The sequence below is a fragment of the Populus alba genome, chromosome 19 (genome assembly GCF_005239225.2).
Source record: "Populus alba chromosome 19, ASM523922v2, whole genome shotgun sequence".
Lineage (NCBI taxonomy): Eukaryota > Viridiplantae > Streptophyta > Magnoliopsida > Malpighiales > Salicaceae > Populus > Populus alba.
In genome coordinates this window covers 14,570,972-14,643,060 of record NC_133302.1, presented here as the reverse complement: position 1 = coordinate 14,643,060, position 72,089 = coordinate 14,570,972, and the positions used below count along the sequence as shown (strand labels likewise).

The 72,089-nt window shown below is 33.6% G+C and overlaps 4 protein-coding genes and 1 long non-coding RNA gene across 5 annotated transcripts; 3 read left to right on the top strand and 2 right to left on the bottom strand.

Annotated features, from left to right (window-relative positions):
- Nucleotides 1-20,847: 20,847 nt before the first annotated feature.
- On the bottom strand, nt 20,848-23,717 carry LOC118028914 (uncharacterized). The gene is made up of 4 exons (XR_012168854.1): nt 23,702-23,717; nt 23,492-23,621; nt 21,690-21,844; nt 20,848-21,431 (listed from the first exon to the last, which is right to left on the bottom strand). It is a non-coding gene; the product is annotated as an uncharacterized lncRNA (long non-coding RNA).
- Nucleotides 23,718-24,991: 1,274 nt separating this feature from the next.
- Nucleotides 24,992-27,855, top strand: LOC118028927 (U-box domain-containing protein 62). Its single transcript, XM_035032680.2, has 6 exons — nt 24,992-25,258; nt 25,465-25,546; nt 26,800-26,891; nt 27,290-27,374; nt 27,469-27,543; nt 27,847-27,855. The coding sequence occupies exons 1-6, from the start codon at nt 25,014-25,016 to the stop codon at nt 27,853-27,855; spliced, it is 588 nt and encodes a 195-aa protein (XP_034888571.2). The 5' UTR covers nt 24,992-25,013.
- Nucleotides 27,856-32,437: 4,582 nt separating this feature from the next.
- Nucleotides 32,438-36,237, bottom strand: LOC118028928 (uncharacterized). The gene is made up of 6 exons (XM_035032681.2): nt 35,952-36,237; nt 35,622-35,679; nt 35,454-35,556; nt 35,001-35,151; nt 32,777-32,864; nt 32,438-32,557 (listed from the first exon to the last, which is right to left on the bottom strand). Exons 2-6 carry the CDS (start codon nt 35,667-35,669, stop codon nt 32,438-32,440), a joined length of 510 nt encoding a protein of 169 aa, XP_034888572.1. The 5' UTR covers nt 35,670-35,679; nt 35,952-36,237.
- Nucleotides 36,238-43,953: 7,716 nt separating this feature from the next.
- On the top strand, nt 43,954-45,054 carry LOC118028904 (uncharacterized). The gene has a single exon (XM_035032658.2). It carries the CDS (start codon nt 44,210-44,212, stop codon nt 44,897-44,899), a length of 690 nt encoding a protein of 229 aa, XP_034888549.1. The 5' UTR covers nt 43,954-44,209; the 3' UTR covers nt 44,900-45,054.
- Nucleotides 45,055-68,407: 23,353 nt separating this feature from the next.
- Nucleotides 68,408-71,137, top strand: LOC118028888 (taxane 13-alpha-hydroxylase). The gene is made up of 4 exons (XM_035032635.2): nt 68,408-69,169; nt 69,639-70,104; nt 70,196-70,386; nt 70,610-71,137. The coding sequence occupies exons 1-4, from the start codon at nt 68,651-68,653 to the stop codon at nt 70,940-70,942; spliced, it is 1,509 nt and encodes a 502-aa protein (XP_034888526.1). The 5' UTR covers nt 68,408-68,650; the 3' UTR covers nt 70,943-71,137.
- The last annotated feature ends 952 nt before the right edge of the window (nt 71,138-72,089 follow it).

The following is a 72,089-nucleotide window of genomic DNA, read 5'->3' as shown; positions in this document are numbered from 1 at the left end:
AAAATTAAATTAAATTTTATTTAAATTTTTAATAGAATCACGTATTAACCCGCTGAATTCATTGAATTTCATCAAATTAACTTTCCACACTGTATTACCATAAAACCTGTCTCAAATAAATTCTTGGTCAACAAATCACTAAATTTTAAATCTCAATGAAAGTTTAAGAGTTTTAAATTCATCAAAAGAATAAAAGAAGGATAGGAGTGCTTTAAAGAAGAGAGGGAGTGTTCCGAAATATCTTCCTCTTATTATGCCAAATATAAACATTTTCTTTTTTTTCAGTTACACACTTGTAAATTAATTATTAAAGGTAAGTTTTACTTCAAAACTAGCCGTATGTCTCCACGTTGCAAGCCTTAAAATAAAAGATAGAACCAATAAAAATTGGAGATAAAACAAAAAATAAGAAGAAAATATAATTATATTTGGTATTGGTATATAGAATAGTGTGCAAGTTTAATTGATGGTGAGCAAGACAAAATAAAAAAAGAAAAAAAATTATTTTATCATTAATAAGTATTATTATCAAACTTATATATTTTTTAAAATAATTAGAGATTATTTTACTTTAATTTATTTTGAGTATTGAAATTAATAATATCATAATAACCATAGTTATAAAACCCAAACCAGTTCGGGAGTAGATCTAAGACCAGAGCTTGGATCGGTTTCGAGCTTAAGAAAAAATAAAGGAAGGATTCACGTGACCTGACCTGAGATAAAACCTGGGTAAAAAATTTGTTGACTTTTATTTTAAAAAAAAATGGACAAAATGACTTGATTTTTTTTAAAAAATAATTTGGGTTAACCCGGGTTACCTCTCTCGACCTTGTGACCCGAGTCTTACATTGAGTCGACTATCGGATTATGTTTTAAAACTATGATAATAACCTCTTTTATTATTATATGTCTTAGTCAAACAATCTTAAAATTAAGAGTTTTTTACAATGATATTTTAGGGATAAAAGATAATAAATAGTGTCTCTAGAGACATGTCCCCTTTATAGCTTATGTTTTTCAAAGTACAAAAATTGACTCCAAAATCATCACTGAGATAAATTTATTTTTTCATGTCTTTGTCTCTTTAACCAAATATATTTTTGTTTCCCATTATTTTTTGTCTCTTATGTCCCAAAATAGTAACTAAACGCTACCTTAGGGTTTTTTTGTTTTAGCGAAAATATTTCCTCAAATAAACATTTTTCTATGAAAATAATTTTCTTGGAAAATATGTTATTTTTCATTGTTTGGAACAATTTCTTTATAATATAAATTTAATTTTTATTTATAGTTTTTGAATGATGATAAATAAGAAAAGAGAAATTACAAGAATTTATGATAAAGGTGAAGATATACTAATTATGGTGATTTTAATAATATATCATTGTCGTTAGCATCAACAATGGTGATGGTGGCCATAAGAGGATGATTATTATGGTAGTGATTATATTAACAATAATAATGAAATGATTGATACTTTAACAACAAGTTAGCTATGGTGTAGTGACAATACCTTTTATTTTAATGATAGTGATGTTGAAGGAATATGATGAGATGATGATAAAATAATAATTATATTAATAATAAAATAGTGAACAATGATGGTGAATTTATGGTTGGGTGGTGGGTGGTGATGAGATAGTTGTAATGGTGTGGTGGAAGGGGTTCATAGTGGGAAGATGAGAAAATTATAGTTATATTAATAATCATCACAATGAGTTAAGGGTAAAATAAAAAATAAAAGTTTGTCTTCTAGTTTTATGATAACTAGAATCTTTCAAAGGTTCTAGATAAGGAAATGATTATGTAATAGAAAAAAAATTATTCACCATATCTATTCTATCTAATATAAGCTTCATTGTTGTTTGTTTTAAAATGTGTTTGTTATGCTTGAAGATTGCCTTAACCTACAGTTTTTATTTTTAAATTTAAATTAAAAAGTGATTTTTTGGATTTTAACTAGGAGATGATCAATCCCACCTTGACACAAGACATGCATTGGACTTGACGTAAACTTGTATTTGCCAATTTAAATATCCAATAATCAACCCTCAATGAATGGAGCTAAGAATGAGTCATCTAATCTTAGATTGAACTCTCGATATATATGATAACCACATAAACTTGTATTTACTAATTTAAATATCCAATAATCAACCTTCAATGATAAGAGCTGAGAATGATTTATCTAATCTTAGATTGAACTTTCAATATATATGACAACCAATAAACCACAATGATAATTTTTTTTTTACCAAAATAACATACCAAGGAGAATAAATGTGTACCCATCAATTTTATTACACGATAGTCAACATCTAAAGATAGAAGTCAATAACATGCAACCTAATCTTGAGTTTAGTTCTCGAATAAAAGATGATGAATGCATTGTTATTAAGTACAATTCTCAAAACAATCCCACAAATATATCTACACATTCAAGGAAACATGTTCATATATTACTAAATAATTCAACACAACTCAATTAATGTGAACAAATATAATCTAACAAAAAATAATTCACACGGCGAACATTAATCAAAACAAAAGCAAAAAATGACAATACTCAACACACATTCATGAACCAAAACCCAATGAATATGCCATAATAATTCTAAAATTTGGCAAATCACATATTACGGTTCAAAATTAACTTTTATGAGTCGAGGAAGTTGGCTAGAATGAGTTTGGAGGTGTCAAAATTGTTGGAAAAAAAAAATAGTGGTAGCATGTGCTAGAGATGTGTTGGGTGAGTAAGCTGGACTACGAGCATTGTTGATACACGTTGTGAGTTAGGGAGGCACATGGATAGGCCCACAAGTTGCTCATCTTCTCATACCAACGATATTTCACCACTACTTAATTAAGGTGGAGACTGGTGGCTTCAAAGAATCCTTTTGCTACTATTTTTTTCTCAATTGCTGCTACTTTTCTACTACTGTTATGGGATGTTAAAGCTATTATGAATTGTAAGGTTGTTAGTACTGATGGGATAGGGTCTGTTGAAGTAGGTGTTCATTGGTTATAGTTAGAATTTAGCGATAGCAATAGGTTAAGAGGTTGAATATTAGGAGATTTAAGAGACTAGTGTTTTTCTTATTCTTTTCTCTCTCTCTGTTTTTTTTCCTTCTCCTTTTTCTTTTGATAGCTAGGTACTATTTTTTCAAGAGTACCCTCTCAATGTTTGTGTGTCTTCTATTTTTATTGTGTGTGATTCTCAGCAAATAGGAAAAACTAAAATGAAAAAAATATTATTAGGCAATTAAATTTTTTCCTAATTAATTAAAATTTCTTTTCTTGATGTGTAATATCTCTTTAAATAATTTTTTTAATTTTCATTGATCCTCCAATTTATTTTCTTTTCCTCTTTAACATAATCTCCCATTATTATTTTTTAGTTCCTAATAACCTTAGTCTTTTGTCCCTTTTTCTTTTTCTTTTTATGTTACTCCCTAAACTCATTTTTCTTTCTCTCTATATATATATCATAAAAAAAATTAGAAAAATTAGGGGTAAAAAATACATTTTGAAAAATTTATTTTCTTTACAATATTTACGACATAAAAACATTAGAGAACTCAATGTCCTTTGGATTTGTATAGTAAGTTTTTAAATGAAATATATATATATATATATATATATATATATATATATCATAGGAAAATCAAAATGAATCTCAATTATCAGGTGATCAACCTTAACATAAAATCTATTTAATCTAAATTATATGGTGTCTAACCTCATAATCAAGTCTAAAAGAATTTAAAATCAGTCTAAATTGTTAGGTAACCGGCCTCAACATGAGAATTAATACCTTTACATGAGAATTTTAAAAATGAGTCAAAATTATTAAGTGACTAATCTTGACATGAATTTTTTTTAAAAATAGATTAAAATTATAAGATGACCAACCTTATCATGAAATTCTAAAAAATAGTTAAAATTATTAGATGACCAACATATAAAAAAAAGGTCAAAAGAAAATTGTCCTAGGACTAACGGATTTAACTTTGAAATGGAGTGTTAACTGATAGAAAATTGCCATTGAATTGATTGTTTTCTTAAGACAAAAGTGCCATTAGATTGATGGATTTTTCTAAAAGAAAGTTACCACTAGATTGATGGGTTTTAAAAGGAAAAGGTCATTAGGATGGATTATTGGACTTTTTAAAAGGAAGTTGTCATTAGATTGGTGATCTTTAAAGGAAAATGACATCAAATTATTGGGCTTTTTAAAATGAATATGCCATCAAATTGGTTAGTTTTTTGAAAAATAAAAGTTGCAATGAATAAATGAGTTTTTTATAAAAATAATATCGTGACTGATAAGTTTAAAAGTGATCTAATTGAGAGGTGACTAACCTTGTTATGAAATTTATATAATGGTGGGTCAAAATTATTTGGTAACCATTCTCAACATGAAATTTAAAATGAGTATCCTAAATGAAATGTACGAACTTCCTCGCATCACTTTAAACCTTTATTGTAGATCACACAATTGACCACAACATTAGGCTCATTTAAATTTGATTTCTAAGCAATTCAGTTCTATGACCTTTTATGTTTGATGTTGTCAATGGTTTTTATGTTTGAAGCTTTATTTGCCCTCTAAAATTACCTTTAAGAGCGGTAAAGTATATTTATTCGTCTTTGCTCACTTTTCATCATAACAAAACTATTTCCTCTATCATTCAATACTTATGATGGAGTTCTCCAAATTATCATTTAGCTATTGTCATGGATTCCAACAAACATAATTACACCCCCCAAAGTAATCTTGCTATGCTTTTTTTTGGAAACCAACATGAGACATATATCATTGTCATCATCATTTTTATCAAGAACTTTAGGAACTAAGTCAAATGAGAAAATTATATTGTAAAACATTTTATTTTTGCATCTTTCATGTTTCAAGTCCAAGTCACAAACCTTAATGATTATATTTGGATAAGTACAATCATTGAAATGAAATCATTGAGATATTAATTCTAAAGTGTTTTTACTAAATGAAAAAAAAATGATTTCTTAGTCAAAAGCTAGAAACATGTCATTCAAATGCTAAGATGTAATCTTGGGTGTTTTTATTAGTGTATAATGAAATGAATGCTGGTTGAAAAAGAATGGTTATCCTAACATTTAGTTGTAATTGACTAAAATGAATTCTTTTATAAATGGAGTGTTATTTTGAGAAAAAAGGTTTGATCCTAAAGGAAAGTTTTGGCTTTCAAAAATGAAAGACACCATGCTCTATTTTATGTTGATTTCTCATTCATTGGTGAAAATTCATGATTCAAGGTCTTAAAAAATGATATGCAATAATTTTACTTAATAAACATCTTTCTTCTTGTTAAAGGCTAAAGACTTATCAATACAAACAAATTGCTTTTGATAAGAAAGGATTTTTGAAAGCACATAATGTAGGTTAAGGTTTATGCTTATTAAAAATATATAATATATAAGGGTCAAATGATGTTTATCAGTGTAAAGACATATGTCACTTATTCAATTGTGCAGACCTTTTGAGCTTGTTATCTTGATTTTGATATTTTAGTGATCGATCTCATTTTAATCTCAATTCTCTAAATTTTATCTCATTTTTTTGACGTTGATATTTGGTATTTAATTAAGGACTTTGTGCCATCACTACAGACATTTATGAGAGCTTTTTTTTTTTTTTTTATTCCTTTTCTTTTGCTAACTTTTCTTTCCTTTTTATTTGGGAGAATTTCCAACACTTGCCCCATCTTAGGTTTTTATTCAAAAGATATTAAGGTTTAAAATAGGACTGCAATGTATATGTTTTATTTATGAAAGATATACCAAAGACGGCTTTTCTTTATCTCAAATCCATATTTTCCATGTTGATAAATATTAGCCTTATTCGAAACCATTATTTAATAGGAAAATCATGAGGTTAACCTTAAAGAAAAAAATAGTGGGATCATGACACAAAATGCATACTATTTATCAAATCATTTAATTCTCATCTTGGGTATATTATAAGCAAGATTTCTTCCCCTTAAAATTTTTAAGACTAGAAAGGATATGAAAAGGGTTCAAGAAGAGGGTTTGAAATAAGACTTTACCCTTTTAAGACTCATTTGGAAGACGATACATTTTAGGATTCAAAAAGAAAAAATAAATGAGATTTTACATTTTTTCAAGTTCACCAAGATTAAAAAAGAATTTTTTAGAATTTAGAAAGAGGGATTGCCCCTAACATTTTACATGACATGTCTCAAAATTTGACCAATGAATTTTTTATTATATTTTTGTTGTAACCCATTTTTGGGTCCCCATAATTGAAATAAAATAAATAGCCGAAGGAGGTTAGAAAAATAACAGGAGGCAGAAGCGCTCAGCAAATTGTCAGAAAAATCGGTCAAGGAGGTTAAAAAATACAAAGATGGATTTTTGACAATATATTCTTGAAGGATGAGAGCCTCGTTGAGAAGGAAAATTTGAATTTTTGGAGGAGAAAAGCCCAAATTTGGATGTTTATGGACTTAATTGGATTTTTATTTGAATTTATAGAGGATTTGATTGCAAGAAAAATCGATTTTAAGTCAATTTGGGCTTTAATTAGAAGAAATTTAAGTTCTGGGGCCAAAATATATTTTTTAGGAATTTTTTGGGTCAAATCAGGGGCTTAATTGCATAAATATTGAAGTTTAATGGCCAATTAGGGGTTTAATTGTGAAAATCCGAAACCAGGGACCAATTTGAAAAAAGCGGGTCAATATAGGGGGCTGTTTTGAATTGATTCAGGGGCGTAATTGAAGAAATTGGAAGTTTATTGATCAATTGAGGGCTTAATTGCATAAATCAGAGGCCAAAGACCAAGGTTAAAAACGCGGCCAACTATGGGGGCGAGGACCGAAATTGGCAGGGACTCAATTGAAATGAACAAAGATGATTGAGGGCTAAATTCGAAATTGGGCGCGTTCTGGCGCCATTTTTAAATGAAACGGCGCGTTTTCTCCGAAACGACGCCGTTTCATACATAAAAAAAAAGAAAAAAGAAAGACCGAACGGTGCCGTTTTGAACGGCACTGTTCCCCTTTCTTTCTTCCTCCCCCGAACGTGCAGCAGCATGGACGAAAACCTTTGTTTAATCAGTCGGTGCCCCTCTCTCCTCGCGTGCGCTGACATACCAAGCCCATGCACCTCGGACGACGCGAAGCCAGGAGGGCCACGCCATGATCGACCACGCTCACCGACCAGCCGACCGGCGCTGCCCCCCACGTTGCCCCAGCTCAACCCACCTTGTTCTGCTCCCCACGCTGCCCATGCAGCCCCGCTCCTTTGCCCGCCTATAAAAGAAAGTGGAGAGACTTGAAGCACGGGAGGAGAAAAGAAGGAAAAAAAACCGAGACCAAAAGAGAGAAAGAAACTGAAGGAGAGAGAAACCGTTGAACTAAAGGAATAAATACTTAAAACTCAAAGAAACAGAACCAGGGGGAGGGGAAGATTACAGAAACCGTGGGAGAGCTTAGAGAAAACCAAGACCGAGCACGACCCGAGAAGTCACCGGACCGTTGAGAACCGTCGTTTGGAGCCACCAACCTCCGCTGCAGCACCATCAACACGGACGTTTGACCAACCGCATCGCCACCACCAGCACCTCCACGAAGCAGCTGCAGAGAGGGAAGAACATTGTTGACAGAGGGAGCAAAGGAAATAAAGAGAAGAACAGCGCCAAAACAGCAAGGAAGAGGAAGAGGAGCTGCAGCAACGCCACCGCCAAACCAGCCACTGCCAGAACCACCGTGAGCCCTCATTGGTTTCCTCTCCACCGCCACCAGCATCACTGTGAGTGTTCGGCATCGTCTTCGCTCCTTTCGGTTCCACGTCCAGGTAAGCGTTTTGCGTCTCTGTGAAGGTGATTTCCTTTAGCATTTTCACTGTGCAAGTGAATTATAATTCACTTGAACAGTGAAATGCAAATGTTACTGTTCAAGTGAATTATAATTCACTTGAACAGTACCATATGTTACTATGTGTGTCTTCTTTTGCATGTTAATGTGCGTGGTTTTCGTTTTGCATTTTTTACTGTTCAAAGTGAATTTTAATTCACTTGAAAAATACCATTTGTATATGATATTAAGGATGCACGCGTGAGCTTCCACCCAGGACACTGGCTTGGGCCAGTGGTTAGGCCTGCTGGGTCAAGCCCAGCCATATGGGCCGAACGGGATCCAACTTAAAAACTTTTTTTTATTAAAAATAAAAATTCTTCAAAAAAAAAAAATTATTTTGAAAAATATGTGATTTTCACAATTTTGTTACTGTATTTTGATCAATACTGGTTTGTATTTTTATACTGTAAAGATACAAATCCGGTATTAAAATACCTGGTTTTCGTCAAAACATCAAAGATTTTCGAAATAAAAAATGTTTTTGCTTTCAAAAAATTTCCAAAAGTCCTTAAAAATATTGTTGATTTTTACTGCATTTTGTTTTTAGGGTGGAATAATATTGGTTTGTATTTTTATACCGTAAGAATACAAACCCAGTATTAAAATACCCGATTTTTGTTAAAACATATAAAAAATAATATTTTCCAAAAAAAATGTTTTTTTGTTTTTAAAATACGGCCTAGTCTCTCCAATATATATATATATAAATATTATATCCTCATATTTTCACACAACAAAGGAAATTTTCAAAACAATATATGTATTAGCATGCATTTTGGCTTTGATAACCAGTTTATTTAAGCCATGAGAACTAGGCCAATATTTCAAAAATTCTAAAAAATCTTTTTGTTTTCCTTTTAATTGGGATTACGAATTTATACGTAAAACGTATTCCTAAATATTTTTTTGGTATAGACGTTTGAACGGTTAGGATTTTACCCGATAAGATAAAAGACTTTCTTACTGAGGAGGATTTTTCTTGAACCATAGACAGACCAACGACTAGAAGTACAATAACACCTTAGTTTTTATCAGACAATCAAACAATGCAGCTTACCTTAGGTAAGGCGTTTTTGGGGTGCTGATACCTTCCCTTTACGCAACCAGTCCCCGTACCCGATCTCTGAGACCAGTTAGGGTTCCTAGTGACCAAAATACTAGGTGGCGACTCCCATTCCATTTTTCACCGATCAAAGACAATGTTTTCTTGTCTCCCCATATTTACCAAATAGATATAGATAGATTTACATTGTAGATAAGAAAATGGAACAACCATATATTTTTTCGCCGCGACGCCGCACACGTGCGACAGAATGGCGACTCCACTGGGGACCTTGTAGACTAAGCTTTGTTTTTGTTTTCGTGTGTTTTATTGTTAATATGCCTTTCCGTTTATTTTCATATTTGTTTTTTATTTTACGCGTATTATTTATGCATTGTATAAAATTGTCTCATGCATCACTTGCTTTTATTTTGAGAAGCACACACAAGCTTTAAGTTAAGTGGGGAATTAGCGATTTACCCTAAGACTATTGGTCAGGGTTTAAATGCGTGAAACACCCAACTCATATCTGAGTGCCTGCTTAGTAATGGTGGGCATACGTGTCTTAACTGTTCCTTGCAACGCCCCCATACTGTCTTTACGAAGAACGTCACTGGGCAGATATGAGACCCTTGAAGACCAGATAGAAAAACTACCCACTCTCACTTATTAAATAGAGCTTGTCCTTAGGTTATGTATCTTTGTTTGCAATGTTATACTCATCGCACATCAGTTGTGCATCACATTTTGATTCACGCATTTTATTATGCACGGCAGATTGTGAAACATAGGTCCCACATCCAGAGTCCACCAAACCCGGTCCAGTTCAAGAATGGAAAACGAAGAAAGAGCTCACTTAGAGTCACACTACCAGACCGATTTGGAATCCGTGAAAAATGAAGTTTCTCGGCTGACCGATCTACTCGAGCAACTTCTAAGAGCTAAGAATGGGGAGGGAATATCAGCACAACCACCTGACGGAGCGCCAACAGCTCACGTCCCTCAAGCATCTCAAAACCCGGGGGCAAACTCGGCCAATGAACAACATTTCGTGCCTATCACCCTTATCCAGCCAACTCATCCTCCAATCACTGTTGACTTAACCCCGGATAATAGGTCTCCCAGTTTGATGGACCAGGACAAGCTATTTGCTTTGGAAGAAAGATTAAGGGCAGTTGAGGGTAATGACTGGTTTGACCCTATGCGAGCAGCCGAAGTATGTCTGGTACCGAACATTGTGGTGCCCAAGGATTTTAGGATACCCGATTTCATTAAGTACACCGGCTTGGAGTGCCCAAACACTCATCTTCGATCTTACTGCAACAAAATGGCAGAGGTAATCCGTGATGATAAATTGCTTATCTATTTCTTTCAAGATAGCCTCACGGGATCTGCTTTGAGCTGGTACATGAGGTTAGATAATGTCAGGATCAGGAGCTGGAGAGACTTGGTGGAAGCTTTCCTTAAGCAGTACAAGTTCAACATGGAAATCGCTCCGGATCGAACAAGTCTAATGTCAATGGAGAAAAGAAGCCAAGAGTCAGTAAGGGCATACGTGCAAAGGTGGAGGGATGAGGCAATGCATGTCCAACCCCCTTTAATAGAAACGGAGATGGTGACTTTGTTCGCCAATACATTCAAGGCACCCTACTATGAGCATTTAATGGGTAGCTCAGCTCAGCATTTCTATGATGTTGTACGCATAGCGGAAAGAATAGAGCAAGGGATTAAAACTGGACGCATAATTGAGCCATTGCAGACGAAGGGTTTTATTGGAAGAAAAATGGAAGGTCCCGTTAACAACTTTGAAGGGGGGTCCAATAGCAAGATAACAGATTCATATAACCCACAAATACCTACCTCTCATGTGGCCCACATAAACTTTAACAAACCTTTTTCCCCTAATCGAGAAAATAACCAGTCAAACAACCACAACAACCATCAAAGACCAAACACAAGATACATTTTAGAACAACTACCACCATTACCCATGCCTTTGAAGGACATATATGCCAAGCTACTAAGCATTGGACAAATAGCTCCTATCCCCACATTACCACTACAACCACCATTCCCTATCTGGTACAAGCCCGAATTGGCTTGCGAGTACCATGCTGGTATCCCCGGGCATGGTCTTGAAACGTGCTATGCTTTCAAGAAAAGGTTGTTGGAACTCATCAAGATAGGATGGGTGTCATTTGAAGAACCACCCAACATCAATTCAAAACCATCGCCTAGTCATGACGCAAGTAGTAGTGGATAAAGGGCTGGAAAACCTTGGTCAAGAATTGTCAATAATGAAGAAGGTAAGATCGAAAGAGATGACAAGGAAACACACGTGGGGGAGAAGATGAAGCGCTGCTACGGTTGATTGTCCACACACTAGAAGAAGTCTCTACCAAGACCTTTTTACGCGAGTAGAGAAGTTTCAGAATGGGGTGACCCAAGAAGTTCCTGAAGTTAACCGACTTTATTTGCCTTAGCATGCTTTTGTCATTGTTTTTATTTGCTTTTATTTTCTCTAGTTGACAATCAGGGCTCATGATGTCAGCTAGATTTTGTATTTGTCTTTGAGCCCACCTTTTCTTTAAATAAATGATGAGATTATGCACCTTTTTAAACAAAGATGAGTGGTTACAAAGAAAGTATCATAAATCGGTCAAAGATGAAATTTAAGAAAAGCTACCCCTGAAGTACAACTATACCTCTGGATAGCATAATGAATTGATAAATCACCTGTAAACTTCTTTCAAGATAAAAATAGAGTTTATCAATTCTAACAATGTGCATTTTGAAATGAGAAAAATTCATTTTCCTTTCACTTTCTAAAGAGTTTATCGTTGGTGATCCCATTTAAGCCAGAATGAATTTCTCCTTTATAAAAACCCGGACTAGGATCACACTCCACACTGGGGGCAATAAAAGATATTTCATGAAAAGTTTTACATATTTTTCAAAGCAAGATGAGAGCCCGTAGATTTAAAAAAAAAAGAAAAAGCATTTGACAAAAGCATGACAAAAAGGCAATGACAAGTCATACATTTTGAGAAAAGAACCACTTGAAGAAAGTCAAAGACTTCTTCTCCAAGAATATGATCAATAAAAAGAGGCAACACGAGAGATGAATCCAGCATACGGCTTCAAAAGCAAGCTCGTGTTAAGAAAGAGCTTCATGAACTAGAAGAAGATGATGGGGCCTATGTTTCAAACCAGGTACGAATGCATGCATTGCATCTAATCATAAATCATTGCATGTTTGTTTTTTATCGTTACAGGAGGAGATCTTAGTGCATTCCAACAAGATTGTGGACGAAGAAAGAATCATTGAGTTGATTCTAGAACAACAAGAAGAGAAGATAATAGCTTTCAAACCCTGCCCGTAGGAGGAACGACATATATCAGCTTTGGTAATAAGGAATCGCCAGATGGGATTCCAAGCTGTTTGAGATCGCCAGAAGGGATCTCGTATTTCACTATTGTGGAGGTCGCCAGATGGGACCTCATATTTCGCGTTTGTTAAAAGGAATCGCCAGATGGGATTCCGAGTTGATTAAAGGAGATCGCCAGAAGGGATCTCGTGTTTCACTATTTGGAGGTCGCCAGATGGGACCTCATATTTCATGTTGGTAATAAGGAATCGCCAGATGGGATTCCAAGCTGTTTGAGATCGCCAGAAGGGATCTCGTATTTCACTATTGTGGAGGTTGCCAGATGGGACCTCATATTTCACGTTTGTTAAAAGGAATCGCCAGATGGGATTTTGAGTTCATTAAAGGAGATCGCCAGAAGGGATCTCGTGTTTCGCTATTTGGAGGTCGCCAGATGGGACCTCATAGTTCATGTTGGTAATAAGGAATCGCCAGATGGGATTCCAAGTTGTTTGAGATCGCCAGAAGGGATCTCGTATTTCACTATTGTGGAGGTTGCCAGATGGGACCTTATATTTCATGTTTGTAATAAGGAATCGCCAGATGGGATTCCAAGTTGTTTGAGATCGCTAGAAGGGATCTTGTATTTCACTATTGTGGAGGTTGCCAGATGGGACCTTATATGTCATGTTTGTTAAAAGGAATCGCCAGATGGGATTCCGAGATGATTAAAGGAGATCGCCAGAAGGGATCTCGTGTTTCGCTATTTGGAGGTCGCCAGATGGGGCCTCATATTTCATGTTGAGTAATAAGGAATCGCCAGATGGGATTCCAAGTTGTTTGAGATCGCCAGAAGGGATCTCGTATTTCACTATTATGGAGGTTGCCAGATGAGACCTTATATTTCATGTTTGTTAAAAGGAATCGCCAGATGGGATTCCAAGTTGATTAAAGGAGATCGCCAGAAGGGATCTCGTGTTTCACTATTTGAAGATCGCCAGATGGGACCTTGTATTTCATGTTTGTTAAAAGGAATCGCCAGATGGGATTCCAAGTTGATTAAAGGAGATGGCCTGAAGGGATCTCGTGTTTCACTATTTGGAGGTCGCCAGATGGGACCTTGTATTTCATGTTGGTTAAAAGGAATCGCCAGATGGGATTTCAAGATGATTAAAGGAGATCGCCATAAGGGATCTCGTGTTTCACTATTTGGAGGTCGCCAGATGGGACCTCGTATTTCATGTTGGTTAAAAGGAATCGCCAGATGGGATTCCAAGTTGTTTGAGATCGCCAGAAGGGATCTCGTGTTTCACTATTTAGAGGTCGCCAGATGGGACCTCATATCTCATATTTCATATAGGAATCGCCAGATGGGGTTCCAAGTTGATTAAAGGAGATCGCCAGAAGGGATCTCGTGTTTCACTATTTGGAGGTCGCCAGATGGGACCTTGTATTTCATGTTGGTTAAAAGAAATCGCCAGATGGGATTCCAAGTTGTTTGAGATCGCCAGAAGGGATCTCGTGTTTCACTATTTAGAGGTCGCCAGATGGGACCTCATATCTCATATTTTATATAGGAATCGCCAGATGGGGTTCCAAGTTGATTAAAGGAGATCGCCAGAAGGGATCTCGTATTTTGATAGTTGTCAAAGGAGGTCGCCAGATGGGATCCCAATGTTTTAGGCTGAAGAGGTTTGCTGTAAAGAAAGAGTTTCAGATCGATCAACCTTCGACCAGATCAGTTTCGAGAGTTCAAATTGGATTATCTTTATAAAACTTACTGCGCAAAACCCTTGCTCCGTAAGCATTATAAAGAGGGGGCATCTGTTGTAACCCATTTTTGGGTCCCCATAATTGAAATAAAATAAATAGCCGAAGGAGGTTAGAAAAATAACAGGAGGCAGAAGCGCTCAGCAAATTGTCAGAAAAATCGGTCAAGGAGGTTAAAAAATACAAAGATGGATTTTTGACAATATATTCTTGAAGGATGAGAGCCTCGTTGAGAAGGAAAATTTGAATTTTTGGAGGAGAAAAGCCCAAATTTGGATGTTTATGGACTTAATTGGATTTTTATTTGAATTTATAGAGGATTTGATTGCAAGAAAAATCGATTTTAAGTCAATTTGGGCTTTAATTAGAAGAAATTTAAGTTCTGGGGCCAAAATATATTTTTTAGGAATTTTTTGGGTCAAATCAGGGGCTTAATTGCATAAATATTGAAGTTTAATGGCCAATTAGGGGTTTAATTGTGAAAATCCGAAACCAGGGACCAATTTGAAAAAAGCGGGTCAATATAGGGGGCTGTTTTGAATTGATTCAGGGGCGTAATTGAAGAAATTGGAAGTTTATTGATCAATTGAGGGCTTAATTGCATAAATCAGAGGCCAAGGACCAAGGTTAAAAACGCGGCCAACTATGGGGGCGAGGACCGAAATTGGCAGGGACTCAATTGAAATGAACAAAGATGATTGAGGGCTAAATTCGAAATTGGGCGCGTTCTGGCGCCATTTTTAAATGAAACGGCGCGTTTTCTCCGAAACGACGCCGTTTCATACATAAAAAAAAAAGAAAAAAGAAAGACCGAACGGTGCCGTTTTGAACGGCACTGTTCCCCTTTCTTCTTCCTCCCCGAACGTGCAGCAGCATGGACGAAACCTTTGTTTAATCAGTCGGTGCCCCTCTCTCCTCGCGTGCGCTGACATACCAAGCCCATGCACCTCGGACGACGCGAAGCCAGGAGGGCCACGCCATGATCGACCACGCTCACCGACCAGCCGACCGGCGCTGCCCCCCACGTTGCCCAGCTCAACCCACCTTGTTCTGCTCCCCACGCTGCCCATGCAGCCCCGCTCCTTTGCCCGCCTATAAAAGAAGTGGAGAGACTTGAAGCACGGGAGGAGAAAAGAAGGAAAAAAAACCGAGACCAAAAGAGAGAAAGAAACTGAAGGAGAGAGAAACCGTTGAACTAAAGGAATAAATACTTAAAACTCAAAGAAACAGAACCAGGGGGAGGGGAAGATTACAGAAACCGTGGGAGAGCTTAGAGAAAACCAAGACCGAGCACGACCCGAGAAGTCACCGGACCGTTGAGAACCGTCGTTTGGAGCCACCAACCTCCGCTGCAGCACCATCAACACGGACGTTTGACCAACCGCATCGCCACCACCAGCACCTCCACGAAGCAGCTGCAGAGAGGGAAGAACATTGTTGACAGAGGGAGCAAAGGAAATAAAGAGAAGAACAGCGCCAAAACAGCAAGGAAGAGGAAGAGGAGCTGCAGCAACGCCACCGCCAAACCAGCCACTGCCAGAACCACCGTGAGCCCTCATTGGTTTCCTCTCCACCGCCACCAGCATCACTGTGAGTGTTCGGCATCGTCTTCGCTCCTTTCGGTTCCACGTCCAGGTAAGCGTTTTGCGTCTCTGTGAAGGTGATTTCCTTTAGCATTTTCACTGTGCAAGTGAATTATAATTCACTTGAACAGTGAAATGCAAATGTTACTGTTCAAGTGAATTATAATTCACTTGAACAGTACCATATGTTACTATGTGTGTCTTCTTTTGCATGTTAATGTGCGTGGTTTTTCGTTTTGCATTTTTTAACTGTTCAAAGTGAATTTTAATTCACTTGAAAAATACCATTTGTATATGATATTAAGGATGCACGCGTGAGCTTCCACCCAGGACACTGGCTTGGGCCAGTGGTTAGGCCTGCTGGGTCAAGCCCAGCCATATGGGCCGAACGGGATCCAACTTAAAAACTTTTTTTTATTAAAAAAAAAAATTCTTCAAAAAAAAAAATTATTTTGAAAATATGTGATTTTCACAATTTTGTTACTGTATTTTTGATCAATACTGGTTTTGTATTTTTATACTGTAAAGATACAAATCCGGTATTAAAATACCTGGTTTTCGTCAAAACATCAAAGATTTTTCGAAATAAAAAATGTTTTTGCTTTCAAAAAATTTCCAAAAGTCCTTAAAAATATTGTTGATTTTTACTGCATTTTGTTTTTTAGGGTGGAATAATATTGGTTTGTATTTTTATACCGTAAGAATACAAACCCAGTATTAAAATACCCGATTTTTTGTTAAAACATATAAAAAAATAATATTTTCCAAAAAAAATGTTTTTTTGTTTTAAAATACGGCCTAGTCTCTCCAATATATATATATATAAATATTATATCCTCATATTTTCACACAACAAAGGAAATTTTCAAAACAATATATGTATTAGCATGCATTTTGGCTTTGATAACCAGTTTATTTAAGCCATGAGAACTAGGCCAATATTTCAAAAAATTCTAAAAAAAATCTTTTTGTTTTCCTTTTAATTGGGATTACGAATTTATACGTAAAACGTATTCCTAAATATTTTTTTGGTATAGACGTTTGAACGGTTAGGATTTTACCCGATAAGATAAAAGACTTTCTTACTGAGGAGGATTTTTCTTGAACCATAGACAGACCAACGACTAGAAGTACAATAACACCTTAGTTTTTATCAGACAATCAAACAATGCAGCTTACCTTAGGTAAGGCGTATTTGGGGTGCTGATACCTTCCCTTTACGCAACCAGTCCCCGTACCCGATCTCTGAGACCAGTTAGGGTTCCTAGTGACCAAAATACTAGGTGGCGACTCCCATTCCATTTTTCACCGATCAAAGACAATGTTTTCTTGTCTCCCCATATTTACCAAATAGATATAGATAGATTTACATTGTAGATAAGAAAATGGAACAACCATATATTTTTTCGCCGCGACGCCGCACACGTGCGACAATTTTTATAAAATTTTGCTTTCACATAAACATATATTAATTTTAGAACAATAGTTAGACCTTAAAAACACACTTCATTAAAAAAAATAAAATGCAAAGTAGCTCCAAAACATATGAAAAACATTAGAACTACTAGAAACAAAATACAATAGTGACAGAACATGCTAGAGGCGCGTGGGGTGATCAAGTTGGACTGCGAACATTTTCTGACACACACCAAATGGGGTTAAGGAGGTACATAGATAGTTATGTAGGCTACTATGTTAGTTTAATATGCCTTGTAGCCAATTGGTTGGTTACACATGATATTATTATATTCATATATATATATATATATATATATTATTAATAAAGGCTTAATTTATCTTTAAACATTCATATAATATTAGATTAATGAATCTAGAGTAAAGATAAAGTCCATGAGACAAAATGCTTTGCAAAAGGGAATTATAAAGTTATTATACTTGTGTGATTCTTATTGCATCAAAGTATTGTTTCTAAAAATGTTCATGGTTGATGCTCTCTCTTAAATATTTAATATTTATTAGAGCTGTAAAGACTGATACATATTACGTTCTTTTTTTTTATAAAAGAAAGCAATTTTTCTCATAAACTAGGGTATAATGGATACCTAGAACTAATATGTAGGTGTTTGTTATAAGAAATGTACACTGAACTGACCCACATAAGAATTTCATATAGAGAAATCACCTATATCTATGGCTCATGTGATGGTTGTGTAAGTGATTCTTAGACTTGAGATCACTATATCATCTTATATAAAGAATGACATACTTTGATTCTGTTCCATGCTGTCTGAATCGAGATAACGAAAAGGCAAACATTGAGTATACCATGAACTATATAAAGGTACTTGAGTGATCAAGAGATGATTCATCACTCTAGATGAATTAGAAAAAAATGTCTATCTATTCTCAAATAGTATTGACAGAGAAATCTTTGGCCAATGTAGAATGAGATTTAAAAAGAGTTTCAAATCTTATTCAAACGATCAATGACTATTATGTAAATAATAAACATAATTTAGCATGATAGACATAGTTCATGCTTTAATATTAAATCGAAACATTATTGATGAAAGAATATTAATTACATTAAGAAACTGATCACTGAAAGGTTAAGTGAAACCATTAATGACTTTTCTAATATTCAAAGGATCATGACACGTTGCTAAATGATGCACCTGATCTTCAGATATAAATTAATCAATTGTTGAAATGATAATAAATTAAATTATTTAATTTATTTACTTAGAATTATAATTTATATTTGGGCCAACATATTAGGAACCTGATGGGTCACATACATTAAAAACTATTAATAAAAAAATTAAACTGAGATGATTTAATTAAGTATGACTTAATTAAAAATATATTTTAGGAGTTAAGGAATAAAATATAAATTAATACAAGGATTATTTTTCTAGACCTAAAAAAACAAAGACATGATTGAGTTAATTTCTAAAATTATCCTGAATTAATATATAACTATTATTCTGGAGAAAAATTGATATTTTGCTAATTTATAGGATTTTTCAGATTTTTCTATAAATAATAACCTATTTCTCTTATCTTATTTGGAGGGTGATTGTCTATTAGATAGAAAAATTATGTAAAGACAATATTAGAGCTAAGTGACCGTTTGGCATTGCGGCCAAACCGGCTTTTCGAAAAAATTCAATTTTTTTTTTTTGCTAAAATTGAGTGCGGTTTGTACTTTTTGGATCGTTTTGATGTGCTAATGTCAAAAATGATTTTTAAAAAATGAAAAAACATTATTAGCATGCTTTTCGGCACGAAAAGCTATTTGAAAAGCAACCGCTACCACACTCCCAAACACCCTCTAACACTAAAGGCATAACAATTATTCTCTTTAAAATTGGAATTTAAAAGATTTTTTATGGGTAGTTCGTGTGGATTATCATTGGAGACCGGATAACTAGACAACTTATAGTTTGTAACAACCCAGTCTTTAAGAAATTATTTAAAGCCAAAAAAGATTAAATTTTCAGATAATAAATCTCTAAATAACTCTGGATTTATCTAACAAAATTCTAGAAACTCTCAGATAATTTTGTTTCATAGTTGCTACTATATGCATGTTTGTGTGATATTTGAAACCCAATATACTCCTCTTCTCATGCTTTCTTCATATACTGGTAATGTATATCAACATCTTTTACGGTGGGAGATCGATGTCTTCGAAGAACAATGCTGCTGATGTTTTTTTTCTCGACTGCCGCTATTTTTTTTGCCAATGTTTTGGGTTGGTGGAGCTGCTGTGAATGCCGCTGCTACTAGTGCTGACGAGAGACAATCTATTAGAGTGGGTGGTTGGCGGTTGTGGTAAGAATCCGATGGTGGCAACAGGTGCGGGAGGCTGAACAGTAGGAGATTCAGGGGACTGATGTTTTTTTTTTTGCTAGCTAGGTATTATTTTGCAAGAGTCCCCTCTCAATATTTGTATGTGTCTCCTAACTATATTTGCTGAAACCCTCCACAAAACAGGAAAAAACTAAAAAAATAATGTTAGTCAATTAAATTATTTTCTACTTGATTACATGTTTCTAATTAATAAAATTTTCTTTTTTTAATTTAATGTGTATGATCTCTTTTAATTATTTTTTTAATTCATAATCACCTTAGCCCCTTGTCCTCATTTTCTTTTTATTTCACTCCCTAAACTCTTTTATATATATCATGAATATAAAATTAAATAAAAAAAAATTAAGGGTAAAAAATAGGTTATTATGATGGATGGTGGTTGTGATGAGTGGTGGTGGTAGTCTTTGGTGAATATTATAAGTTGTAGTGTCAAGAAAAACATTTTACCCTTCTCCACGAGGTTAAAACATTTTCTCCCTTTTCATGATATTGAAATATGTTTATTCAAATTAATACTATTTAGGAGTGTTTATTTTACATTGAAAAATAGAGGAAAAATATTTTCCATGAAATTATTTTCTTAAAAAAAAATTATCAGTCTTAAAATGTGAGTTTAATTATATGTGCTGAAAATTTAAAATGTTAAATTTAATATGAAATCTCAGATTTTATAATAATTTTTGTAAGTTTGAAAACAATACCATCCGAATACACTCGAAAGAGAAATGCATGGATTATATGTTTTTTTTATAAAAACAACTTGGATTATGAAAGCGTTTAAAAAAAATAATTGTATTCATGTTTTTTTTATATATTTTATTAAAATTAATTTTTGAATTGTTTTAATACACTAATTTCAAAAATAATTTTAAAAAAGTATTATTTTAATATATTTTAACATAAAAAATATTTTAAAAAATAATAACAATAATCAAACACGCCCTATTATCATTTAAGTGTTTCTAACTCTTGAAAAAGCAATTGTTGATTCAAGCTGATACGACTAATGAGAAAAGACCATCTGTTAAAGTTGGATCCGAATATTTCTTTTAAGGATATGTTATTTAAAATAAATTATTTTTTCTTTACATGATTAGCTAATTTATTTTATCTTGATTAATACAAACTAAACATTTAATACAACCAACCCTCCATTTAAAAAGCAATTACAATAATTAAAAAAGCCAGAAATAAGAAAAATAAAGAGAATTTTCTCTTCATAAACGTATTTTCTGAACAAATAAATATATTCCCTAGTGGATTAAAATAAATTATCAACAAATTCGTTTCATGTACCAAAACTGTTTTTATTTATCTAATTTCAATCTGCTTCCACATTAACTCAAGCACTTATCTTGAACACTAAATCTTGACTTCCTGACTTTTCTACATGTAATATCTCTGTCGTGTTTCTTTTTTCCATTTTCATGGACAATGGAAAAGCTATACCTGTATTATTTCCCTAATCTTCCCAATCTTTGCGCCCTTCTTCTGCATCAGAGTTCCTGGAAGCGATGACATCTGATAAAACATTTGCTGTTTGATGTCCATTTGGCTGTTTCACCTCCTTTATTTCATCCCAGTCATCATCCCACCCTTCATCCCACCCTTCAGTTGTTTCCATATTATTAGCTGAATGGGAGTCTGGCCGCTCCATTTCAAGTTCCTGATATGGGACTCCATCAACATGCGAGCTTTTTAGAAACCAGCAGCAGGCACATGCCCCTCCAGATATCAAAGCTATCAAAAACAAGTAGGCTCCGTATTTGGGGGATAAATAGGTGCCAAGACCAAAGAACGGCTCATATTTGACTTTTAGTTTCTTTGATCCCATTTCAATTGTGCACGAACCATTTACTGTGTTTAATATGATGGACGGACTTCCTTCAACATTTTCTAAGACATCAATCTGAACAAAGAATGCAATAGGACTTATCAAATAAAAGATAGAGACCAAAGATCAATATGTAGGAGATGCTCAATTGATTCTACAAGGGTTATTTATGCATGAATCAGTATTTCTGCAAGTTAAAACCGGTTCTTTGTTTCCAACTCTATAACCCAACCCCCCATTATATCAGTTGTCAAACAAGACTCCCAATGTATTCCCACCAAGACATGTCCCACTTCTGTAAAGCATAAATGCTAGAAATTAAACGAGCTGAACCTTTATGGCATCGTGTTTGGATAGTTGTATCTCTGGGAAAGTAACCTTAATATCTGTGATTGGTAAGATTCACTTTCAAGATGCCCTCTCCATCATTCTGGACAAGAAGAAACAGTTTCCCTGGATGCTACATAGGAAAAATAGAGAGCACTTCACTGTAAATTCAGTAAGGCATGAGGAATGATCAGTAAAGATGAAAAACCCAATCCAATGCATCATAAATCTAAAGTGGACATGAGATTTGCAATGAAAGAATTGCAGCCTTGTGCTAAGAGTCTTGTCTCTAGTTTTATCAATACAAACATGACGTCATGATCATTAGCAAAAATTGCCATGTTTTGCTTTAGCAAGTAGTGAGAAAAGCTTTTTACAGATTGGATTGATGTTTTTTTCCATTCAAAACAGAACATTGCACAGTCAAAGGCATACGAAAGGGAAGAAGTGATGGTTTATCTGACATTAGGAAGCAGAACATCCAGAATAATAGGAATCTTGGAGTGATAGTTCTTCAAATTCGGTAGAAGAATGGATCCAAAGTGACTGGGGTTTAGACAACAATAGGTATATCATGAGTCATCAAAACATCACAAATAAGATAATCCAATGTTTCATTTGTTCATTCCAAAATGTTTCTATTTAACTGAAAACAATCTCCATAATAAAAAGAAAACCATTTCCCAAGAGATTCAATAGTCAAACTAAATCCATATTCTGTCAAGTCAAGCACAAATCAGTTCAATTAAGAAAAGTACAATATGGTTAAAGCAGGCAAGCTTGAAGGTAAAGCCCAGATTAAGTCAATGCAAGAAGGAAAATTACAAAACCCTTATGGGGGAAGATGGGGCAGTAAAATGAATTTTGTCTGGCATGTATGATTATTTCTAACTAATTTTAGCATTACAATGTTATTTCCATCATGATTAGCAAAAATAAGCTCCCGATGCTCTCTCTGTTGGGAATTATCATTCACTCTTCAAAATGGTAGTGCAGACAATGTTGCAGGACAAGTTATAAATGCAGCATGTATCCAAATACTTTTGGAAAAAATAATGATTGTAAAACCAGGTGATTTCCTGACCTTATCGGTTTTATGACATTAAGATGATCTTCAACAAGCAAAGAAGGAATGGCAATAAGTTGCTATCCCATGCAAACAAAAGGACTAGATTTACATAACTTGCTGAAAAATGTTCTACTAGTTTGATTAACATACTGTGGTAAAAATATGAAATTAGAACTGTAAAGTGATGATTAGTTGAGACATTAAGATGATCTTCAACAAGCAAAGAAGGAATGGCATATGTTGCTATCCCATGCAAACAAAAGGACTAGATTTACATAGCTTGCTGAAAATGTTCTACTAGTTGATTAACATACTGTAGCAGAATATGAAATTAGAACTGTAAAGGTATTACAAGAACATTTTTAGAACTTTAAGGTTGGTTTCATCGAACTCAAAAACTATTTATCAGGTGGATGAGAAAGTGATCAAATTGAACTTTGGACGAGATCACAAGAATGTTTTCATAGAAAACAAATAAATCAGCAAGACCTAAGTTAGAGAAACTAGATGAAGCAGCTGCATCTTCTCAGGGGGAACAGTTGAGAGATGAAACATGAAGAAGAACACCTTCAAGTTTGAGAACCAAGATCGTAGTTCTAACTATTTCAAATCTATTTATTTGAACAAAAATTAACTGAACAAAATCAATATTGAGATATTAGGGCAATAAAATCTAAACAAAAAGAAAAGAAAAACGAGAGAGAGAGAGAGTCGAGATTAGCAGTAGAAGAGTACTCACAGGTACTTGACGAAAGAAGGCAAGCAGTGAGGTTATTAGTGGAGTCCCGACATCCCCTTTTATCTATCGGATCGGAACACCTCTCCTTCGTTTCCATGTAATATTGAAATGGTGCAGGAATCGGAGAGCTCTGCAACAAAAATAAAATAAAAATCTACATATTATTAAAATTCTAAAAAAAAAGAGAGGGAGGGAAATGGGAGTTATCACCTCTGGAGATTCTTTTTGTCATTAAATTTCCGAGGTAATTCAAAAACCCAACCATCGCATCCTTTTCCCATTATGAAACTCATCATCAACCCACGAAGAAGAAGAAGAAGAAGAAGATTCATTACCCTCTGATTACTCATAATCAATTGATTTTACAGATAATTATTTCAGCACGACACTGCTCCCTTCCGCTTTTCTTCTTCCTCTTCATCCTCTCCTCTTTTTAACTAGCTTCTTCTACAGGTCAAAGTCTATACTCGTTGACTCCGTCTCTCCTTTCTTGGCTCCTTCTCCCTTTCATTCTTCCTTTCACAATTAACTAATCCTCTACGGTTACTCGTACTGAGGCTGCTGCTTAGTTAGCTTACCCTTCGCTTTCAAATTACTCATGTGGCAGTTTGGGGTCCACACACGGTATCTTGAAGACGTCACGTTTTTCTCATTCCGTGAAACGACAGCGTATCTGTGCCTATCTGTGTTTGGAATTAGATTTTTTTTTCCTGAACCCTTGTCTGTAAATCATCGATGATCTATTGTCTTAATTCACTCTCTCTCTCTCGTATGGAAACAAACCCCCAAATTCCTTCAAATTAGGGTTTGATTTCGTCATTTAAATCAAATAGAAAAAACAAAGAGAAATGTCAATCAGAGGAAATATCTTTAGTTTTTGTGCTCCACAAAACGGAATAAATTCACAACTACTCTTCCAAGACGATCCATTACGATTCAATTGCACCGGACCGCCTCCGCAACAACAGCAGCAACGCCGTGTCGGATCCCAAAAACTCGGGAACTCACCGTTTTATCGATGACAACAAGCTCTTCTCCTCAACCACTACTGCAACCGCCACTTCCACCGCCGGCTCCGACCGTTACTTTCCCTCTCACCACCAACCACCACCAGGATTTTCCCGAGGAATGTTTATCAGCGTGAACCGCAGGGAACTAGTGGAGATGATACCGACGGTGAGGATGATGAAGATGATGAGGAGGACGATGAGGAGGAGGTTGATGACGTAGACGGTGGTGATGGTGATCATGAGAATGGAGTTTGATGTGCTTGTTGCTGCTATTGATCTGTAACAGCAAAAACACTAACTGTAACAACAATAATTGTAAGTGGAACTATTATAGTAATGCTAGTAATAGTGTTCATTTGGACAAAATTGGGAAATGGAAATGCAAAAGCCCAAGCATCTTTTCTTCTTTTCGGTAAGTGGAAAGAAAATCTTTTTTTTTTTTCAAAGCTTCTTTATTTCCGTCTTCTTTATTGGTGTTATTTGTTCTGGCTTGTTTAGGGATTAGTGGGGAAATGGTGAAAGATGGAATTGGTGGTGGCGGCGGCTTGGGGCAAACAGGGAATAATGCGGTGACGATCGCGGAGGCAGATGGGGAGATGTATTATTCGCAGTATTTGCAGGGGACGGGGGGGTCTGTGCTGGTGGAAAGGATATGGGTGTGGAAAATGGCTGTGGATTTTTTGGAAGGAAGGAGGTTTCAGCATTTTTCGAGTGAGTCTGGAGATTCTTTAAGGGCTATTTTATCGGCCCCTGTTACGTAAGTTTTTGAGATTGATTGTTGAATTTTTTTTTCTATGTTTGTATGGCGATTTTTATGTGTTTGGCATGACATGGACTATTTGTGTTCGAATCAGAAGTTTTTGGAATAATCTGTTTTGGCATGCCATTTTTTTATTCTACTGTAAGCATGTTGCTGGAAAGTTTTTACTTGTGCAATTTATTTACTTTGGTTTATGGATTCAGGGGAGCTTTAATGGATGACGCCATGATATTGCCTTGTGGGCATTCATTTGGAGCTGGTGGAATGCAGCATGTTATCAGAATGGTCAGTTCTCAATTGAGAAGGAATTTTTGGTATTTGAATAATTCATTGCAACTCTCTATCATAGGAGGTTTGAATAACTTCTCATACTGAGAAAGTACCAGATCAAAGAGTGTGAGAGAAAAGAGAGGGGGTGGGGGTTTTGAGCTTCGTTAATTGTGTGCCTTAATGAATTTTATCTGCAAACTTTAAATTTACTACAAAAGCTTCAAAGGCTGCTTCTGACAGACCTCCAGCTTTAGTCACTGTTACTATAAAGTTTCCTTCAGAAAGCACTATACATGAAGTCTGGATATGTCCATATCGAACTGTAATTTTGGCTTAGTTGAGGCTCTAACACAAGCACTGCCTTTTAAGTGCGTCTATTTGCATGTTTGGTCCTCTTTGTAATTGGCCACTTTTCAATCTTATACCCTTAAGCAGTCCTTGTAATTTGATAGTTGAACTTGTACAGTTTTTTTTACTTTTAATGGTAATGCATGTTTCTAGGTGCTGGTTTTTAATATAGTTGTATTTTATTGCTTTGGGCAAGAGCAAGCTACAAACCATGTCCTGACAATCTGTCAATAGTAATCATAACTGTCTTCAAGGCCTTATGATCAACAATTAATGAAATAGCAAACTTTTGTTGGTCAGATATGACACACTTCTGGACTTTCAAGAAGAGCAAGCTTGACCCTGTGATTGATATACTGGAATGAAGTATTTTTGCTTCTTGTTGAATTGTCTTCCTTCCACTCATTTTATAACAACTTATAATGAGATGTTTCTGCATTTTTAGCTTTCTGCTTAGCAATGCTGAAAAGTTTGTGCGCCTCTGCTTGTTCTGTGCAAATGGTTTAACTTTCACTGGACTCTGTTATTTAGAAATCTAACAGTTGTGTTGCATTCTGATCTCTCTCTCTCTCTCTCTAAGATGTTCTTACAGTTGTTATGAATATGATTTTTGATTTCAGTTTTATGCTTGCATTTTCAGAAAGTTTTGCTACAGTTGTTCAGAGTCAATTTCAAGAAGACTCAATAGCTCCCAACCTCTGTAAGTAGTAATTTGTTGTTGTTGTTGTTGAAGTTGTAGGATTTTATGATCCTGCTTCCTACAAGAAAAAAATCGCAGGCTTTGTATTTTTTAAGCAGTGGCAAGATATAGGAGTATATAGTCACTATGATAAAGAGAACTATGACAAGTTCATCACAGCTTTCTTTTTCTTTGGCTTGTTCCTTTTCAACTGTTTCATGATTTGCTGCTGTCTATACAGCTCTCAGATATGCTGTCCAGGCATTTCAGCGGTAGAAGAGGAGTTTACAATTTATCGCTCATACAAAAGGGGTCAGAGAGAGGTTTGACCAGGTTTGTTCCGGCAAGCCCTGGGTTTCCTTTTAAACATAATTCTCTTTAACAAATGTCAATAAATAGGAGCAGACTGCATAACAATGCATACCTTTCCTTTTCATTGCAAGTCATGCTGCTGCATGGTTCTTCCTCATCTGAAGTAGATTTTCTCAATGAGAATGTCCCTTCATGTTGACAATTCAATAGCCTGGATTTAAAAAAACTGTGTCAATCACTGGGATTTTTTAAAACCCTGCAACTCAGATACTTTATTTAAGTATTCTCTTATGTTTTAATTTATCCACTGCCATTTTATTTTTTTTTGTTCCTCGGCAACCCTTTGGTTTTAGAATGCAGCAGTGGCCTCAACTTTTATAAGCTTTTCTAAAAATCGCCCACTGTTTTTTCTCTTATAGGACAAAGGTGGTTATGGCGATTCAGGGGTCATGGATCCACAGCCAAGGTAGAGGTGTGCAGTTCCCATTTGCTGTGACAGACCGGGTTTATTATAAAGTGTTTAGCAAAGCTCCAGTTTTCCCTGTATGGTTTGTCTAGTAATCATTTAAAATTAACAATATGAAATGGAAATATTCAGGGAAACAAGAGGACACCTCCAGCGGTTTTGTTTGGACGGGAGGCTGTTTGTGACACACAATTGCTTAAATGGATGGTTGGTCCTTCTTGTTTTTCTTACCTTCAATTTTTTTGCAGTTAAGGTTTGGTGCATTGCCTCAGGTCAATTCTATACTGGATGGTCGTGGTTGCTCTTTTCTTTCCTTGAGAAGATAATACGTTTTACTTTTTGTGGGCATTGTTATGTCGACCATGAAGTTTTATCAGAATCTGTGCATTGTTGATTTTTGAATTTCTTGGCTGTCATTACATGCATATGGGAACATTCGTGGAACAAAATCTGTTTTGAATGAGTTAGATACTTTGAATTAGTATGTAAATAAGTGAGTACATTTTGCAGCTTGGATGAGATAACAGATATGGTGATGGAATTACATCTTAAATGGTGTGAAATGATTGAGCAAAACCTCTAGTCATGTAGGATTGAAAGATTGTCTCAGTTGAGATTTCTGCACGCAATGGCATGGTTGCCTGTTTTTTTTGTATGAAAGGTGGTGGTAACTTGATCCTTGTAACTTAATACAAACATTTACAGTTATTAGTGAAGACGTTGGAACAATTGCAGAGGAGTAGTAAAGTTGCGAGTATCGATCACTGCCAACTTTCAAGATGATCCAATCTTTCAAAAAACAATATCAACCAAGATTGGCCATCCAAACTGGCTCCTGTCTGCTTATACACCAACCGAGGTAAGCAAATTAATTCTGCCTACACACCATAGCAAGGTTGGTTTTCGCCGATACTCAAAACTACTTTTCTTTACGCGATGAGTTTTCTTCTTGCAGTCCCTACTAGCCAATGTAAGAGCATGTAAATTATAGAAGCCATGATGCAAATTGTAAATTTTAGGAAAGCAAATAGATGGAGAGTTAAAATCAAACAATTTTATTTCTTTGTTTTGGACAATGACGAGCCTGTCTGTTATCTAACTAATGTTTGTGCACACTGATTTCCCATATCAAAGCTTTGTTGCTCTGCCAAGGTCTCTGGTGCAATATGTTTTAATTATCCAGAGCAGCTTATCATTAGTCTGTCAGATAACCAGAAGAGATCCAAATCTCTTGCAAAAAAATATTAGTAAATCGAGAAATTTATGCTTTGTCTGACCTACGAGTCATGTACTATTAAGTTGAAAAATGATAATTAATATATCTTCTCTTCTGAAAAAGTTTACTATATTAGCACAGTAATTAAAAAGGAGAATTCAATGGAGCCTTTCAGAAGCCCGTGAGAACTATTATGAGAGATCTTAAGAAGCCTTTTCAGTTTTAGCAAAAGGCCAAATATTTTTTTTTTATATAATATAGGAGAATTCAAGTGTTTTATTTATTTATTTATCCTTCTGTTTCCGAATGGGTTGGATACAATCCACCAAGCTCAAGACCTTCATTGGACTAAAAGTGCACTCTGGAGCACTTGTTAAGAAAGTCATCTATATGCCTCTAATAATTCACAGTCTCTTTTTTTTATTTAGAATTATTGTAACCGACTTAAAACATTAACCAATATAAAACACACATTATTTAAAGTGTACTATAATATCCTATATTTTTATTTAATATTTTAATTTTTCATTCATTCTTAACACAATACTTAAAATAAATAAAATATAAAGTTAATAGAAATATGTCTTATCAATTTTTATTATTATATTGAAGAATCATTTTATTTTAAATTACACATCAAATGAAAAATAATTAATGAATGAAATTAATGGTTAAGAAATTCTTGGAAATGCTAAATTTACCATTTCCGTGTTAATTGATAAATTAACTGTAAATAATTAAATTCATTAATTTATCATTAATGTACGGGTAATGGTAATTCAAAGTGGAGGTAATTCATCCTTGTGGAGCTATTTTTTTAATATAATATAAAAAAGTGTAAATTCCAAATATGATAAAGTTGAGAACTCATTTGACTAATGTTGAATTTTTTTATTAAAATTTATATTTCAAATTATATGAGGTGAAAGATGTTCTAGATAAATATGATTTACCTATTAGACTATTAAACAAGTCATGCACTGGTTGGGTTTAAAACCTTTTTCTGGAAATCATTTATTTTTAAATTATATGTAATAAATAGACATATTATAAGAAATACTTGAATAAATTTAAGGGGGGAAAAAAAAAGGAATATTATTAAGGGGTAATATAAAAAAGAACATATGCTAATATACAAAAAAAAATGAGATAATCTTATTCAAAACCATGTCAATTGAAGAAATTTTAATAAAATAATTACTCTAAAAAGTTCTAAATGGATTTATTTTAATGAATACTTGTAGACACAGCATCTCAAACATATTTCTAACTAATTTATTGTATAATTTTAAATTTGATAATTAAATTAAATAAAAAATAAATAAATAAGTAAAGTAGGGTGGAACGGTTGGGCTTTAAGTGGTCTAGTCATCTAAGCTTCATAATATTTTTTTTGTTTTTGTTCAAGTATCGAAGAGATTTATCCATCATTTTTTTTTATAAAGAAAACAATGATGTGTTGTTTATATTCTAGAGTTCTACATTAAAAGATGTTAGAAATTGACTAGTGAGGTTTTAAACTAAAAAAAAAAAAAACATTTTCTCAACATGTTTTAACCTAAAATCACCTAAAAAAAAACCCCCTTTAGAATCTAAAAAAATATAATTTCTCAACCCAAAATGACTAAATGAGTTAGAAAAAACATAAAATAAATAAAAAAACAATTTTCTTTCTTAACTTCAATATACTTTTTTGTCATGATGAATGGAAAAAAAACACTTAATTGTAGCTTCATTCGTTCGAATGGAACTTAATTGACACAAAAATAAATTTTTTTATTGTTGTTATAATTGACAACCAAAGATTTTTTTCTTATTTTTCTTATTTTTTGACAAACTTTCTCTTTTTATTTTTTAAATTTAATGTAAACAAAATAAGTTTTGTAATCAAAATTATAACTTATAAATAAAAAGATAAAAAAAAGGCCATTAATGTACAGTTTTGAAAACAAAAGTCTTTATCTTTCTTGGTTTTAATTCAATCCCTCTATTTCTATTTTTCAAATTAATAAATTAATTTTTTTTAATTAAAACATTACCAATGTCAAAAAAAAAATTATTTTTTTTCTACACATGAAAAACCCCTTATTAAGCTAATTTAATCAACTTCAAGATCAATTTAACCAACTTAACATGACAAGAGTTAAACTGAAAAAAACCACGTGGATGGGAAAAAACAATTGTGCCTTGAACCGCAATTGCTTTTTTTTTTTTCTCAAATTTTAATTCAAGTTCCTAATTTTAATTACAGCAAATAATAAAATGAGATTTTGTTGCAAAACCAAACATCAACTCCATATCTATACATGTTTTGACACCATAAGATCAAAACAATCAGGTCCCAACCTACATTTTGGTTGAACCGCACTCATTAAAAGGTGCATCATGGTTTTCAAGGATGAAATTGATTCCAAAAACAGTCTTTATGGAGAGAGATTGCTTCTTTTTCTTCTTTTTATCTAATCAAGACTTGATATTGAGATATGAAAATTATCTGACAACGAATAATCTTAAAATTTTCGTCAAGAGATAAAATAAGCACAGATGAAGCATTAAGACGCAAAAAATAGTGTAGTGTTTGTCATTATGAAATCATTTAAGACAGGCTTTTGGCATAAGCTAACCTCATACATTACAGAAAAAACATAATACAAAGATGTTTGTACTAGAAAAACATGACCCTAAGCTTGTATTGGGCTTAGAAAAAAAAACAAAGAGTAAGGATTTGTGGAGAATTTCAGGTGATTTGAGATTTAATGTCTAGCACTTCAATTTTTTCTACATTAGGGCTTCTAGGTATACTTAAAGATCGTTAAAAACTTTTTTTAAAATTATCTGATACCATCAGCAGGAACTCAGAATAACTGTATTATAAACAGCCAACCCCCAGAGCCCAGCGTGACCATCCACTCAAAGGTAGCATGAAACTGCAGCTGGATTCTTCATACAGTCAACGATGTTTTCTGACATAAATTCTTCAAACCGATCAGGGAACGTTAATGAATCGAATCGGCTTCATGTTCTGATTCTCAAAGATGACAGGTTGCAGGCTTGACCATCCAATGCGTGGGCAAAGAGGAAGAACTGTTCAATGGGAAGAGTCTTCACTATTTCCTGTTACCATTCCCGTGAAGCAAGACTGAGCGCAGTGGATACATGAAACCAAGAGGACAGTCTTGGTTACATGCATGTTTTCATCTTAGGGGGTAAGCTTTCCACACACAGAGGAAGTGTTCTATTCTATGTTTCTAGTTCTAGAACAAAACATCAGATGATTGGTAAAGATGAATATTAACAGCAGAATGAAAGCACTCTTCACTTCCTAGGTGCGCCAAGCGGTTTAGCAGGGCTTTCAAATACAACAAACACCAAAGATTTTTTTAAAACACTTTTAAAAACGCAAAAACAAACAGAACCTACAGAAACTGGATGCATTAAAGTGTTCTTTTCTAATGTGCACTTGTTCAAAAAATCAAGAAAACACAAGAGAGAATAAAAATAAAAGCATGAAGAAAAGGGGTAAGAGCACTGTTTCATGAACATTAAGAGTTCCAATTTCATGCTACACTGGGAAACTGAGCCATGAGAAAAAACATCAAAGAACCTTCGATAGGTCGATTATTATTTAATCTCAGCAACTTCCTTTATCAAAACTAGAGTTTATAACAATCTACCACAACAATGATTCTGGCTACTTTTTGAAAAAAAAAAGAAAAGAGAGAGAAAGATGGGGGCTCAACTTGATGTTATATAGATTAGCTTGCTATCCAGGCATAGCTTTTGCAAAGATTAAAGAACTGATCAGTTGTTTGCTTTAATATTTTAGAATTCAACACCATTAGAGATAGGAGGAAGACACTTCGGTTAATAAGATCAGAAACAAGATTACATTCTCCTTCGAACTTCAGGAAATCCGCAGGTTGAATAGATGGAAGCTGCAGCAGCTCTAACAGCCAATTCCTTCTGCGAGCTATCTGCTTTCTCAGTTCTGCACATTGAAGAAAACTGTATAATTATGAAGTAACTTGCAGAATATTTGCCACATGGTGAGGCATGAATAAAGAATGTTGACGAAACAGATTGTTTATATTGATGATAAATGATAATGTCTCTTCAGTCATCATAATTCATCATCCATAATATGAGCTCACCATATGCAATTTAAGATACTATACCAGATTCCTGCCACAAGTTTGACAAAGGTATAATGGCGTAGTAATTTACCTTGGGTAACCTAAATTGCATTATAGTGCAAATGTTGCAGCCCTGATCACAGTGCACTGCATTTCCTTTACTTGGCTCAACCAAGTTCCTGAAATTCAAACCAGAAAGCACCGTAAATAAGCTAATGAAAGAAATTGGATTAAAAAATTGAATTTCTATACTATCATAAGCTCTGCAGAAGAGGATTTATTTAAAAAATGGAAATCCTATTACAAGTAAGAAACAATTTTTGTATTCAGGAAACTGTCTAGTGATTCAGGCAAATGAATTAGTCTGGTCAGATATAAGTTGATACCAAAACCATCGCAAATCACCATGGAATCACTGAGTCAAATTCACACACACACATCTCTAGATTACTAGTAGAATTTTGTAGCATGAGAAACAAAGAAAAGTCTATCCTATTGCACTTGTCTTTCCAATCACACTTACAAGTTGTTTCTCTTCTTCAGAAAGTGCACTGTCCAACTGATCAAACAATGCTCTCCATCTTGCTTGATGCATGGGCAGCTGTTGCATTACTGGACACTACTTCTGAAGAACTTTTCATAGTATAAGAACCGTCCACTTCAATAGCTGAGAACTCTTTTTGATATTAAAAATGGTAAACTCAGTAGTTATCACTGCTCGGACTCTCTTCCTACTTCGGCGCAATGCTGAAAGTACAGGAGAATGGTTATTAAAAAAAACAATTTTATAGGACATCATGTACCATACTAAATAATACTCAACAACCATTCACATTATAAAAGCATTACCGCTATCCGTCCTCTAAAATGTCTTGATTGAAGAAGTTCCAACCATTGAGAAGAAAACAGTAGCAGCTGAAAGTACAAAAACAAAGTATAAAATACAAACCTTTCAGCTAAGATGTTCTTGGCTTTCAGTTTGTCGTGTAACTTCAATGTCGTGATAAATAGCAATACCTAATTCTATAAAGATACACAATTCATTTAGGTGTGTGTTTGTTTTTGTAGTTTACCATGTTTTTGAAAAAAATTGAATTTAATTTGTTTTAAATTATTTTTTTAGTGTTTTTTTATCTTTTTAATATTGATGTCAAAAACAAATTTTTAAAAATAAAAAAAGATATTATTTTAAAGTATATCCAAGCCAAAAAATACTTTGAAAACAACTTCTGCTTGCAATCTTAAACACGCTTAGTGTCTTGCAATTCCTATCTACCGCAGTTTCACATATAAATATCCAAATATTAAAATTGTCAATTCCTTCTAAAAAAGAATTTAACACACCTTTCACAGAAAGACAAGAAGCACTTGCGTTGTTGCTGATTCCTCATTCAGAACAGTTCTAGATTCCTCCAGGCGTTAGTTGATGAAGGCAACTTCAATGTCAATGCATCATTCTTCCAATGCAGCTGAGTGTGAAACAAAATTTTCTGTCATGTACCATGTCTTACCATGCTGGAGTCACCCTCCCCGTTGGATATAGGGTACCCTCTTGTTTGCTTGCTCCCAAATAAAGAAGTTGAACTCCCATTTCCATGAGAAAAACTGAGTCGATTTATTCCAGAATCACTCGTACTATTGTTTTCTTTAGTTCCAGATTTTAGATATTGCTTGTTTGCTTTCAAGACAGCCATTTTCGAGTTTTTTCAGACCTTACCAAAGCCTCTATTATGGAATGGACCTGCTTTTTATTTCTCACATGGTTTATGATCCCAGGGTTCAAGCCATTTAGCAATCCACTTGGAGCAGCAATCTTTGGTAAACCTATCCACCTGTCTCTCTTCTTTGCAAGTTCCATCTTTTCCTTGAGAACTCATCTTTGGTTTCCTCCCACGTTGCTTTGCCATTGGGTATCCCTCCATGAGAAGATGTCATAAAACCACTTTGAATTGAAATCCCTCCATATGAAGATGACAGAAAAACCGTTTTGCTTCATTTCTTTCCACATTCTTAATGGATCCTTTTCCTGCACTGGACCAGTAGTACTCCCACACTCAGAAAATATCTCTTGTCTTCTCATGATCTTTCTGAGTGTGGAATTGGTTCCTGGTTCACAGAGCTATCATCCTGTGCATTCAGATCCAAGCCAAAGCCAACAGAGGTTGCGCGTTTATTGTCATGTTTGCTCTCATGCTTCTTGAGCAATGGACTTCATTACAATTCTCAGCATGTATCTGCCATATCCTTTCTCACCAAATGATTAACAATGCAAGCTTCATTACTGAGATCCCAGTGGGCTTAGAGGCAGCAGTGACCTCAACTGATAAATGCGGTCCTTCCACTTCTTTCTGCTCGATAAGGCATTGAAGTCCAAGGTTACTGGAACATTGGTGACTTGGGACATCTTTTCAGTAAACTGAAAGCTGTCGTCGTCTTCTTTGTTTTTCAAGTGATTGCTGCTTACTTCTGTGCCATTATCAAGTAGAAAAAAACAAAGCTTTAAAACGATGTTTATATTGGAAGTTCAACGGGCCACAACAAGTTGATCTACAGTGGAACTAAAGTACCATTCTACGTGTCCAGGCATTGCAATTTGTTTTCAATTAAATGTTTCTTGTTGGTCTTGTTCTGCTAACAAGTATTACTAGTGAATAGATTTGTCTATTGTACTTGTACATAGCTGCATTCTGACATCCCAGATACGAACAAATTTCAATATCAAAACACCTAACAGCAGCAAAAAAAGTTACATATTAATAAAACCTTACCTTCAAACCTCAGCACAGATTCAAGATTACGCATTTTAATCTTTTTTCGAGCAACTTCTGATTTCTCTCCCAATTCACCACTAGTCCGCTTCTCACCAGCCAACTAAAACAACCCAGAATCAGGAACATAAAACTTCTCAAAAGAACCAAAGAAAGAGAGAAACCAACCTTGGAATCAGATCTGGACCTCCCTGTATCCCCTCCTCGATCTTCCATTAGCTTAAACCTAATCCAAAATTCAAGACTTTTAGTACCAAAATCTTGAACCAAAAGGAAAAAAGGTAAAAACTTGAAACCCGATTTAAGACTTTAAACAACAAGGACCTAAGCCGAAATCATAAGGACAAAAATTCTTGGAAACCCTATTCAATTAAGATCTCTAGCATCAAAACTTTTTAAAAATTTTAATCTTGAAACCCAATTAAAAATCAAGAAATTTAACACAAAACCTTAAAACAAAAGGCAAAAATAAAGAAATGGTAATAAAAGATTTCCTACCCGCTAAGTCAAATCTTGATTTCTTTAAAAAGGTTATCTGTATCTACTTTTAGTAGGAATTGAGAGAGATTGGAAGCGAGTTAGGGTTTCAGAAAGAGGAGGAGGGATGGCAAGATATGTTTTGAAATGTATTAGTGATTTGAATTTACAGAGAGGGAGAGAGAAAGAGAGCGCGCTTGCTTTTGCTTATCTCTTGTCTGATTTCAAGTGCTAGAAGACATGGAGGAGTCGTGCTTCCTTTTTATTTATTTTTTTAAGGAGTTTTTGACGCTAACAACGTGAGGGAGGGAGGAGGTTTGGGGGCTTGGAGTTTCGTTTTTTCTCCTTTCAAATTCAAATACGATGTTTGGAGGGATTTTTGTATGGGCCCCCACATTATTCCCCATAGTTATCACCTCCTGCTTTCTTCTTTTTATTTTTAATAGGATTTTGAAATTATGATAACAGATTTTTTTAAATTATTTTTTATTTAAAAATATATTATAATAATATTTTTAATTATTTATTTTTTATATCAACACATTAAAACAATCCAAAAATATAAAAAATTAATTTAAAAAAAATAATTATGTCCAATCTTTATTTGAGATGCATTTACCAAACAATTTGTTTAAAACCATGTGAATTGAATTTAATTCAAACGATTAAATAAGTTTTTGTGTTTGGATCTTTTTGAGGATATTAATTTAAATTTCAAATAGAATTTAATTTATAAAAAGATATGCAAAAGTAAATCAAATGGATACCCTAGGATTTGTTACAGTAATGTATCTTGAAATTAGTGTTAAAATAATATTTTAAAAACACTTGCATGTTAACAAAAATTCTATTTTTTGCTTTCTCTTGTTCATACAGCTCTTTCTTTTATTTCAAAAACTTTGGTAACACAATATTATTTCATATTGCTCCAATTTAAAATAGCTCACGATATAATTTTACCTATTGTTACTCCAATTTAAATAGGTCTATTTATATATTCTTTTAAACACTTATATTTCATGTCATTTAAAAAAATATATAAAGGTCATTGTAACAAAACAAAACAAAATGATTTCTCTAATAAAATTGATTTCTAAATAAAGAAAAAATTATTCAAGATTGCTAGTTAAATTTATTTTCATGGGTATTATAAACAATTTAATTGAATTAAATTATTAGGTTTAATATGTTATTTCAAACATAAAAATTATAATAGGTTATCAATTGAATTCAAATTTACTTATGAATTCAATTTAGCATGTGATTTTGTTGGAAACAAGATGTATACGACTCACTAGTTAATTATATTAATGTTATATATATTGATCTTGGTTATGTGATAAGTTTTTGTTTGGCTTCTTATAATTGCATTTTCACTAACTATCGAGGATTTCAAACTAAAAGCCAATTCATGGATTACTTTTCATTTAATAATAAGTTAACAACCACACCACCATCCTTATTTAAATTTCCAACTCATGTGGAATTCTCGTTAATATTTTTTATAATTTCATGGATTCTTTAAAAATACAAGAGAACACAAGCAAACACACAAAACTAATATCAGAGTCTTTGATCATGGGGTAGGGATGAAGCATAAGTTCATTTTTATTTTTATTTTTATTTTGTTTTAAATGGGTAGATCTAAACGGAGTGGTCTTAATAGTAAATCTAAGAAGATAGTAAGATTGTTGGTCCAGCTATTATCTTATAGGATTAACTTGTTACTTAAACCAAACATATATTTTGTATGTCCTCATTCTTCATATTATAACTTTAATATAAGTGGTAATAGGGTGACCAACCAAGAAGAAATAAATATTGAGAATTTTAACAAAGCTATTGATAATTGAAAAATCCCTTGAAAATGTTGTCTAAACCATAAGGACGAATCCATTAAAGATGTTGTTGCATCTTTAATTTTTGAGATGTCCAGAGCCTTTACAAGTAATGAAGTTTATATGGTAAAAAAAATGAGAGGAATATTAGTCATGTGTCACCTAAATTAAGTCAAATAATATTTGACAAAATTGAACTCACATTAAGACCATGTTTGTTTTTTGGAAAGTAGTTTTCAGGAAATTATTTTCCAAACTTTCTTGTGTTTGTTTGTCATTGGAAAAGTTGATCAATGAAAAACACTTTCCGATCAACAAAAAACACTTTCTCGTCAACAGAAAACACTTTCCAGTCAATTTCAGTCAAAGAAAAACTTAGCTTGGTTTTCAGGAAAGTGTTTTCCCTTTAGCTATGTTTGTTTTCCGGAAAGTGGTTTCCGGAAAATCACTTTCCAAACTTTCTTGTGTTTGTTTGCAATTAGGAAAGTTGGTCAATGGAAAACACTTTCCAGTAAAAGAAAAATTTGGCTTGGTTTTCAGGAAAGTGTTTTCCTGAAAAATTTGAGGGGAAAACACTTTCCGGAAGTTGTGAAAAATTTAAAAATATAATTATTTTGCTGATTATATCAAATTTGATCCTCGAACTTTTGATTGCTATATATATTTTGTTTTGAATATTTATTTTTTAATTTTATCTCTTAAAATTTTATTTTATTATATTAACTCTGGTCCTTATTTTTATAATTGCTATTTATTTTTTCCTTATCATTTTTTTATTGAAATTTTTTATCTATCAAATTTGGTCCTTATTTTTTTTATTGTTACTTATTTTATTTGAAATAATTTATGAAATGTTGATTATTATTATTTTAATTTCTTCATCTTTCATTTTTTTTAATTTTGATCTCTATTATTTTGATTATTATTTATTTTATTTGAGATAATTTATGAAATTATATTTTTTTTTTCAATTTCATTCTCATTCAACTTTTTAATTTGTAAGATCTGTTCCTCATTATTTTAATAAACTCGAGAAAAATAAAAATATTAATAAGTTATTTTCCAACTCATTTTTCATGACATAACCAAACACTGGAAAGTGTTTTCCAACTTATTTTCCATTACACTACCAAATATTGAAAAATATTTTCTCGGAATTCACTTTCCAAAATGAAACTACTTTCCAGCAAACAAACGGGAAACATAATGATAAAAGGGGAGGAAATTAATAAAAGGAAATAAAATTAAATGAGTAACGGATTGCCATATATTAATACCAATGCATTTTATTGATGAGGTAGCCTAAAATATATAATATTATTATCTATAACATTATATGATTGGTAAGGTATAGATAAAATAGAATTTACAATCAATGTTTGAAAAATAAAATTTAATCTTAATAATATTCTATAATGCTTAATTTTATTAAAAAAGTTTTCAATTTTAATGTGTAGCTTTTTTAGGTTGATACTAGATAGGTGGCCTGCGCTTTACCGCATTTCGGGCTAATATTTTTTTAACAATAAAAAATAATATTTAGACACTGCTAACGTATTTTTTTTTTTAAAATATGATTCGAGTCATAGACCATATCGAAAAAAAAACATTATAATACTTAATTCTCAGCTAGCTCAATGTTGAAGGACAATAAAAAAAAAATCAATTAAAAAACCATCTTGAGTCAACTCGGCCCAGCCTGCTAAATTCATTATTTGGATTTTAAGACTAGGATCACTCAATAGAAACCAAACTGGAAAAAGATTACGAAGTCAATTCAAAAACAATTAAATGTAGAAGGGTGAAATTGAGATAAAAATAATATTAATCAACAAAAATGACAAAAACAAAATGATCAAAGTAAACCTGGGTGAACCTGCCAAATCCACGTTCGGGTCATAAGACTAAAATAGACCCACGAAAACCGAAAGAAATTAAAAGTTCAATTCCTAACAAACTCAAAATTAAATGATTAAATTGAAAAATAATGTTAAACCTTTGTTAAAATTCTGAATATTAAAATATTAACCCGAAAATAAAATGGGTTAAATTAAATCAAATATATAAGTTAAATCACAAGAGATAAAATTAATGTAAAGAGAGAGAAAAGAAAAAAAAAGGATCAAAGATGCTACACGAGACCGCTCCTCAATAAATGAGTGACCTTGACAAGAACACAACACTAAGATAATTCCAATGGCACTAATGAAGACTACCTTCATAGTCCAATGAAAGGCCCATGTGTTACCTAGATATGACAACCTTCCACCGTATGTTGGTGCGTGTATCACAAACACCATCAATTCTTCCTCATGGTCCATGCCTTTTCTTGAAAATAGGCTGAAAATTGTGTTTAAGTTTTAATTTGAGCTCTAAGTTTTATATTGTTTTGAATGCATTGCATTGAAATCAGTTTTGTCAAATTAAGCATCAATTGAGTGTCAAGTTTGTTTGCCGATATCATGACACCCTCATACAAGCCAACTAAAACTAATCACAAAATCTAAGCCTACATTAATCTAGGGTAAAAGGATTAAATTGAAAAATAAAAAAACTAAAATGATTAATTAAAATAAAAAAACACAATGCAATATGAAGAGGGTCGCACTAAATAATCAAAGCCTTTTTAGTTGTTTGTATAATTTTTGTTATTTTATGCTTCTTGTATGTTAGGTTTAGGAACATTTTTATTTGATATTATAAAGCTTAAATGTAGGTTGGTCAGTCAACAATATTGTAAAATGAGATTAATTTATTTTTTTAAGATAATATTTGACAAAGTGAAAATTATAATTCCTTATAAGTATAAATATAAATTTGTTAATTGTCTCATCCAAATGCAAAGAAGAAGAAAAGTATAGTAATCTAAGAGTATAATAAGCATGCACTCTATATATTTAATTTGAGTCACACGTAATAATTTATGATCATATTAAATTTAATATGATTTAAATAATTTAGAAAAATAAAAATTATTTATGAAAATATAAAAATATATATCAACTTTTATACGTGATTATCAAATATCACATATTATTTTGATTGAAATAAATGGAATATGAAGTGCTAGTTACTGCTAGAATACTAAAGTTTCTTTTTATTAAGGAAATATTACCTTAGTAAATATGCTACAATTAAAATTAGATAATGTGATTTTATATGTGAGTGTTTGGTCGGCGGTGACGAGTTGGATTGGTTTGGGTTGGATAGAGGTTTGGATGGTGGCTGTTGGTGGTCGGAGAGTGATGGTTGTTGTGTTGTGAAGCGTTATTATTGATTTCCATGCTAGTTTTGTTTTTATGGTGGTAGAGAAAAAGACAAAACTAGGATTTATTGCATTCGGTGGTTATGGTCTGGGTGTTGTTGCAATTCAAACGGTTGGTTTTAGACGGTCAAAAAGAAGGCCTAACTAGGTGTTGTCGTGGCTTATATGTACGATTGTGTTTGAAAACGTGATTTGTAATTATATTTTCTTGAATTTAAAATTTTTTTATTAATTTTTTATATTTTTATATATTTTTAATGTATTAATATTAAAATTAATATATTTTTTTTAAAATATTATTTTAATATATTTTTAAATAAAAAAATATTTTAAAAAATAACCTAAACTGAACAGGATAGAGAAAAAGGCACGGCTAAGTGGTGACGTGGATGGGCTAGGTGGTGGTGAAAAATGTGTGGATGAGTTGGTACCGATGCAATACATCGTCTGCTTTCTCTTTATATATTTTTTGTTTACTTTTACTATTTGAATGATAGATAGATTAATGATGTTTGTATCATATAAATACAAGATTAAGACTGCTTTTTTTTTTTAATTATTATTTGTGTTTTAAGTTACAATTTAATTAGGAGTTGTTGATTTTTTTTTCCTAATATATGAGAATACTTTGGATAAATACTCTTGCAAATAAAATTAATTTTTTTTATTAAATTATACATGGAAGAGGATTTGATATTACAAGTTCCAAATAAAAACAAGAAAATAAAATAAAAATATTAGTACAATGAAAATAAAAGGTGCGGGGAAACTATGGTGACAAAATTAAATTCTCAATTAATTTAATATTAAAAATAAATTAGCAAAAATAATTTTGAAAAAAATATATAAGTTTTTTTTAAAAAAGTAAATCATAGGGGGAAATCATGTAAAAACAAAAATAAAATAAAAATATTAGTACAACCAAAATTAAAATGTGCGGGGAAAGCTATTTTCCCCGTGTTTTTTAGAGTATTGTTAATTGGGTTTTGATTTGAAAAAACTATGGTAAAAGAAAGAAAAAAGATATAAAAGTTATAAGAACATAATAAAAATTAATTCAATTATAATGACAAACTTATATTATTTCAAAATTTTTTTGTTGAATAAGTTTTCATGTTTTTAATTTAGGCCTCGTTTATTTATTGGAAAGTAGTTTATTTTTGAAAAGTAAATTCTAGAAAAATAAATTCTAGAAAAGTAAATTATTTTTTGATATTTGGTAATGTAATGAAAAATAAGTTGGAAAATAATTTCTAGTATTTGATTATGTCATGGAAAATGAGTTGGAAAATAACTTATTATTGCATTATGTTTTTCAAGTTTATTAAAATAATGAGGAACAAATCTTACAAATTAAAAAATTGAATGAGAATGAAATTGAAAAAAATTATAATTTGATAAATTATTTCAAATAAATAAATAATAATCAAAATAATAGAGATTAAATCTAAAAAATAAAACAAATTGAAAGATGAAGAAATTAAAATAATAATAATAATAACATTTCATAAATTATTTCAAATAAAACAAGTAACAATCAAGAGAATGATGATCAAATTTGATAGATAAAAAATTTCAATTAAAAAATAACAAGAAAAAAGTAAATAATAATTATAAAAATAAGGATTAAAGTTAATATAAAAATTAAATTCTAAGGGATGAAATTGACAAAAAAATATTCAAAACAAAATAGATATAGCAATCAAAAAGTTTGAGGATTAAATTTGATATAATCAGCAAATAATATAACATTTCTAAATTTTTCATAACTTTTAAAAATTATTTTCTGCTCAAAATAAAATTTTTTTTAAAAAAAATCAAATCAAATTTTTATTTGATTGAAAAATATTTTTTATTAATTAATTTTTTTAATAATAAATAAACACAGGATTTATCATATGGATGAATGAGAGAGAGAGAGCGTTACCCCCAGGATTTCTCATTAAAAAAAATAGTTATTAAGAAAAGAAAAGAAAGCAAAAAAAAAAAAAAACAGACTGCCCAAATAAGCGTTGATGACTTGGCATTCTAGTGTCAAGAATTGATTGATGTGGTTGGTGAGGGAGCCAATGGGCGTGTGTTAGCATTAATGCTGCATGCAATTGAAGCAAGACTACCACGTGCCAGCGTGCATCCCATCCCATACTGCCACATTCTCCACGTTGCATTCCTATCTTTTTGAAATTGAACGGCCCTGATTAAAATCACTGCCTTTAACTGCCTGTTAGATTTTGTGTGAGCCACGTTATTATTAAACATCTCCCAAACACGCAATCGTTGGTTTTTTGGTTTTTTTATTTCCTACAGCCGTTAGCAGAATCAGCAACTACACCCATCCTATCATGACCCTTCACACATATTAAAAGCATTTATTTATCTTTTTTTTTAGCTGATGCCAATTTTTATGACGAAATACTTTTTTGTTCTTGTTTCATACATATTAAAAAACATTTACTCACAAAAAAAATTATTTTTTATCGTTTTCACAAATAAAATTGTTTCATTATCAATTTACTACTAAGAAAAACAAGATTCTCTAATTATTATTATGAGAGAGATAAAGAAAAAAAAATAGTATTAATGAATGTTTAGTTGTGTGGTAACAATTGTTTTATAAAGTAATTTTTGTTTAAAATTATATTAAAATAAAATTATTTTTGATATCACCATATAAAAGGGTTTTGAAACACCAAAAAAAAATATTTAAAATAAATAAAAAAAATAAATTTTTAAAACATAAAACAAACATAATCTTAGTATTCAATCAAACAGCGACAGCCAAGAGGGTTGCAATTAGATCTCAGTGGTTTGTAGGCAGAGGATTAGACTCTGAGGTGGAAACGAGTGGACGTGACACAAGCCTTCGTGGACATGGTCTTTATAAGAGAAGGCAAGAACCAATGACATTAGCAGTAGAATACGGAAGTTTCACACGAGCAGGTTCTTGAACCCTTCTTGCTTGCACTTCTCACACCAATCTTGACCGTCCACGGATCTTTTCTTGCCTGATCTTTTCCTTCTCGTGGACTTCAACTCTGATTCGGAGAGTAAATGCCTATAATTGCCCCAGTTGCGATACAACACTGCTAACGTCCCTCTTACCAACCAATTACAATTCCCTGTGCGATTGTGTTATCTTCTCTTCTATATTCCTTGCCGTCTGTCTCCATACATAGATGGCATCAGTGGGCATTCGTCTTGAAGGGAATGGTCTTCGCCGGTTTTCTGAAAATAATCCCGCCAAGAATGCCCATCTGTGGCCATGTAATAATGTCAAGATATCCGGTAACTCATGTGATGGTGCAAGATTCAGGAAAGGGAGGGCATCGATGTCAATGAAGAGTATTACAACGCCGGGAATTGTAAAGGCAACCGATTCTTCTGATGGAAACAAGAAATCTGCAGTTTTATATGAGAAGGCTGAGCAATGGATGAGGGATTCTGTGGTGGAGATTGTTAACAACTTAAGGGAAGCGCCTCTTTTGGTCCATGTATACGCGAAGGAAAGCGGTGGAACGACGGTGCTGAAGACGGAGAAGGAGGTGGCGGAGGAGAAATGGCCGGGCTTGATGGAGAGATGGGGAAAGAGAGAGACCCAGTTGCCTGATGGGGTGATTTTTGTGGAGAAACTGGAGGACGGTGAGGAGGAGGAGGAGAAAGATGCGATCACCAGGGCATGGGGGATCGTGGTGCAAGGGAGAGGAGTGGATTGTGGGCCTGTCTGCTACTTGCTGAAGACAAGCAGGGTTGGGGCTGGGCCTGGTTTGGGCCTGTGCTGCACTCATTTTTGTTTGATGAAGGTACAGAGCTTCAGGGAGACAGCCAGGTCTCAGTTCAAGAATTGCTGGTTGTCGCAAGGGCTTTGAGACTGGAAACGGTGGCGTTTCGATTATCTGACACATAAATCATTGGTAATTAAGGGTGATGGTTTATGATGTAAATGATTTATACATTTAAAATCAATTATGATTAGTCAATTGTAACAAGAGATTGTTTGTTCAATATTATTTTTTTTAACTTAGCATTAGTCTTGTTTCTTTCCTTCCATTAGACAACTTGCAGTCATGGGACATGATCAATGAAAGAATTTCTTTTGTTTTTTGTTCCATAGATGTTTTAGGAATTGACATCAATTGTGTATTTTAATTAAATGGCTTGAAATCAAAAGAATGATTCTTAAAAAAAAATAAAAGTTATATAATTTTAATAAATTTATAAACAATAAATATTTTAAAAAACAATCCCGGTAGGACAAAATATCCATAGCAAAAGAAAATCAAAATCTTATATAATTTTATTTTGGTATGGTGAAAGAAAAATCATGGATGCAACAATTAAGGTTTGTTTGGGAATGGTCGTGTATTTTTTTTTAATATCAGCACATCAAAACGATTTAAAAACATAAAAAAATTAATTTAAAATAAAAAATTTAAACTTTAAAAAAAATACAATTTATACTGTATTTTCCAAAAATACTCTTAAAATCTGTTTGGAATTATGATAGTTGCGGTAATTTAAAATATTTTTTATTTAAAAACTATATTAAAATAAAATTTATATTTATGAGGGATTTTAAGCTTTACTCTATAAGTAAAATACACGTTGAGGTTGGGATGAGAGAGAAGAAAAGGAAAGCGTAGAAGCTGCATTCATCGTGGCTGGTAGCTTGCAAACGATTACTTGAGCGTTTAATGTATTCTCCAGCACATGATTAGCTCAAAAATATTGTAGATTACTATACATTTGCGAGTAAAGCAAGGAAAAGCCAAACACTAGTATTCGTGTGTGCTTTATCTAACGAAGATAAGGATTATCTTCCTTCAATGACTTGAAAATTTTACTCTATCTCTTACTTTAACTATAAAAGATATATATTAATATTGATAGTTTTTATTTAAATATTACAAATTTAATTACTATTATTACATCATTAAATAAATAATATTTTTTATCAAATACTTTTTATTATTCCATTAACTTATTAACAATTTCATCACGTATGAAAATTCACCTGATAATGACTATAGTTTTCATAATTTTTTTGAGCGTGCAACAAAATCAGGTAAAATATCATCAGAAAAAAAATTGAAATTGTGATTAATTTCCATAAATGCTACGTCATCATGCGATGTTCTTCTAATTTATATAGTGTTATTAAATAATATTAAATATTAGTTTTTTCAGTAAGACACAACTTTTAAAAAATTAATTTTTTTTTACCGGGTCAGATGTAGTCCAATGAATACTATTCACATGAATAGTGCCACAAGAATTCACCTGGCAATGTTCAAGTGAACAATGTCAGGTGAATGCTTCAAGCATCGCAAATGAATTATAATTCACCTAGCATCACCTGGCAAGGGTGCTATTATGAACAGTGCCCAAGTGAATTCCAAGAGAAGCATCTCCCAGCTACTATGTCCAAAATGCCGGTTTGATGAAAAAATTTTTGGGGCCCACCAAATAATAAACTGCTTTTTTCATGTTATTAAATGCTTGGTTTATGCAGTTTGCTTTAAAAACTAAAGCTACCGTGTAAACAAACATCCACTTAAACTTTCTTGGAGCTGTATTTATATAGTATTTGTTTGGATTGGAGATGTGGTGATTTTTTTTAATGAAAAAACATGTATTTTTTGCTTTTAAAAGATGAGTATGTTTTAAAAGGGTTGTACTTTCTAAAAACAAAAAAATAAATGTTTCTCGTTAAAAAAAAACCAACCTCCCACCTAAACACACACACACACACACACACACACATATATATATATATATATATATATATATATATATATATATATATATATTATTGAGAAAAAAAGGCTCCATCCCCCAATATATTTACCTGTCTAGATGATATTTTTCCTAAATATAATAAAGAGATGTTACATTAGGCATGTAAATTGTGTATTTATAGATGAGTCCAATGGACAAAGTTTTCAAAGTTTATTTGTAGGTCAAAATTCACTTTAAAGTAATGTTTAGGAATGTGATTAAAACTATATTTTTTTTAAAATTTAATTTTTAGTTTAAAATTATTTTTTAATGTATTGATGTTAAAAATAATTTTTTAAAAATAAAAAAATATATTATTTTGATTTATTTTCAAGTAAAAAAACACTTTGAAAAAGTAACTACTGTATATTTCTAAACATCCTACAAAAATCCGACTCATACTTATGCAACTTATGGATCAAACTCAAATTGATCCTATTTCAAAAATAGAGTTTTTTTTATTTCTCCTTCTTAATTTGTGCACTTGTTTTATTTGTTTTCAAATTTGATAGTTATCTTCAATTTCTGCACAAGATGTCCAGTCAACACTAGTTAAGCCAAAGCCCAACCCCAACAATATGTCTAGTCAACATGATTGCCCAATGTAAATATGTCCGGCCCGGCCCACTAAGGAGGTGATCCATAACTTGTTGGGTTGAGCGGAATAATGGCATGTTCGCAATGTTACAGTCTCCAGGTATCAGTACGACCTCGTATAAGGTTGATAAGTAAGACCATACGATTCTTGTCAACAAGGGTGTCTAAATATCCAAAGGCCATAGACGAGGTGAGGACACGTGAAAAAATTATTCTAAAGAGATAATGGTATTAAAAACCATAGCTTTAATACCTGATCGGTTCAAACCCAGGTTTTAAGTTTTGACATGATTATTAGGTCATCCCGATCAATTCTTTTTATTTTTAAATCAAAAGTTTTAATAAAAATAAAAAATAAAAATCAACGGGTTACAACCTGATTTTTAACTAGATCTTGCCAGGTCAGCTGGATTAATCTACTAAATTAACCAAATTACACCAAATTTTTTTATTTATTTATTTTTAACCCAATTTGATTTTAACCTCAAATCAATCTAGTTCTTAATCAACCTGACAGACAGTACCGAATTTCAAAACTACGTTAAAAAACTGTCACTCTCCGTAAACTAAACAAGAGAATTTAATTCCCTTTATTTTCCTTTTCCTTATAGGTTTCTCTACTATTCCCTAGCATTTTTTTTGCCCATATAGAGACTGCAAGGGTAGCTTCTTACTTCCTGGCTCAGGTATAGTCTCCAAGCTCATTGATTAGCAAAACCCAAAACATAAGAGCTTTGAATTTTAGTATCTCATTATTTTTAATAAAACTAAGTATAAAATAATAATAACGTGTAACAATTTTTTTATATATATTTTATTTCAGACTGGGTTGATTTGCTGTCTTTTTGTAGCGATAGATGAATGGAATTGAACATGATTTAGCAAAGGTGAATTTGTTGTATTAGATATTGATAAAATTAGATGTTGACTTAGCCATAGCATTGCAAATAAGTCTCCTGGTTATTAGGGAGAAGATCACATTTTCTGTTACAAGACTTAGTCATTCACCACGATCTTAGGGCATGAACTTCGTGGGTTGTTATTTGATTTTATTCTGCATTGTAAGGCTATTTATAGCCACTGTTTCTATTGAATAAACCGTGAAATTACTCCCAGTGTTCTAAGTGCATCAACTTATATTTTCTCAAATATAACATTTGGTATCAGAGCACAAAAGAACTAAACACAACAACTTGCCAAACACCAAAATCATGTCATCGGAAAGTAGTTTTGTTCAGCCTGCCATCCCGAAGCTTGATGGTCACTATGATCACTGGAGTATGTTGATGGAGAATTTCTTACGCTCCAAAGAATACTGGAGCCTTGTGGAGATGGGGATCACTGCAGCAGCAGAAGGAGATGAACCAACAGAGGCGCAGAAGAAATTGCATGAAGAACATAAATTGAAGGACCTGAAATGCAAGAATTACCTGTTTCAAGCTCTCGACCGATCGATCTTGGAAACCATACTGAAGAAGGACACAGCAAAGGACATTTGGGATTCTTTGAAACAGAAATACCAAGGAACTGCACGTGTGAAACGTGCTCAATTGCAGGCTTTGCGGAAGGAATTTGAGGTACTGCATATGAAATCTGGTGATTCAGTTAGTGATTATTTTGCAAAAACTCTTATTATTGCTAACAAAATGAGAATTCATGGGGAGCACATGAAAGATGTGGTGATTATTGAGAAAATCCTAAGGTCCATGACTCCGAAATATGACTATGTCGTATGTTCAATCGAGGAGTCCAATGACCTGGACAATCTGTCCATTGACGAACTACAGAGTAGCTTGCTGGTTCATGAACAACGAATCAGTCGTCATGTCATAATGGAAGAGCAAGCATTACAGGTCAGTTATGGAGGTCAACAAGGAGGTCGTGATGGAGGACGAAATCCCTATCGTGGCAGAGGAAGAGGAGCAGACGGCAGAGGCAGAGGGCAGAGGCAGAGGCAGGTTTTGTCTTTGACAAATCAACAATAGAATGCTACAATTGTGGTGACTTCGGACATTACCAATGGGAATGTTCCAAGACACCAGGTGATCAGAAGGCACACTATGTAGAGACAAGAGAAGAAATGTTGCTAATGGCACACATTTCTTCTCAGGATGATGCTGCGAAACACATATGGTTCCTTGATTCCGGGTGCAGTAACCATATGTGTGGAAGGAGGGATATATTTTTCGACTTTGACTGCAATTTTACAGAATCAGTGAAAATGGGGAACAATTCCAGTCTTAGTGTGCATGGTAGAGGATGTATTCGAATAGAAGTTAATGGAATTTACCATGTCATCACAGATGTCTTCTTTGTTCCAGAATTGAAGAACAATCTTCTAAGCATTGGTCAATTAATGGAGAAGGGACTTGCTGTGACAATGCAGCAAGGCAAATGTAAGATTTTTCATCCTGTGAAAGGTTTAATTATTGAAACTGCAATGACCCACAATCGGCTGTTTACTATCATTGGTCACTGCAAGTCCACACAAGATCAAGCTTATTTTGCAACCATCAACACTGATCAGGCCACCCTTTGGCACCATCGTTATGGACATCTCAGCTGGAATGACATCAAAACATTACAACAGAAGAAGATGGTAAATGGGCTACCACCATTCAAAGCAACTCAACAAGTATGCACAAGATGCTTGATCGGCAGACAACACCGAGACCCATTTCCTCAAGAAAGCGTGTGGAGGGCCACTGCAATTCTCTAATTGGTGCACACTGATCTCTGCGGTCCAATTAATCCCAGCTCAAACAGCAATAGAAGGTATATCATAACGTTTATTGACGATTATAGCAGGAAAATCTGGGTTTATCTTTTGGTAGACAAATCAGAAGCTTTTTCAGCCTTCAAGCAATTTAAGGCTCGAGTCGAAAAAGCCACTGGAACTTTTATTCAAAACCTCAGATCAGACCGAGGGGGTGAATTCACCTCAACCGAATTTACAGCCTTCTGCAATGATAATGGCATTCACAAGCAATTGACAGCCCCATACTCGCCCCAACAAAATGGCGTCGCTGAGAGGAAAAACAGGACAATCTTGAATATGGTGAGGAGCTTGCTGCTGGAGAAGCAAATTCCCAAAACCTTTTGGCCCGAAGCCGTTAATTGGGCGGTGCATGTGTTGAATCGCAGCCCCACTCTGGCTGTGAAAAATAAAACACCACAGGAGGCATGGGATGGTGTTAAACCATCGGTGGCGCACTTCAAAGTATTCGGCTGTTTGGGGCATGTACATGTTCCAACTCAAAGAAGAATTAAACTTGATAAAAAAAGCATCAAGTGTGTTTTTCTAGGGGTAAGCAAAAATTCTAAAGCCTACCGTATGTTTGATCCAATTTCAAACAAAATTATCATTAGCAGGGATGTGGTTTTTAAGGAAGAAAAACAGTGGAATTGGGGAGATCATGGGCCAGAAAAGGAGGCAGATTTCCAGTGGGGAGATCATGGCAAACCGAGAATTGGAGACGAGTGGGAGCCATTCCCAGAAAAGGAAGGAAATGGGTTTGCAGTTGCGGAAACAGAAGGGAATGGGTTTGATAATAACGAAGGGTGTGCTGAGCAAGATGATGGTCAAGTCGAACTGGAGGAGCTGGTGGAAGACCAAGCTGAGCTGGGGGAAAATTATGAAAATTCTGAGAATTTGATTTTATCTCGAGGAAGAAGAAGAAGACAGCCCCGATGGATGAGAGAATATGAAATGGGAAGTGATTTTGGTGATGCAGACGACGTGGCAGACGACGTGGCACATGATGTTCACTTGGGGAGAGCAGACGACGTGGAACATGATGTTCATTTGGGGAGAGCAGACAACATGGCAGTCGATTTGCACTTTGGAAATCTGGCATTGTTCACCGACAATGACCCATCATCCTTTGATGATGCCGTGAAAGATGACAAGTGGAGGGTGGCTATGAATGCTGAAATTTGTGCAATAGAGAGAAACCAGACGTGGGAATTAACTGATCTGCCACCAGGGGCTAAAACTGTAGGAGTCAAATGGATTTTTAAAACAAAATTCAATGAGCTCGGGAAGGTTGATAAATATAAAGCACGTCTAGTTGCTAAGGGGTATAGTCAACAATATGGGATTGATTACGCTGAAGTCTTTGCACCCGTGGCACGACTAGATACAATTCACATAGTAATCTCTCTTGCAGCGCATAAAGGTTGGGACATTTTTCAGCTTGATGTCAAATCCGCTTTCTTGCATGGCGAAATTAATGAAGAGGTGTTTGTAGATCAACCTCCAGGCTATGAAAAAAAAGGGCATGAATCAAAAGTTTATCGTCTAAAGAAAGCATTGTATGGACTAAAACAAGCTCCCCGCGTTTGGTATAGTCGCATAGAGTCATACTTTGTGCAAGAAGGCTTCAACAAATGTCCACATGAACATACCTTGTTCATTAAAATTGGAGATGGAGGTAAAATTCTGATCAGTTGTCTTTATGTTGATGATCTCATATTTACTGGGAATGATGAAGGTATGTTCAATAAATTCAAGAAATCCATGATGACTGAATTCGACATGACTGATCTTGGAAAAATGAGATATTTTCTAGGCATCGAGGTATTGCAGAAGGATGATGGCATATTTATTTATCAATGTAAATATGCTCATGAAATTCTTGAGAGATTTCATATGGGTCAGTGCAACTCAGTGAAAAATCCAATTATTCCTGGATTTAAACTGACAAGAGATGAAGGAGGAGTTCAAGTCGATAACACCCTTTACAAGCAAATGGTGGGGAGTCTTATGTACCTTACTGCCACACGTCCTGATTTGATGTTTGCTGTGAGTCTGATCAGCAGGTACATGAAGCACCCCACAGAATCTCATTTTATGGCAGCAAAGAGGATTCTAAGGTACATAAAAGGCACAACCAGTTCTGGGATGTTCTATAAGAAGGGAGGAGTTGCTGAATTGTTCGGTTACACGGACAGTGATTACGCGGGAGATCAAAATGATAGAAAAAGTACTTCTGGTTATGTTTTTATGATGAATTCAACTGCAGTATCCTGGTCTTCAAAGAAACAACCAGTAGTTACCCTTTCTACTACAGAAGCTGAATTTATTGCTGCAGCATCTAGCGCTTGCCAAGTCATCTGGCTGAGGAGAATTTTAAAAAGTCTAAATTATACATAGTCCGGACCGACGATTGTATATTGCGATAATATCTCGGCCATCAAACTTTCGAAAAATCCAGTTATGCATGGACGTAGCAAGCACATCGACATTCGTTTTCATTTTCTCCGTGATCTGGTCAAGGATGAAGTTATAGAACTAACATATTGTTCTACTCATGATCAAATTGCAGATATCATGACTAAGCCTTTGAAGATTGAAGCTTTTTTGAAATTACGAGACTTAATGGGTGTTTGTGAATACACCGAATAAACTGCTTGCACATGCAGTTTAAGGGAGGATGATAAAATTAGATGTTGACTTAGCCATAGCATTGCAAATAAGTCTCCTGGTTATTAGGGAGAAGATCACATTTTCTGTTACAAGACTTAGTCATTCACCACGATCTTAGGGCATGAACTTCGTGGGTTGTTATTTGATTTTATTCTGCATTGTAAGGCTATTTATAGCCACTGTTTCTATTGAATAAACCGTGAAATTACTCCCAGTGTTCTAAGTGCATCAACTTATATTTTCTCAAATATAACAAATATATTACAAGATATCACATAACCATGGTCAAACTTGTTTATCTTGTCTATGCTGCTCATTTAATTTCATCAATAGAATATATTCATCTTCTTATGCTATAGTAAATACTAGTCTCTGAACCCGTGATACGTTACGGGGCTAGATAGTTTTTCAAATAAAAAATAATATTTAGATACTAAAATGAGTAAAAAAATATAAAAAGTCTTTTATGACAAATATGTAAAAAACACTAATTAGAAGATGATGAATTCAAGCTTAGATAGAGTAAAAAGAAAAATACAATCAAAACATTTGGTAATAATTTTTTTAATATATTTGTTAGAAAATAAAACTTACTTTGAGGCAATGTCCTTTTTGAAAGTTTCCTATTGAAATGAAAATTTAAAAGTGAAATTGAATCCATTTTGAATAGTCATATATGAGAACTAGTGGATCTTTTTTTCTAGAAGTAAACCGTTAGACTATAAGTAGATCTTTTAAAGCTGATGACACTATTGATATGTGGATTTATAATTTCAATTTTTTTTAATTTTTTTTTGCTTTAAATTTTTTTTCACTCGGTTCTTCCACATTTATTTTATTAGTGGTTGGGATTTGATAATTTGTTTGTAAGAATTCAATGTTGGTTTCATGGAGAAAGAAAAACATTTTGCCATTCTTCTCGAGCTCAATTTTGGAAAAGATTGTTTGGGTTTATCCGTTTTTTATGAGATCAAAAACCAATGAACAATAATTGATCATTAAAAAAACATCAGTCCCTCAAAACAAAAAAGAAAAAGTTTCAGGTTTTAAAGGGATGATTTTATAAGCATCCAAACTCTTTTATTTTAATTTAGTCCTTAATTACCAAAAAAATATAAAGTTAGACTTGTTGTTAAAGGTTTTAGATATTAAGAAGGTGTGAATTATTTTGACATGCATTCATATGTGTCAATAATAACTTTTATATGGATATTAATAGCCATTGCAACTATTAATAAGCTTGAAATACTTCAAATAAATATAAAAATAGCTTTCTTAAATTATGACTTTGATAAGGAGATTTACATGAAATAACCCGAGGGATTTGTTGTCAATGAGTAAGAAAATAAAGTTTGTAAGTTTGTCAAATTATTACATGGACTAAAATAAACACCTAAATAATGACATGAAGAATTTGACAAGGTTATGTTGCCAAATAAGTTCAAAATCAACGAAGTTGATAAATGTGTTTGTCGCTCCCGACATCGCGGCGGCCCTAAAAATAATTGATTCTCGATTATGGAAAAAGAACAGATTTCTGGCATCCGGTTCTTTTAGAAAAAGGTCTTGTTTGAGGAGTCGCCACCTAGTATTATGGTCACTAGGAACCCTAACTGGTCAACAGAGATTCTATGGCTCGAGATTGGTTACGTAAAATGAAAGATATTATCACCCCTTAAACGTTCTGCCTAAGGCAGACTGCATTGTTGGTTTTGTCTTAAATTGATAAATATTTATTAATTTATGCTATGATAATTTGTTTATAATATTCCCGACTCTGACGTCAGTGAATATTCGAGCTCGAATAATTCCAACTCTGGCGTTGATAAAAATTCATAGCTAAAAAACAATTAGATCAATATTCTTTATTTCCTACTTTAGCACCAGTGAACAAATAAAAATAAATTTATTTTTATGCATGCATATTTTTTTTATTTTTCTAGCTAAATAAAATAAAATACAACGAATAAAAATAATATAAATTTAAACTGGTATTTTTATTCCTAACTCTGGCGTCAGTGAATAAACCAATAAATTTACATTATTTTTATTCATGATACACATTTTTTATTTTATTTTTCTACCTTTTTTATTTTTCTGTTTTTTTATTTTTTATTTTTTTTGGGACTGGGCCTAGCTTAGCCCACATGGGTTGGGCTGGACCCAGCCAGCCCAGCCGGGTCACAAGCTTGTCCCGGCTGGCCATTTTTTTTACCAGCAGGCGTGCATGAGCACCTCACGCATGCCTGCTATAGGAGCTGGTAATTAAAATGCAAGAAGGGAAAACGTAACTTACCTGGTGCTGGAAATGGCAGTCCGGATTTTTTCAGTCTTTCTTGGTCCTCAAGATCCATGTGTTCGTTCGTTTCCCTTCTGTCGGTGTGTTCCTTCTGTCAGCTGCTCGTTCCTCTCTCCTTTTTAGCTTCCTCCTCTGGTTTTGGAAGCTGATGCTGGAGAAGAGGCAGTCGGTGGTGACGCTGGTCCTCTCTTCGTTTTTCAAGCTTCTTCCTCTGGTTTTGTTTGCGTTTGCTTCTCCAGTCGTCCCTTTTTTTTCTGCGTTGTCCTCTGTGTTTCTTTGTTTCGGTTCCTGGTCTTCTCTCGGTCTCCCCTGTCTGTCTCGTTCTGCTCCGTTCTTTGTTTCCAGTGTTCTCCCTTAGTCAAGTCGATGAGGGTTCTTCTCCTGTCTAGGTTGCTGGAGGCTGAAGAGTTGCTGAAGATGGTGAAGAGATGGTTGAAACTGATTCTGTGTCTTCCCCTCTCCCCCTGCCGTGCATGGCTTTCTTTCTTTCTCCCTCCTCGGTTCTGCACCTTTTTTTTTTTCAGTAAAAAAATCCCCCCTGGTGCTCAGTCGTTCCATGGCTTTTATAGCCAGAAAAAACAATGCGTTTTCTTCCAACCTTTAAGTGTGATAATTGCAGGAGTAATGGCTGTGCGGCGGTGTGCGTCCGTTTCAGTCGGGAAGAAGATGAACAGCAAAGGGAAAACGACGCCCTTTTTGGTGTTTAATTGCTATTTGCATTTTTGACCTTGCATTTTTGACAATTTTGTAATTAAGTCCCTGTTTGAATTGTAACTGGACCCCTGCATTTCAGCGTCATTTTCAAGCTGGTCCTTGGATTTTGATGTTTGCAATTTGAACCCTAATCAAACCCAAAACTTTGATATTTTCTTAATTAAGTCCCTGAATAATTTAATTCCAAGCTCAATTAAGTCCAAAACTTATTAATTCTCCAATTAAATCCTTGATTGGATGAATTAAATTAATTTCAAGCTTAATTAAGTCTCAAAACTTATCAATTCTCCAATTAAATCCTTGATTAGATGAATTAAATTAATTTCAAGCTTAATTAAATCTCAAAACTTATCAATTCTCCAATTAAACCCTTAATTGGATTAAATAAATTAACTCCAAGATTAATTAAATTAATTTCAAAGTTTAATTAAACCCCAAAACTTTCAATCATTTTGCCATTAACCCAAATATTAATTCATTCTTCATTTATTTCATTTTACTTGTTTTCTCATCATCATCATCATTATTTTCTCATCAATTTTTTTTTATCCTTTTCAATAAATAAAATAATAAAAAATAAAATGGTCAAAAATTGGGTTATGACAGTTGCCCCCTCTTTATAATATTTACTATACAAAGATATTTAGAAAATTTTATTTTTCTTTTAGCTTTGTGTAGTAAATTTATAAAGAAAAGTAGATACAGAGAGATGTCGAAATTAAGAAACAAGTCATTTGGAAGACGACCCACCTTTTTTTTTTTTTTTTTTTTTTTTAAAATGGATCAAATTATTTTGGGCAACCTGCCTGATGATAAAAGAAACGCGAAGAATTTTGCGAGTGGTCTAATTGTTCCAGGCGACCTGCTCGATGATTGAAAAAAATACAAGAATGATTTTTTTTTTTTTTAGGATGGTCACATTGTAATGGGTTACCTGCCCAGTTGGTAAATTGTAATGGGTTACCAGCCCAGATGGTCACATTGTAATGGGTTACCTGCCCAGTTGGTATATTGTAATGGGTTACCAGCCCAGTGAAAAAAATACGATGATTTTTCAGGATGGAAGCTCAAAGGAAATGAGGGCTCGGAGGCACACTCGAAAATAAATGAGGTGAGGGCTCAAAGGCGCGCTCAAAAGGAGATAGGATAGGAAATGCACTACCTTTGATGGTCGAGGGCTCGAAGGCGCACTAAAAAAGAAATGAGGTGAGGGCTCGAAGGTGCACTCAAAAGGAGGTAGGATAGGAAATGCACTACCTTTGATGGTCGAGGGTTCGAAGGTGCACTCGAAAGGAAATGAGGTGAGGGCTCAAAGGAGGTAGGATAGGAAATGCTCTACCTTTGATGGTCGAGGGCTCGAAGGCGCACTCGAAAAGAGATGAGGCGAGGGCTCGAAGGCGCGCTCGAATGAAGATAAGACGAGGGCTCGAAGGTGCGCTTGAATGGAGGTAGGATAGGAAATGCACTACCTATGATGGTCGATGGCTCGAAGGCGCACTCGTAAAAGGTGAAAAAAACACAGAGATTTTTCAGGTGCCCTAATTCTCATGGGTGGCCTGCCCAAGATGAAAAATTCTCAAAAAATGAAAAATTTTCAAAAGCAATTTCAATCTTGGCCATTTCAAGTTGGCCTTCCACTTGATGGATTCTGTTGGAATTTTCTCATATGAAATTTGCAAAACTCATTGTTCAATGTCTCGAAGTTTAGATGATATGCATGTATCTTTACCTGTTTTGAAATATAGGCCCCCATTTCTTCTTAGTCTTCTTATTGTTTGACTGATGAGGACTTGCTACCTCTGATTCGGGTCATCTTTGTCACTTGGCTTCTAGCCTACTCGAGTTAGCCCATGTAAGTCTATTTCCATATTTGTTTGCACAACTCAGTCTTTGTGGTGCCCATCGTGACCTACTTGCTTGCTAAAGATTTTCTGATTTGTCAAATAATTTGAGAGGATCATTCATTACTCCTCGTTTCACTACTATAAACATTCGGTGTCACTTGCTAAAAGGATCAAACTGTATTTCATAAACCAAAATGCCCCATTGTCTTGTTGTAGGAAATGAACCATCTCCTTTTTCTAGAATTTTTCCTTCTAAGCACAATGTTGCCCCCTTGTATTGGTCATTGCCCCTAAGTGTGCTCTGTCAGCGACTTAGACAAATTATGGTTTTAAGAGGCCATTCTTTCATTTCTCTCCTTTTCAGTTTGGTGAAGGAATATGGGTCTAGAATGAATCTTGAAATCTTGATCTTGCATTTTGAAAAAAAAAATTATTTTGATGTGAGTCTAAAACAATTTGCTTTTGAAATCTTGCAACTCCTTGGTTATTTTCTTTCTTGGAAAAGAGATTATTTGCTCTTGTGTTTGGCAATGATATCTTCGGTGAAAATACATCATGAGATGACCTTTTTTCAAAGTGAAGGGCTCAAGAAAAAGCTCGAGGTTTTGTTTGAGAAAAAATTGTCTCTTTTTGAACACTCATTTTTATCAGCATGAATAATAATGAATAGCTTATTCTTGAGGTCATGAATCTTATGAACAAAATATTCATTGCATTTTGAGAGCATTGTTTATTGTTCTAGGCTGCTTACTTGTTTGATTAGAAAGGACTTCTACAGGTACGTAACGTAGGCTGTGGTTTTTGGCTATGAAAGAAATGGATTCATAAGGCTCAAAGAGTATTTCAGGGTTTCAAAGACTGAAGATCACGATCAATAGTTTGACTTTTGGAGTCATTCATATTTTCTTTTGCCGCTCTTCTTTGATTTGCCCCTCTTTTTTCTTTTTCATTGCTTTGCTAGAGCATACTCATTTTATCTTGATTATCACTTTTTCTTGTGATTTGGGCATGTCCCCTAGCATTTGAGTTTCTTGGACTCTTTTGCCTCTTGGCTTTCTCACGGCTTTATCATCTTTCTTGATCATTGAAATTTCACTTGCCCCTTACTTTTTTTCTTGTGATGTGGGCATGATCCCTAGCATTTGTGTTTCTTGGGCTCTTTTCCCTTTTGGCATTCTCACAGCTTTATTATCTTTCTTGATCATTGAAATTTCACTTGCCCCCAATGTAGGGTGTGATCTTAATCGGGATTTTTTATGAAAGAAAAAAAATTATTCAGGCTCAAAAAAGGATTGCAAGGGATGTATTTATTTCAGAACGTGAAAGGAATAACAAAGATGACATTTCCTCATTTCAAGCGTAAGCAGCTATGATCAATAAACTTTGACCTCATCTAGTGTGATGGTTTAGTCTTTGCAAAGATGTAATTCATGAGTTATGAGCAACAAGTTCACTACATACCATTATTTATACATTTAAAAACACATGATTCAAGAGTCATGGGGTAAGGGTATTTATTCATTTCTTTTTTCTTTCTTCTTTTTAGAGTTTGGTCACCTTTATGAAGGAGTTGCTTGATTCAATTGTCATTCTACAAGTAGAATGTCAAAAATATCATTTTTGAATAAACATCAAATTATTTTTTTTGAAATCAAAATGCTAGATCAATTTTTTTTCAAAACTCCAATAAGGAAACTGATTTTTGTTAAAAGAGATGAATTGCATCTATGAGATTGCACAAGGCTTCAAAGATGTGTTTGTGAATCTTTATAAGAAAACTCTCTCAGAAAAAAAAAAGAATAATGATAATCGTAAACACGATTGAATGACAAACTCATTATTTTCATTGAAACTTTAGAAAATAAGTTCAACAAGAAAGAACTTATGACAATATCTTGGGCTATGAATACTGACATGATAACATATAAAGGGGCTAAACATTTAGCGATCATTGATTGGAATTTCTGGAATATTTCAATCATTCATTCTCCTCGACAAGGGCATCTTTTCAACAGTCAATTGAAGTCATTTGTAGATCATTCTTGACCTAATATCACCATAGCTTTATCTTCAAGATAGTTGATTTCTGGGACTTGGTGTGAAGCAATTAGCTATAGGAATGATAAGTGTCTTGGCAACCACCTTCAATGAAACTGTTCTTCTCAGTCGGGTTAGCAATCTTACCTAACCTGATGGCTTGTTCAATCCTCTCCGCTATAACAACCAAGTCAGTAAAATGTTGTGCAGAGCTTCTAACCAGGTACTCAAAGTATGGAACTTTAAAGGTGTTGGAAAATAAATTGATCATCTCCTTTTCCAATATGGGAGGATTAACTTGTGCAGCTACCTCACTCCATCTCCGGGCGTATTCTCTTATGGACTCCTTGTTGTTCTTCTCCATAGCTTGCAAGCTTAAATGATCAAGGCCCACGTCTATATTGAACTTATATTGCCTCATGAAGGCATCAACTAAGTCCTTCCATTTTTTAACCTTGGTATTGTCCAACCGCATATACCAGGTGAGGGCAGCGTCACTCAAGCTTTCTTGAAAGAAATGAATCAGCAGTTTCTCATCATCAACCACCTCGACCATTTTGTTGCAGTATGCTTTAAGATGAGTTATAGGGCATTGAGTTCCCGTATATTTGACAAATTCTGGCACTCTAAACTTTTTGGGAATGACAATGTTGGGCACCAAACACATCTCAGCAGCCTTTATAGGATCATATAGGCGAATTCCCTCCAATGCTCTCAATCTTTGCTCCAGGGCAACTAATTTGTTCATACCATCTTCTTTTACCCTTTTTCCCTTTTGAGATTCCTTCTCTGTAGAATCAATGGTAAACGACATTCTCATGGGGTATGCTGGTTGAAAATGCATGGCTTGTTGAAAATCAGATGACAACCCATTTGCCCCTAGATTTTGTGGATTGAAGGGATTTACGAGCATAGATTCAGGCTGAGCTATAAGTGTTGCTTTTCCGGATTTATCTCTCAAGGCTTGCTCGAGTAGACTAGTAAGCCTTGCGACTTCTTCCTTAAGATTGGCCACCTCTTTTTGATGTTGGGCTTCCAATTGGGCTCTTTCTTCATTTTCCATTTGTCTTTTTCCCGAACGAGTGTTATAGATGGGTTTCAATGGGGAACCTATATTTCAACCTGCTAAATGTAAATCATGCAATTATGCAAAAATGCTGAAGCAATTAAAAAAAAATACATATGAAATGCGGACTTGCCCTTCACGGGGTGACAACCTAATAGAAAGATCCTAATTATTCAGTGCATCAAGGGGTTGGTCATTATCTAGTCTCAAAGGGTCTCTCGCATGCTCAGTGATCGTCCATGAAAGGTCGATATGAGGCTTACAAGTAGTGTGAAGATAGAGGCCCTGAGTAATATCAGTTCGGCATATCAACCACTTCCAAGTAAACAATCAAGCGAGAGTTGGATGGTTTCACGAGTCTTACCCAAGCTAAAGCCATTGGGGTACCGTTACTTCCCCACTTATCCTAGGTTGTAAAGTGTGTGCTCCCAAAGTGATGCATGACAACATAAACAAGGATGCATGTTAAAGCAATAAATGCAGGAAAAAATAAACAAATAAACACAACAATAACAAAAAATAATAATAAAAAATAACAATAATAAGACAAAAGACAAAGCTTAATCCTAACTCCCCAGTGGAGTCACCATTCTGTCGCACCCGACATCGTGGCGGCCCTAAAAATAATTGATTCTCGATTATGGAAAAAGAACAGATTTCTGGCATCCGGTTCTTTTAGAAAAAGGTCTTGTTTGAGGAGTCGCCACCTAGTATTATGGTCACTAGGAACCCTAACTGGTCAACAGAGATTCTATGGCTCAGGATTGGTTACGTAAAAGGAAAGATATTATCACCCCTTAAACGTTTTGCCTAAGGCAGACTGCATTGTTGGTTGTCTTAAATTGCTAAATATTTATTAATTTATGCTATGATGATTTGTTTATAATATTCCTGACTCTAACGTCAGTGAATATTTGAGCTCGAATAATTCCAACTCTGGCGTTGATAAAATTTCGTAGCTAAAAAACAATTAGATCAATATTCTTTATTTCCTACTTTAGCACCAGTGAACAAATAAAAATAAATTTATTTTTATGCATGCATATTTTTTTTTATTTTTCTAGCTAAATAAAATAAAATACAACGAATAAAAATATAATAAATTTAAACTGGTATTTTTATTCCTAACTCTGGCGTCAGTGAATAAACCAATAAATTTACATTATTTTTATTCATGATACACATTTTTTATTTTATTTTTCTACCTTTTTTATTTTTCTGTTTTTTTATTTTTTTTATTTTTTTGGGGCTGGGCCCAGCTTAGCCTACATGGGCTGGGCTGGACCCAGCCAGCCCAGCCGGGTCACAAGCTTGACCCGACTGGCCATTTTTTTTACCAGCAGGCATGCGTGAGCAGCTCACGCACGCCTGCTATAGGAGCTGGTAATTAAAATGCAAGAAGGGAAAACGTAACTTACCTGGTGCTGGAAATGGCAGTCCGGATTTTTTCAGTCTTTCTTGGTCCTCAAGATCCATGTGTTCGTTCGTTTCCCTTCTGTCGGTGTGTTCCTTCTGTCAGCTGCTCGTTCCTCTCTCCTTTTTAGCTTCCTCCTCTGGTTTTGGAAGCTGATGCTGGAGAAGAGGCAGTCGGTGGTGACGCTGGTCCTCTCTTCGTTTTTCAAGCTTCTTCCTCTGGTTTTGTTTGCGTTTGCTTCTCCAGTCGTCCCTTTTTTTTTGCGTTGTCCTCTGTGTTTCTTTGTTTCGGTTCCTGGTCTTCTCTCGGTCTCCCCTGTCTGTCTCGTTCTGCTCCGTTCTTTGTTTCCAGTGTTCTCCCTTAGTCAAGTCGATGGGGGTTCTTCTCCTGTCTAGGTTGCTGGAGGCTGAAGAGTTGCCGAAGATGGTGAAGAGATGGTTGAAACTGATTCTGTGTCTTCCCCTCTCCCCCTGCCGTGCATGGCTTTCTTTCTTTCTCCCTCCTCGGTTCTGCACCTTTTTTTTTCCAGTAAAAAAATCCCCCCTGGTGCTTAGTCGTTCCATGGCTTTTATAGACAGAGAAAACAATGCGTTTTCTTCCAACCATTAAGTGTGATAATTGCAGGAGTAATGGCTGTGCGGCGGTGTGCGTCCGTTTCAGTCGGGAAGAAGATGAACAGCAAAGGGAAAACGGCGCCGTTTTTGGTGTTTAATTGCTATTTACATTTTAGACCTTGCATTTTTGACAATTTTGTAATTAAGTCCCTGTTTGAATTGTAACTGGACCCCTGCATTTCGGCGCTATTTTCAAGCTGGTCCTTGGATTTTGATGTTTGCAATTTGAACCCCAATCAAACCCAAAACTTTGATATTTTCTTAATTAAGTCCCTGAATAATTTAATTCCAAGCTCAATTAAGTCCAAAACTTATCAATTCTCAATTAAATCCTTGATTGGATGAATTAAATTAATTTCAAGCTTAATTAAGTCTCAAAACTTATCAATTCTCCAATTAAATCCTTGATTGGATGAATTAAATTAATTTCAAGCTTAATTAAATCTCAAAACTTATCAATTCTCCAATTAAACCCTTAATTGGATTAAATAAATTAACTCCAAGATTAATTAAATTAATTTCAAAGTTTAATTAAACCCCAAAACTTTCAATCATTTTGCCATTAACCCAAATATTAATTCATTCTTCATTTATTTCATTTTACTTGTTTTCTCATCACCATCATTATTTTTTCATCAATTTTTTTTATCCTTTTCAATAAATAAAATAATAAAAAATAAAATGGTCAAAAATTGGGTTATGACAGTGTTTATGTGAAAAACATATATAAAAGTTATGTCATTGTATTTCTCTATACTAATTTTAGGCAGCAATGATTACATGATTAAGTCTACTAAAAAAATATTAGCAAGTTTGACATGAATGACTTGAATGTTGTAGATGTCATACTAGAAATATAAATTTCAAAGACATTTAGTGGATTCTTACTGTACCAATATCATTATGTTAAGAAAATTCTCAATAAATTTTCTAAAGGTGACAATAACACTATCGAAACATCAATTGATATAAGTGTATACATGTCCAAAAATAAAGGTAAGGAAATAAATCAATTGAAATATTCTTAAATAATTGGAAGCCTAATATACATTATGAACCATATAAAGCTTGATATTGCTTACTTATTTAGTAAACAGAGTAAAATTACAACTAATCTAAGTATGGATCATTAGAAGGCAACAAAAATAGCATTCAAGTAATTGAGGTACACCTTGAACTATGGGCTACAATAAATTGGTTACCCAACAATACTAGAAAGGTATAATAATACTAATTAAATATCCAACACTAAGGATTTAAAATCCATAAGTGAATATGTCTTCATACTTGATGGAACAGTTGTATCATGAAAATCCTCCAAACAAACGTATATCGTTTGACCCACTATGTAGTTAGAGTTTATTGCTTTTGATAAAACTGGAGAAGAAGCTGAATGGATTTAAAATTTCTTAAATGATATTCCATGTTGGTCAGAACCAGTGACATCTATTTACATCTATTGCGATAGTTAGTCAACAATTAGAAAGGCATAAAGTAATACGTATAATGGTAGGTCTAGACATATACATCGTAGAAATAATACTGTTAATCACTTGCTCTCAAATAAAATTAGTTTTATTGATTATGTAAAGTCAAAGGAAAATAATGCGAATATGCTAACCAAAGGCTTGTCAAGAGAGCTTATGTATAATTTATCGAGGGAAATAGGCATAAAGTCTTTAAAAGATAAAAGAGTGTAATGCTGATAATTATACCTAGTTGAATGAAGATCCTAAGATTTATGTTCAAATAGAAAATTAAGTCATACAAAATTCTTAGTAGCATTAGAAAATCATTATTTCCTGCTTATTTTTATGATGAAATAAGTGCTAATTGTTACGTGATAAAGAGTGAGTTAAGCTCTTACTGATTTTCATATCTTGGTACACCAAGTGGAGTATAACAAAATACTTTTAATACAAAAATCATCTATATGAGTTAGAAATATGGTCGTTTCTTTGAGAATTTTGATAAAGGTTGAATTCTCTAAAGCATACATGAATCTAAGAGTTGTTTAAGGCCAAATTGAATACAATAGTGAGAACTAAAGGAAATCTTTAGGTAGAGAGATATGTGAGTACTATTGTCTTAGTTTACATAAAAAACTAAATAGTTTAAGACATCACATTCATTATTTAGCCGAGTAAATTTAATAATATTTAATTAATAAAGGTTTAAAGTAAAAAATTACCTATCCTGATGTAGTAATCTACCAAATCAATATCTCTTAACAAATCTTTGAGTCATTTTCAAACTAGTGATACAATTTTCATTCATACAGGGCATTGCTAGAAACTTATTTAATTAACATGATTTAAGCAAACTATGATAAATGAGAAATTAATCTCAAAGAGCCCTTTGTTTTTTTAGATTTAATTCTTGATAATGATAGGAATTAATTCTTCAACCTTTTAACTTCTAAAATTTACTATAAAAAGGAGGCTGAAGAAAGAGTTTCTAATTTGAATTTTTCAGATTTTTCTACACTCTTTCTCATCTTATTTTTTAGTGTTTTTATTCTCTTTTAATACTTTAGTTTTTTTCTTTCAAATCTAAAAATTTAATACCTACACTCTACCAGATTTTTTTTTTGTGAGCAAAGGAGGTTTGAGTTAGGGGTGTTCACGGTCCGATTCGTTTTTGGTTTTAACCCAAAAATTCAACCAAATGAGAAAATCGTATTTCTTATTAATATAACCCGAACCGAATCGAGAACCGGTTCAAACCGAACCGGTTTTGTTCGATTCAGGTCGGTTTTTTAGCATAAAAACCAAAAAAACCGGACTAATCTTCATCACCGAGCTACTGAGATTTTCTCGCATGAATTTCATTGTAATTTTATAGAAGCATCGTTCTCAAGGTGAGAAACTTTTATTGATGGTCCGGTTCAATCGGTTTAAGCTTTTTTAAATTGGAACCGAACTGGACCTGACTGAGTGATTTTTTTATTTTTTAATCAGTTTATTTGATTTTTTCTATCGGTTCGGTTTTTTGGATTAATTTTATTTTTAGTTTTTTCGGTTTAATCAGTTGGTCAGTTTTTTTAAACATTCCTAATATGAGTTAATGTTTGTTACACGGTGAGAGGAAAGAGTTTTTTTTCATGACTAGCATTAATTTCTTCTTCTCTTAACTTAGGACCATTTATGAAAAGCATCCCATTTTCCATTTTCCACGATTCCGAAAATTTTTCTTCATTCAAGTTAACACCATCACTTTCTTCTAGAAAGAGTTCTTATTTAATTTCCTAAAACATATTGTGAAATTCTCTGTATTGTCTTCATCAGGACGTCCCCACATGCAGTTCAAGTTAATTTTATAAAAACCAAACACATCATTATCAATCTCTGGATAAATGATAATAATTTAAGTTTAAAATATTTTTTTACTTAAAAATATATTAAAATAATTTTTTTATTTTAATTTTTTTTAATAATAGAACATTAAATTATCTAAAAATATAAAACAACTATTTTTTTTAATTTTAAATTTTTTTAAAATACAGATAGATTAAACCACGTTTTGAGTAGTAGCTACGTCCACCTTGCCTGTCAAATAAGCTGGCTGCAAATGTCAACATTGCAGATGAGTTTTCCCATGGAAAAGAGAGATGGTTGACTACTAACATCGCTCTCCAGTTCTCCCTGAGTCAAACCGTATGATCTAAGAAATCTTGACCTCTCTCAGTCTCTGCACGAGTCATGCCCTTCTTTATTTCCGGTAGGTGGAAATGTTTTCATTGACCGAGAAAAGATGTGTTTATTTTTGTGGTTTAATTGTATTTTTAAGAAAAAATGATTTTTTTATTTAAAATAAATATTTTTTGATATTTTTATATTGGTTTTGATATTTTTAATGTCAAAAAATAAATTTTAAAAGATAAAAAAATACAATTTTAATATTTTTTATAAACAAAAAATAATTTTAAAAATAATCTTTATCATAATCTTAAACACACTCTAAAAGAATCCATTCAATTTCCTATATTCCTTTCCAATTATAATTTTAAAAATATATTTTTTAAATCTTAAACCCAATTACAAGGTAGTCCACTCCTCCCTAATGCCCTATAAAGAAGGTTGGGTGCTCCATGGGCAATCCAAATAGGCTTGGAACTAAGCTTAATTTCTGTGCTTGTTTTTCTTCTCTTTCAGGAATATCACAACATTATTTTCTCTCTTTTTCCCAGTCAAATTCATAAAATATAGTATTTTCTTTATTTGCATGGAAAATGTGACCTACGACAATTCATTTTCTAGAAGCAAGGCTGCACGAATAACAATTAGTCTAAATTATTATTATTATTATTAGTTTGAAAATTTTTACTCAACAATTTTCATTTTGAATCAAATAAAAAAATAAAAATAAATTTGAGTTCCTGCAAGAATCACTCTCAAATATAAATTGAAAAATTCAGAATGATATTATTCAATAAATACTAAATTTTAAGCTTACAAAGAGTTTAAATACGCTTAGAAAATAACTCTAATAGATCTATCATTATGGACTAAATTCTATGATCATGTGTTCACGTAACTCACAATCAAGAAAAAAATCGGATCTTGAAAAGTCGAAGGAGATCTGATAGGACCGTGACATAATGAAAACCTATTCCAAAGCAGCACTATTAAAATTAAATTGAATGATGCCATGAAACCAATTAATATTCGATAAGTTAGTGTAGTTTTCTCAAGAACCAAAGAATACAAAAATCACTCTCACACACAAGCTGAAAATTCAAAATGATATTGTTGTTACCTACTTTTGATCCCATAAAAAATCAAGAAAAAATAGATTTTTTTTTTCAAAATACAAGAGGATATATAAAAAGATAGCCTTGAAGATTGTAAAAGTTGGTGATAAATGACTAAAATAACAAGTGAAAAAGTTGAAGAACCAAAATATACAAGATTAAAAAATTTGACAATTCAATTTTGATTGACAAAAAAAACACATTGGTAAAAATATTTTTATTTTAGATAAAATATTATAAATTTAAATATTTATTTTCGATGGTATAGATATATAAAAGTGACACATAAAAAAAGTATCTTAAACAAAAAAATGAAATAAAAAAACTCCTAAAACACATTAACTCCTAGAACATACCCTACAAAAACTAGCTTCTGAAAATTGAGTTTTCATAGGCTCAAGCCAAATATTTTGCATCGAATAGATATCTATTACAGTTTCGTTACAAGTATAGTAGGACTAGGCTCCTAGCTAGATTTCCTTTTGTTTCTACTATAGTTACAAGATTATGTTTGAGATTAATCCGAGTTTATTTTAAAATAGCTTTAACTTTTATAAAAATAATTATAAAAAATAAAATAATATTATTTTGAATAAAAAAATATCTTATTTATCTAATTATGTATTATTTAGATTTATTAAAATTAATCGAATTACAGATTAACTTCTAGGCCCACTTAAGTTTGGTCAGGTTACCTTTTTAAATATATCAAATAGAAAGTAGATTTGAAATTAGGTTGGATATGAAGGTACTGTCGGATTCCACAGTATCCTCATCAAAATGGAGGATGATCATTTCACTATATCAAAAAAAGAGAAGGTGGAGGATTACCCAGCCAAGAGATATCTTTCTTTATGGTTTAAAACTTGGCAGCGAAGAAACGAAATTATTAATGAGACCTGGTCAAGAGAGCTCAAATCAAACGGTGTTGATACTTCACGAGAGTCAGAGTCTTTGTCTCTAACCTCTCTAATTTGTCTTCTCTTTTTAGTCACATTTATGGACTTTTCACGTTCCATTTGATTTTATATAATCAAACATTATTTATCCTTAGTTCACCTGCAGAAACCCACACCATGGATCTCATGATTCTTTTTGAGCACCCCTCTTTTGGATCCAAAGCATCCTCACCAATCATAATTCTAGGAACACTGCTTGCCCTTGTTGCAGGATTCTACTACAAACTCAAGAACTCAAAACTTGCAGGCAAGAACCTCCCACCTGGTTCACTGGGATTTCCACTCGTGGGCGAGTCTATAAGCCTTGTGAGGGCACAGAAACGAGACAAGATTGATGAATGGATGTGGAAACGGATCGACAAGTTTGGACCTGTTTTTAAAACCTCAATTTTCGGTACCAAGACGGTGGTTCTGACAGGCCAAGCTGGCAACAGGTTTCTGTTCAGTGGCGGTGATGGCATCTCTTACAAGCAACCAAAGACGATTGCCAGCATACTGGGAAAGTACAGCCTCTTTGAGATTTCTGGGTCCAGGCATAAGCTCATCAGGGGTGCCATAGTTGGGTTTTTGAAGCCCGAGAGAATCCAGAAAATTGTAGGTGAAATAAATTCACTGGTCCAGCAACAACTATCCAAGGTACCAATCGAACTCAACTCTTACATCACAAGTTGTCCTTATCTATACAGCACTTGCTTTATGTTTGATGATTTTCAAGAGTAGTAGTTCAGTGATCGATAGTTGTCATTATGATTCTATTGTAATCATCTTTCTATTGTAATCATCTTAATATGATTGTTTTCTAGAAAGTGATTTTAGAACAATTATTTTTTAATTTTTTTTGTGTTTGTTTGTCATTAGAAAAGTTGATAATATAAAATACTTTTCAGTTAAAGAAAAATTTTGAATTAGTTTTCAGAAAAGTGTTTTCTTAAAAAATTTGGATGGAAAACATTTTCTGAAAATTATAAAAAATTTAAAAATATCATATCATTTACTAATTATATTAAATTTGATATTTAAATTTTTAATTGCTATATATATTTTGTTTTTGAATATTCACATACAGTAAATTTTACTCCTGACCAATTTTTTTTTTGTTTTACAGGAATTGGATGGAGTAGATTCTGTAAAGATAGTTCCATTCATGAAGAGGATTGCATTCAACATCACTTGCAATATCTTTTTTGGAATACCAGACGGGAAGGAAAAAGATACGCTCTTTGAAGAATTCTCGGTTGCTGTTAAAGGGAGTTGGGCTGTTCCCTTGGATATTCCAGGGACTGTATTTCATAGAGCAATGCAAGCTCGAGCTAGCCTCTGCAAAATACTCTCAAGAATTATTGATGAAAGGAGAAGACAGATGGAAGAAGGGACAGTTGATGTCAATGAAAACATCATCTACAGCTTTCTTAGTCTGCGAGACGAAAACGATGAACCTTTGATAGAAGAGGAGATTCTTGACATGGTCCTATCTTTAATAATGGCCAGTCATGATTCAACCACGATTCTCTTGTGCCTGCTCGTGAGGCTCCTTTCTCGAGATGCCGAGATATACAACAAGGTTCTTGAAGGTAATAAGATTTATCTTACACATGCGTAGAACAGTATAAAGCTTGTTGATAATATCAAAGCTGCTTGCTGTGTGCTTTGAAATCTTGATAGAGCAAAGGGAGGTTATCAAGGTTAAAGGAGGCAGTGATGGGAAGATCACATGGAGCGAAATTCAAATGATGAAGTTTAGCTGGAGAGTAGCTCAAGAGATCATGAGATTTTATCCTCCAATTTTTGGCAACTTTCGACAGATAACCAAAGACGTCGAGTTCGATGGATTCGATATTCCCAAAGGATGGCAGGTGCGAACCCTAACTGTCTTCTACCTTCTCCATCAGTCATTAACTTGTGTGTTTTCTTCAAATGTCAGAGTCATTACGCTTGCTTTTCACTGCTACACTAAAAGCATCTCTGTTTCAGAAGACAAAATAGTCGAGGCAGAAGACAAGATAATGGATTCAAGTATATAGAAATCTGGAGGGTTTCTAGTAGATTCTAACCAGCAAGTGCTCATCTTAATTCCAGGTTTTGTGGGTGGCTTCTGGGACGCACATGGACAAGAGCATTTTTGAAGATCCAGAGAAGTTCGATCCCTCAAGATTCGACAATTCATCTAAAACATTCCCTCCATACACCTATATTCCTTTCGGAGCAGGCCTGCGCATCTGCCCTGGAGCAGACTTTGTTCGAATTGAATCGATGCTGGTGATCCATCATTTTATAACAAAGTATCAATGGAAAGAAATCATTCCCGACGAGCCAATAATTCGTGATCCCATGCCTTATCCAGCAATGGGCCTTCCCGTGAAGTTTTATCCAAGAAATGGCGATCTGGCCATACCAGGAAACGATATCTGATCCTTCTTGACCACCGGATGTGGCAGCCGATGAAGCTACAGTGGGAAGGGCATGTTTACGTTTTATGTGATGATCCATTATATTTTGTATTTAACTATGTAATTCTCGAAATTATAACGTAATGGGTGATTATTGATTTGAGTTTGTCGTCACGGCAGCTCAATCTTTATTTATAATATATTTCGTCTTTTTCTTGGTTTCCCTCCCAAGACGATTTCTTCCTCATCATCTTATATATTTTAAAAAATCATAGCTTGATTTTTCTGCAACCTATCTTGTGACTGAAGATTGAGCAAGCAGATGATGTATTGACTGCATCAATTTTTCTTTATAAAAAATGACTCGACAATGCCTCTTCCATCCAATTAATTTTTTTTTTTTTAAAAAAAAAACCTAAGCACGCAAGCATGGCTTGGAAGGTGATGCTGAACAAGTGAGATTTGAGGAGAAGCAAAGAAAGGAAAGAAAGAAAGAGGAGAGAAAATCTAAGATGAAGAAGAAAATAGAAAATAAGGGAATGGAGGAGGAGAAGTTTGTAACTCTCCAACTTTTATTAATTTATCAAAATTATCTAACATATGGAAAACTTCTATATAAATAGTAAAATCCTAATAACAAGCAACAATTAGTTTTATAACACACTAAATAAAATATCTAAAAAAATAACATAAATTAAGCCTAACCAAATAAAATCCAATAACATAGGGTTACGCTATGATTTGCCATCTTTAACCATGTGTGCGTCAATTGTGTCTTAGATTTGGTGTTTTTATTAACTTTCATGGGGTTAGAAAAACTCGACCTATTAATTATAACTCTTGTAGCTTCAATTATACATTTAAAGATCAGGATCAAATTATTGCAATGTCTCTTTACAAATCTAAGTATAGTATGAATCAAGTCGATTTGCTTTTGAATTAGGATTCATTACACCTCACCAATCTTGATAAAAACAACTTATGCATTCAAAATAGCATTAACATGTTCCTTTTAAACCAATGATAACGGTAATGTGGTAAAGTTTTTAAAAGGATCATTAGGGATAAGGCTGTTACCATTTGATATATAACTAAGTCTATATTAAAGTAGAGTAATACTAAAGTTTGTTGTAAGTTGATGACATGAAGTATTTGATTCAACCATTTTT

Bases quoted from the DNA above. Each gene is read 5' to 3' on its own strand.
- LOC118028927 (XM_035032680.2), top strand. From the start codon at position 25,014: ATGGTGAAAGATGGAATTGGTGGTGGCGGCGGCTTGGGGCAAACAGGG. The intron at 25,547-26,799 runs GTCAGTTCTCAA...CTGTCTATACAG, and splicing joins TGCAGCATGTTATCAGAATG to CTCTCAGATATGCTGTCCAG. The intron at 26,892-27,289 runs GTTTGTTCCGGC...TTTCTCTTATAG, and splicing joins TCAGAGAGAGGTTTGACCAG to GACAAAGGTGGTTATGGCGA.
- LOC118028928 (XM_035032681.2), bottom strand. From the start codon at position 35,669: ATGGAAGATCGAGGAGGGGATACAGGGAGGTCCAGATCTGATTCCAAG. The intron at 35,557-35,621 runs GTTGGTTTCTCT...GGGTTGTTTTAG, and splicing joins GGTCCAGATCTGATTCCAAG to TTGGCTGGTGAGAAGCGGAC. The intron at 32,865-35,000 runs GTCACTGCTGCC...TTTGAATTTCAG, and splicing joins GACCGCATTTATCAGTTGAG to GAACTTGGTTGAGCCAAGTA.
- LOC118028904 (XM_035032658.2), top strand. From the start codon at position 44,210: ATGGCATCAGTGGGCATTCGTCTTGAAGGGAATGGTCTTCGCCGGTTT.
- LOC118028888 (XM_035032635.2), top strand. From the start codon at position 68,651: ATGGATCTCATGATTCTTTTTGAGCACCCCTCTTTTGGATCCAAAGCA. The intron at 70,105-70,195 runs GTAATAAGATTT...AAATCTTGATAG, and splicing joins ATACAACAAGGTTCTTGAAG to AGCAAAGGGAGGTTATCAAG. The intron at 70,387-70,609 runs GTGCGAACCCTA...TCTTAATTCCAG, and splicing joins ATATTCCCAAAGGATGGCAG to GTTTTGTGGGTGGCTTCTGG.